Raw genomic sequence first — 72,089 nt, forward strand, 5'->3', positions numbered from 1 at the left:
GATAGAGAGGATATAATTTAAAGTTTGACTTACCAACTTCACCATGGAATCGATATGTGACTCAACCTATCTTTGTCCATGACGGATGAGCAGACATGAGTTGCTTCAGATCTATTACATTGAATGCAATGGTTATGGAAGGAGGCAACTCGAATGCTACAATCGGTGCTGAATATGCGTTCGTATTCGATTCAGAGACTTTAGAATTTTAAACTTTTAAATGATTGAAAACGTTATATATCTAGCCCAATTAAACTGGCTGAAAGTAAGGAATGTTGGCTCATATTTGACCAATTCAATTTGGAGATAAGTGTAGAGACTTATTCAAAATATGCCTAACTCAGGATAACATTTAGTATTTTTCAATGCATAAAATAGTTGTATGTGTTGCAATAAGTCGTGTACTTCTTAAAATTCAGCATTTGGGACTAAATGTTTATATATATATATATATATATATATATATATATATATATATATATATATATATATATATATATATATATATATATATATATATATATATATAGGGTTAAGTTCATTTGAGACCACCTATATTTTGTGAGACCGTGAGACGCATTTTTTTATTATTTTTTATTTTTTTTAATTTTTTTAACTTTTTTTTAGTTAATTCATGTTCCGAAAATAATATTTAAAAAAAGAATTTTTTTGATTTTTCATTTATTTTGCATTTTAAAATTATTTTTAGAATATGTACAGTGTAATATTCTATTTAGATATTTCACGTATTTTTCAAAAAAAATAGAATTTTTTTTATTTTTTTTAGTTAATTCAAGTTCCGAAAATAATATTTAAAAAAAAGAATTTTTAGATTTTTCCATTTATTTTGCATTTTAAAATTATTTTTTAGAATATATCAGTGTAAGATTCTATTTAGAATATTTCACGTATTTTTCAAAAAAAAAATGGAATTTTTTTTATTTTTTTTATTTTTTTTATTTTTTTTAGTTAATTCAAATTCCGAAAATGATATTTAAAAAAAGAATTTTTAGATTTTTCCATTTATTTTGCATTTTAAAATTATTTTTAGATTTGGTATCATGGTCTCACAAAATTAGAATGGTCTCAAATGAACCTGAACCTATATATATATATATATATATATATATATATATATATATATATATATATATATATATATATATATATATATATATATATATATGATTTTCGTTGTATTTGAATTCTATAAATTATAATAAAACTAAAAAATTTGTATTTTTTCTCATTTAACATCAATTCCTCAAAATACCTCTTACCTTAAATATATAATAAAGGATTTATCTTAATTAAATTTATCTATATAATAATATGTAACATCCTAAATTTTAAACCAAAATTTTCTTTGTAAAATGTAAGTAAAACATCAATATTTCATAATGATAAAATACCAAATATTTTAAAAACCACAAAAAACATAACAAGTGAAATCAATGTATCAGAATCATCATAAGTACCAGGAGTCTAAAAACATAATCATCTGCAATGTGTATGTGTATGCGTCATAGTCTAGTTGGAGATTTCCTACTATTGGAAGTACACTAAAAAACGTTTAATAAAAAAACTTTAACTATAAAGCTTAATGAGTATATATATATATATATATATATATATATATATATATATATATATATACACACACCACGGTAAGCCTACAGGCACAAAACCATGATCCAAGATAAGTAGAACTTTCACCCATCATCAACTCATAGTCAACACCTCAATGGGCCTATAGGCCAATTGTCATCCTCCTAAAGACTTGTTGAACTTCTGGCTACCTATACTAGTCGGCATGAAGACTTACAACCATCTTCCCTTAAGAACTAATACATAAGTAGTAGATAGACTAACCAACATATATATATATATATATATATATATATATATATATATATATATATATATATATATATATATATGTACTTGATGAAAATTAGTACCCATAGCCATAACAAAATCTTGTAATATTATTATAAATAACAATGTCCTTTTGGCTTACTGTTAAGTATTAAAAATATTAAAATTGATGTTGGCATTTGTAAATATATTTGAGAAGGCTATGATTGAAGACTTTTCATGAGGAATCTTTTTCTTAGTGATTTCGTTGTTTATTTTGACATGTGATGTATTTAACCACTATATATAGCATTTTGCTTCGCTTGTTAGGCAAGCTTCCCAAAATTCCCTTTCTATATCTACATCAGTTAGGTTGAGCAAAACCTCAAAGTCTCTTTGGATGTTCCTTTTCTCAATCAAAAATATACAAGATCTTTTACCATATTACTTGCAATTTATGTGATTGATTCATGATAATTCCGCATACATCATTTAGTTTTGGACTTCACAGTTGGTATTAGAGCTAAATCTTGTTGATCTAAGCGATTGTTGCAAGAAACGATCAAAAATAATGAAATTTGTTCATGAATCTAACTCTGTTCTTCATGTTTTGTAAGTTTTCTGGAGTGGAAGTCAAATCTCTCTCCTATTTGCAAAATTCAATCTAGATTTGAAGCTTTTGTTCAAAGATGTTGTTTTCTACACATTCTTTCATTGGATTCATTCTTGATTCGTGTTGAAAAGTGAAGTAGAAGAAGATTCTCAAATTTTATTCTTAGATTTATTGAAGATTTAATGTATTTTGATTTGTATTTTGAAAATTTTGTTAATGATTCTAAGAAAAAAGTAAAAAAGAATTCAAATACGAAAATAAAAGAAAAAATAAAAAGAAGATGTTTGTGTTCATGATGTTCAAGAAGATGGTCTAGATAAAGATCATGATATTCTTCACGTTTCAGAGAAAAATGTGACTCTAGATGCTTCTGTCGAGGGGGAGTCAAGTGTTTCTCAATTTTAAGTGGGTCCTTAAAATTAATTAATTAAGTTTTATTTGAGGGAGAGCTCTATGGTTGGTGAAAATTTATTTCGTTGATGGTAAAATGCAAATGAAATTAAAAGGAGATTTAAAAAAAAAAATCAAAGTAGAAAATGTAATCTTTTTTTTTTTTGATAAAAGAGTGTTGTTGATAAATAGGGGACAACAATAGATAAAAATGATTATGATTGGTGCAGAAAATGACAAAAACACATGGGATATTGCAAAAAAAAACAATGATTCACACTTCACAAGACCGTTGATGATTGTACAATTTAATGTTTTGAATTGATTTTGATATTTGTTTAAGATCGGGTTAGATGGTTGGTTCTATGAGATGTTTGATAATTTTTGTATTCCAACTAAGAAACCAATATCATTTTTTTCTCAGTATTCGTAAATGATTTTGCGTTTTGATATGAATGTTTCTCTAGAGCAATGAGTCTACAAAGGGTCATCTCTGATTCTTAATCTTAAATGGGTCCCTAAAATTAATTAATTACTTTTTATTTGAGGGGGAGCTCTATGGTTGGTGAAAATTTATTTCCTTGATGGTAAAATGCGAATGAAATTAAAAGGAGAATTTTTAAAAAAAAATCAATGAAATAGAAAATGTAATCTTTAAATTTTTTTTTTTTTTGATAAAAGAGTGTTGTTGATAAAGAGGAGACAACAATAGATAAAGATGATTGTGATTGGTGCAGAAAATGACAAAAACACATGGGAGATTGCATTTTTCTGACCTATCTTGGAAGTAGTATTTTTCAAAAAAAAAAAAACAAGGATTCACAGTTCCCAAGACCGTTGATTGATTGTACAATTTAAAGTTTTGAATTGATTTTGGTATTTGTTTAAGATCGGGTCTAATGGTCAAAATAGCTAAAGTCAAAATTATGGTCAAGTTTTCTAATTTCCAAAGGATATTGATGAATCAGATCATTTGGGTTCATTGATTGATATATCTCATAATTGATGGGACTATTGGAAATCAATTTTCGAACATGATAGGTAGATTCTTTGGTTTGAATGAAAAACGAAGGTATCTTAACAAAGGTTATGCTGCGAAAGTTATCATAATGAAATTTTTTGGAATTGAAAATGGAATTGTGAACCATTTTTTATTTGAGAATCAAAATGATGATGCAAACTTGTGATGTTGGTCTCTTTATGATTAGTGGGTTTCTCTTATTAAAATTAATTTCACAATTGATTGCAAATGTCTCAATATATCTTGATTTAGCTATTCTCATGAAATCGGTTTTGGTATCAAAGTTGATTTCTTTTCTAATGATCGAATTTTAATCTCGCAATTTTGGACATTGATGGTACGCTTAGTGTACAAGCTGTAAAACGAGTATGCGTGGCGTACCACATGGTACGCTTAGCGTACTCATGCGATAAGGGATTGGGACTTCAGGCACGTACGTGCATGTATGTGGGGCGTATGTGGGTCATTTAGAAACCCTAATTCTCAGGTTTGGATATTATATAAACATCATTATGAACCTTAAAACCCTTATTTCTCATCCTCCTGTGTCCTCCTAGCCCTATACTCAAAACCCTAAACCTCTATTTTGCATTTTGAGCTTATAGTGTCCATTTTGGTGTGTTTTGATCCATTTTCAAGAAGTAGAAGATTGGAACAAGGTGGTAAATCAAACAAGAGCTTGTGGATCTGGATTATCTTCTTCATTTCTAGCTTGTTTGAGGTATAAAGCTTTAACTTGCTCTTTAGAAGCTTAGATCTCCCTTATTTGAGTTTTGGACCCTTCTTGGTCCCATGGATGTGATCTAGTGGTTTGATACCGCTCTAGAAGCTTAGAGTTGTCACTCATGATGTTTCTATGGTCCTAGATTCATAAAGTTGGCATCTTTAGGGCTTAGAACTCCCCATGCGTGAGTTTAAGTTCATTTAGTGGAAGTCGAATGCTAAATTTCGAAGTTGGGACCTTTTAGGGCATGCAAAGTCACCAAGTTAGTGACTTTATGGTTTTAGATACTCTTTGGGACTCAGATCTATGGTTTGGACCCTTAGACTTACGGAATAAGAGCTTAATGGAAAAGTTGGCTTAATGGATGAGTACAATGGGCGTACAAGTATGTACGCGCAGCATACAAGCCAAACAACAAGTATGCTTAGCGTACAGCTGAGTATGCCTCGCATACTCAGTCAGAAGGATTTTGCAAGTTGGGCTTGGGTTTATGAGTTCTTGTTGGGCCTTCTAAGAGCATATGTATTGGACTAGGAAAAAATTATTAGGCTTTGGGGTAAGGCCGATGAAAGGGTTGGGCCCAATTAGGAAAAATTAGGCCATAAATGGGCCATGAATAATTATTTGGTTTTGGGCCTTTTAGATTGTGGATTTGGGCCTTAGTCTTGGATCAAGCTAGATCAGGGGTAAAATGGTCATTTTACCCCAAATATGGATTATTGGATATAGTTCGGAACCGAAGTGTTAATTGCGTGTTATTTTTTTCTGATAGCTCGGGGAGTCATCAAGATAGCAGCTAGGGATCTTCAGTAAGATTCAGCATTTGAGGAGAATTTCCTCACCATGTATAGCGGGTCGAAGGCACCAATGCCGACCCAAGATTTGATATGTTAGAATACTCATTGTCTGTGTGACACTAGTATGTGTATGTGTTTGTATGCTTACTAGGCGAGGTCTGATGATTATCATGTATGCTATTAGTTGTTATGTGTTATGATTTGTATGTGGGTGGGACCCGTTATACTCATTGGTGGGGCCCGTTATCCAAGTTAGGTCGGGGCTCATTATACTCATTGGGCGGGGGCCGTTATGCGAGTTAGGGCGGGGCCCGTTATACTCTTTGGGCGGAGCCCGTTATATGTTATGTATGTATGGTATGCGGTATCTTAGGGAACTCACTAAGCTTTGTGTTTATGATTTTCAGTTTATTTTTCAGGTACTTTTGGTTCCAAATGGAAGAGTTCGAGTTGACTGCATTGCACACACTTCCGCATTTGAGATTTCACTCTGAGTTTTATGATGTTTGATACGCTTATTTTATTCGGGATGTATGGATAATGTTGAAATATTGTTTTTACTTAAATTAAAAATGAAATGTTTTTTATCAAACGTTACATAATACATATTATATTGGATGTAATCACTTGTCTTTATATATAATTCTATGATGTATGTACTTTAGATGAATAAAAACGTATGTAGGTTGTTCAGTTAGTTAAAAATATTTAATTTGAGAAATGTATTTTAGTATAATCATATTCATAAGAATTTTGATTTTCAAAGAAAAATATTAAATTAATTTAGAATTAATTAAATTAAAAGTTTGGATAAAGATGTGATTTTTGTACTTTGAGATGGATATATATATATATATATATATATATATATATATATATATATATATATATATATATATATATATATATTAAAAGTTTATAAGGATATAAGAGAAATTTTCTCTTTAAAAAACAAACAACTGCAAAAGGATAGGTGTTGTGCGCATTCTGGACGGCAGCCGCCAAAAGTAATTTTTTTAGAAAAACACACAACTACTATTAAAAAAATAGAAAACTGTAAAAATCACTTTTTTAATTACATACAATTTAGAAAACATAAAATTTTCATTTTATTTGGGAAATTTTTAAAACAGGATCAACCAAACGCGTTTTCAAAATTTTCATTTTCATTTGAAAATTTTCATGATAAACTAAAAGAAATTTCACAACCAAACGCACTCTAAGTTTTCCTCTTCTTTATGGCAACAGGTATATCCTTTTCTTCATTCAATTGATTTTGGTTCTTCAATCGCTTAGAGTGCGTTTCGTTGTGGAAAATTGTTTTCATTTTCTAAGAAAATGTTTCCAGAAGATAGAGTTGAATTTTCATTTTCAATTTTCTATGAAAATTTTAGAAAACACGTTTAGTTGAAACCGGGGGAGTTTTCATTTTCCATTTTAGAAATTTGGAAAACTTTAGAAAACTATAAAAATCACTTTTCTAATTTACATATAATTTGAAAAACTGAAAATTTTCATTTTCTTGAAAAAATTTTGAAAACTGAATGAACCAAATGCGTTTTCAAAATTTCCGTTTTTCTTGAAAACTGGAAAATTTTCTACAACCAAACACACCTTTAATTTTTGCATTCGATTAAATTATGATTCGCAACAAAAAGTTTCTTCTCCACCTTTAGCATAGCAACTTTTCAGTTCTTATCACCAAAATGTACTTTTGATGAGGGACTCATAGTAACAACGGACTTTAACAGCAACCATTAGAGCTCGTATTGAGAGCAAAACCATTATGATTGTATCCAACTTTGATGCAGGGGGATTCCAATTTAAAAATAAAATAATAAAAAAAATAAAAAACGAAATTCTGCCACCAAGAAACATTTAAGCAACAGGATCACCATAAATAGCAATCTACTTTTGATGTGAGCCTTACAATTCCAAATATATGCACATCAAATCCTATACTTTTTGCTAGTTCTTCGAGAAATGGAGCACACATTTGGTAAAAAAAAATCGCATGTTTGAACGAATGTCGTCAAAATGGTGGACCAAATATAAAGAAGCATCATAGCTCACCCAAATCAATCTCGTTCCTAGTTAATCGACTGGAAGCTTTTCAATATTAAATGATTTATTGGTTTAATCCTAATTATATTGGTTTTAAATATTTGGGAAGGATAGTTTAATAATATCATATGGTATTTCAAATTTCAGATAAGTTTTTCAATATTAAATTAGTTTGAGTTAGGATACAAATATGAATTTTATAGTTACATGACATATATATTTAGTTTTAAATTTTATAAAATTATAAAAATAATTTTTAAAGTTGGTAAAAATACGAATTATTTTTTTTATATATATATAAAAGCACGTGTCGTTCAAAAGTTGATTATCTCATTCACCAACATAACTCCCTACAAAATCTTTTGATTGATCACAACTCACAATCGTTTGTATAAAAAAGCTGTGTATCTCATCTAATTTCATATTTCCTTAACTTCTAATGCCAAGGATTTTTCTTCAGTGTTGTCCCGCTTCTCGGAGTAGCCGAGCTTGTTTTCTGCAATATTAAAACGTTAGCAAGACTCGTCCAAAACACACCCAGAAAAAATAAATAATAAATAAATTACCGATTTTAATTTCTTGGTCTTCCCTCGAATCCTATTCTTTTGAGGTTTTAATTTATAAATCCGAACCATCCAATGATGAGTTGTGAATACCTACATTACATATGATTAAATTTTGTTTTCAAATTGCAATAAAGAAATAAATAAGCACAAATAATAACAATTACCTCTTCAAAATGTGTTAATTTAAAGTACTTCTTTCCAATTTCTGTCCTCCTTACTCTATCGTATCCTTTACCACCATCCGTCTCCACAAACCTACACAAGAATTACAAAAACAACTGGTTTAGAATAATTTTTAAGTTTTAATATAAATTACATTTCTAGTCCCTGGATATAGCTGACTTTTGCAATTTTGATCCTATTAAGTTTTCTCTTACAATTTTGGTCCTTTTTGTCCACGTTCAAAGTAATACGACGGTTTTTTATCCCTCAACTGATTTTTGAAACTTTGGTCCCAAAAGTTTTCTTGCAATTTTGGTCCTTAGGTAAGGTTTTTGTAATATCTTTGGTCCCTATTCAAAGTAAAATAACCATTTTTGGTCCCAAGTATAGTTGATTTTTGCACTTTTGGTCCCAAATATATAGTGATCTTTCTTGGAATAAGTACCAAAAACATTACAAAGTTCTTTTTTCAATTTTGGTCCTTAGTTAAGGTTTTGTAACATCTTTGGTCCCTGTTCAGAGTAAGACCATTTTGGTCCCTAAGTATAGTTGAATTTTGCAATTTTGGTCCGATCTTACTTGGAATAAGGATCAAAAAAGAAGTGCAAAATTTGAGAAAGAAAGGACCAAAAATATAAAATACTCTTATTTTTTTTTTTTAATTTGTTTTTAGAGGGTAGAATTTAAAACGGAAATACCTGAAATAAGATAGTTTGTACATGAGACTGTTAAGCATGGTTGGAGTAGCCTGCGAGTCAATTCTGTATTGACCATCTCTCTACATTTACAACAAAAATAATAAAAATATAAAATTAAGTAAATTAGAATTTAAAATGAAACTATTTGAAGTATATATATATATATATATATATATATATATATATATATATATTATTTAATTTACCAGATAATCTGGTTCCTTGATGTGTGGGAAGACGCCTCCTCCAATACGAACCATCCATAGGAATTTATTTATGTCATCGCTAGGGTACCCCACGAGACCTATAAGATTATTAGATATCTATTAATTAATTAAAATTTTATTAAAAGATAATTTATTTAATTATGTAAGGAAAGGAAATTAAGAAAACCAACCACCAAACACGACAAGTACGTATTTCACATCCAAGGAGTTGAAAATATGCCAGGCGTCCTTTTCAGGTGATGACATGGCAGTGCCAACTGTGGCGATATGTGTGTTGTTCCATGTGTTATTATCAACAATGACAGTGCGGTTTGCCATTGCGGTTGTTTGGTAACCGTAGTCCCACCAAGATGCAACCTGGGGGTATTTAATCTCTTTATTACATTTTTGACTAATTATTTGTTACGTTTTAAAATAACAGAAGCTTACCTTGTCATCTACTTCTGTGTTATGGCTTAACCATGCGTAGGCCTCTCTGAAATCATCGAAAACATGAAGTCCATCATGGGAGTGAGATGTAAGCACAATTGAAGGAGCTGAATACGCCTCTGCTGCAGCCCAAACACTATGGACCTATTCAGAAATGGAATTCAGTAAATTTAACTCTTAAGGGTATTTTGATCTTTTTAATACAAAAAGAATGAAACTGAATCCATCAAAAACAATATTTCAAGGAATCTGACATAATTAAATTCTATCAATTTGGCAACCAAACACACTCATAATAAGTTAGGGTTAATTTCATAAAATACCTTATATTTTCTGTTTTTTCCAGATTAAACCTCAACTTTATTTTTTGCCTGAAAAAGACCTTGTACTATTTTTTTTCATTTTTTCCGGAAAAAAACCTCAATGCTGTCTTTTTTTTTTCTGAAAAAAACTCCCAACCTTCTAACTTCTAAATGCTTCCAAATAAACCCTAACTTTTTTAGTTTTTCTCGAAAAAAAACCCTCACATTTTACTTTTTTTGGGGGGGTAATCTTAAAAAAGACCTTATATTTTGCGTTTTTCCGGATTAAACCTCAAATTTTTTTTTGCCTGAAAAGACCTTGTATTTTTCATTTTTTCCGATATGGCCCTTTTCATCATGTTTTTTCCAAAAAGTTTGTAAAATGTGAGGGTTTTTTCGAGAAATACTAAAAAAAGTTGAGGGTTTATTTGGAAGCATTTAGACAGTTGAGGGTTTATTTGGAAGCATTTAGACAGTTGAGGATTTTTCTTGAAAAAAAAAATACAAAGTTAAGGGCTTTTTCGGAAAAAATGAAAAAAATACAAAGTATTTTTCGGGCAAAAAATAAATTTTAGGTTTAATCCAGAAAAAACACAAAATTTAAGGTCTTTCATGAGAATAACCCTATAAGTTATAACAGCAAACGACGCTTTCCTGAGAAAAAAAATAAAAAAGGAAAAGGAAAAGGAAAAGAAATCGTATCCATTAAAAAAAATTATTAAAGGAAGAAAGTATGCTTACAACATAGAAGGCACCGAGCAAGACAATCAAGAAAAGAGCAAAGATAGAAGCCTCAACAGGCAAGACCAGGGGCATTTTTGTAATTTGGGGTTTAACAGAAGGCTTTACAATATTCTCCTTCTCCTTTTTCTTGTTCTTTCTAGAAGGTCTTTCCTTCAACAACTCTTCCTTTTTGTCAGGCTTTATGACATCATTTTGTGGAGAAGTATTATTACCATGTACAATATCCCCTGCCTTTAAGATAAAAAAGTCCATTGCTATAATTCATCTTTATGTAGTTGAAAAAGTACATTCCTATAATCAGATTTAGATACTTACATCAGTCTGTAGACTATCAGATAGGCTAGAAATGTAGTATTTAATTGATCTTGTACAAACATCAAAAGCTTCAGAAAGTGCAATTCCAGACATTATGCATGCAGCTGGAGCAAGCACAAGCATCAGCCTTACCTGTCACACCATTTTATAAATATAACAACTATCAATAATCAAATATATAAAATATAAATGATTTTTAAAAGTATAAAGTATTTACCATGACACCAGAGAAATAAACCGACATGACTAGGTAAAGGATTACAAAGGAGCTTGCATCAGATAATGGCGTAAAGCATGCCTGAGAGAAATAAATAGGTCAAAGGTCTCAAATGTCAAAAAAAAAAAAGTCAAAAGGGAGAGAAATTTAGAAAATATAAATTGTTGACTTACAATAATTCCAGCAGGGACTAAGAAAGCTAAAACGTTAATATCCATGAAGTAAGATGGCCATGTAGGAGGTTGATGTTCACTGACACTTGCTATAATTGGGATGTATTTGCTTGCATAAGTTCTGATATAGTTTTTATAAAAGTAAAGGAAAGAATGTTAAAGATTCATCAGAAAACTATTTAAGTGAAAATAAAATAATAAATAATTATATTTTGAACTTTGATTACTTACGGATCAAGAAGACTTAAGCTTCTTCCACTCCATCCTTTTGTAGGACTGGATGCAACTACTGCTACAAGTACTGCTATTACAGCACAACATACCACCCTGAATAATAATAATTCAAAAAAATGATAATAATTAATAATACCATGTTAAAAATTTAATTGGTTGTGGTTGGTTAAATTTATTTTCTTTTAAATCCCAAATGATTGAAGCTTACAGGCCAACAGATACTACAAGGGTAGCAGCGACTTTAAACATCTTTGGAGAGAGAATTCCTTTGATATAATGTGCAAGAGCCACCACATGGATAACAATGAAAACCTGAAATAAAAATTTAATAGAATTATGTAACATAATTACAATGTGTTAAAATGACACCATTTAATATGGAATGGAAACTCACTAAGAATGAGGCAAAATGTTCTGATGTCATCACTGCATTAAAACCAACAACAGGCACCAATGCTGCTAATAAAGTTCCCAAAACAACCTGCATTACAATTAACAATAACAAAATGTTCATGAAACAAAAACCAACAAAGATGAAAGAAAAAAAAATCTTGTTTAATAATTTATTTATAAAATTTGTATACTTACAAGTGGAGCATACGCAATGTATAAACGAGAGGAATAGCGACCAGTTACAATGCAAAGAAGCACATGCATTGGTATAAGGTTAATAATAAAGGTGTATCCTCCCCAAGAACAGACCTAAATGAAATCAAACATTATAAAAAAAATGAAAACTTTAAGAATAAAAAAGAAAGTTTAGACCATTTTAAGCATACCATGTAGAAATATGAAATGGAATTTAAAGTAGCAAAGAAGAGGGATCCTGTGTTCAAAGTCTGCAATGAAAATATTTTTGTCAGAAAATAGTTTTGTTTTATGATTTTAACAAGATGTGAAATGAAGGCAATTTGTATTGATAAAAGTAACTGACCTTGATGTAGAGATAGAAGGTGAAGATTAAAGCAAAGATAGCAACTGCTTCATTATCATAGCTTCCAGCCACTGATCGAGATATATAAGATGGAACCTATAAAATATAAAAAATAATCAGTAACTAAAGAGAGCATTAATTTGTATGATAAGAATTTGATTATTTCTGAAGTACCCTTTATGTGTTTACCATGGCAAGAAGAATTGCAGCAGTAAGTCCAGCACCTGTTCCCTTAACTTCCTAGATAAAAATAAGTGAGCAAGATTGAGGGATGTTAGTATTAGTTTAAGACTTTAAGAACATCAATGAAGCTAAAAGTATTAATTAAAAGTTTAAAAAACAAAAAAGATTAAAAATAAAACCTTGGTCAGAAGATATGTTGCCCATGCAGCAAAGGCAGAGAACACAGGAGCTGTAAATACACACACAGTTTCTACAGAGAGAGGAATGTTCAAGGATTGAAGCACCCTGAAATCAAGAACATATGTTATATTTACTGTGTTGAATTTATTAGAATAGTAGGAAAAAAAAAAAAAAAAAAAAAACTTATTGGATGATAAGTAATACATACTTCCAGATAGTTCCAGCGGTCAAAGTCAATCCAGGGTACACAGTTCCACCAATGACTCGTCCAAGAGGATACCTTATGAGAAGTAGAATATATGGTGTCATGTTAACTTCATGAAGTGACATGATTTTATTTTATTTTTAAAGAGTAAAAATAAAACCTTATATACATACCATGTGCGATCATCAAACCAGTTCCAGAAGTCATATATCCCATTCTTTGTGAGGAACTGAAATCAAAAGAGAAACAGAAACTATAAGCAATACATTGAACTTATTGAAATGTACATTATAGACATGGATCTTTAGGGATGTGAAATGAAATTTAGCAGTTTTCTTGAAAGGGGAGAAGAGGAATGTAAGATTTATGTCTTTTCTAAAGAGAGTTCTAAATACTAGCCTTATGTGGTTCTGATTTTTCTCTGTGTTTATACCTTTAGGATACTTAGAAAGGCTTTCATAAACCAATATCAAAGTGCTCCAGTTTGAAGTTTCTATATTTAGAAACAACTTATCCTTATATGTTCAACTGTTATCATGCTATTTTTAGAATTGTATAGAAATGATTTTGGAACTCTCATGCACAACTGAAAAGCATTTCACCATGGATGGGCTAATTTTCGGATAATTTCCTAACCAGTTCAATGTACTATTTATTTTACAATCACTCGCTCTGAAAACATCTAAGTGGAATTGCGATTCAAATTCATGTTTAACTAGCAAAATAACAACAGTGATATGCCACAATCCAAAAGAAATGAAACTACTGCCCTAAATTCTTCAAGTGAAATCCTAAATGAACAAATAACTTCCCTAACATCCTGCACGTTAAAATCCAATATTTTACTGCGCAACAACCCTTGTAGTACCAAATCAACAAAACAAAAAACAAAATCTTAACTACATAAACCATTTAAATTAACAAAAAAACAAACCTGAGTGACTCTGTAATTGAAATAAGGATCGAATTCATGAATAACACTTTCATACTTAATGACCTGCAACAGAAACGAATTAAATCAGATCAAAAAATCGCAATTTAACTATCATATATGTATCAATCGACGTTTGGATCCAATCAATTTACCGAGAAAAGACGGATCGAGAATGCAAGAACTCCGATTAACAGGAGAATGAAGAAGGCGAGGACATTTCCGAAGGCGAAACGCAGACTCGAAGACGGCGGCGACTGCTTGATAATGGCATCTACGGGGACCGCCATTAACGGCCGTCGAAAACCTGATGTGTGAGGTTTTGTGAGGGCGTTAGAGATTTCGAGTCAATCAAGCTTATACAAAGTGAAGACTTTGCTGCAGGAGGACTGAGAAAGAGAGGGAGCCGAAGGTATTGGTTTTTTACTGGTTTACCCTTCATGTACACGTAGATGTGTGTTATTGGATGGCACCAAAATTTGTACACGTGTAATGAGCTTACTGGTCGTGCTACGTGAATTTTTCCCCAAAACACTTCTCATGCAATGCTTTTACTCGTTGGGCAATAGTTATGATATGAATTATGAGAGTGACGACATACAAAACTAAATTTAATAAATTTATATCGTTGGCATATAACATAAAAGTAACGAAATTTTAATAAATTTATATCGTTGGCATGTAAAAGGAATAATGTTTTTATAAGGTAATAAACTGTGGTTTATGTCTCTATTTTGTTTTTTAGTTTTTATTGTCCGTGATTATTAAACTCATATATTATATTTTTTAGGATTAGGATAGGAAAACACCATTTTAACCGGTAAATATAGATCTATAAGGTTTGCGGTAACTCTAGCGACAAGTATGGTCATCTTCTCTTGCCCGTATCAATTTTCTCACACAACAATTTTTTAACAAACATGTATAAGAACATAAACGGGAATATGACTTATCAAGGTAATTAACTTTTCGGTATGTTCACATCTGGGTAACTATCTTTTTTTTGTACATATGTAGGAAACAAACTTTTTGGAAGGGTTCACATATGACTATTATGACCTGCTATAACAGGTTAAATCCTAGATGTGAACGCTTTCAACAAGTTTGTTACCTAGATGTGTACAAAAAAAAATAGTTACCCAAATATGAACAAAACGAAAAGTAAAAATTAAATTACATGAATGGTCCTTGTGGTTTGGGGAATTTGTGGTTTTGGTCGCTAACTTATTTTTTTTTAACTTAAACGGTCCCTACTGTTTATTTTTGTTGCGCATTTGGTCCCCGTCTTACCTAAAAATACTATTGTGCCCTTATTAATTTATTTTTTTAATTAATACTCTTATCTATGTATTTATTTTTTACATATTCAAAAAAAATTAATAGACCACACATATTTGTATCTCCTCCCCATCTTCTATTTCTTTTCCATCTTTAGTAACATCGATGTCTTCACCGTCCTTTTTTTTTGTACTTCAACTCTGGCGAACCAACACCATAACCTACTGTCTCTTCATCTTTAGTGGGTTGTGGTGCTGATTCGACGGAGTTGAAGGACCGAAAAAAGAAGTGATGATGAAGACGTCGATATCACTAAAGATGAAAAATAAATAGAAGTTGAGAAGGATGAAAGATGGGATGGTTATGAGATACAGATATGTGAGGTCTACTAATTTTTCTTAAACATATAAAGCATAAGTACATAAACAAGAAAATTAATTAAAAAAATACCAAGACAACAATAGTTTTTTTAGGTAAGACAGAGACCAAGTTCGTAAAAAAATTAAATAGTAGGGACCATCCGAGTTAAAAAATTAAATTAATTAAAAAATAAATAGTAAGGATCATCCGAGGAGATACAAATATGTGTGGTTTATTTTTTTTTAAATATGTAAAAAATAAATACATAGATAAGAAAATTAATTAAAAAAAAATAAATTAATAAGGGCATAAAAGTATTTTTAGGTAAAACGGTGATCAAACACGCAACAAAAATAAACAGTAAGGACCATTTAAGTTAAAAAAAATAAGTTAGCGATCAAAACCACAAATTCCCCCAAACCACAGGGACCATTCATGTAATTTAATTTTTATTTTTCGTTTGTTCATATTTGGGTAACTATTTTTTTTTGTACACATCTAGGTAACAAACTTGTTGTAAGCGTTCACATCTAGGATTTAACCTGCTATAGCAGGTCATAATGGTCATATGTGAACACTTCCAAAAAGTTTGTTACCTACATATGTACAAAAAAAAGATAGTTACCCAGATGTAAACATACCGAGAAGTTAATTACCTTGATAAGTCATATTCCCGAACATAAACCCAATTTCACTTCTCAACTCCAGCTCATACAAGCACGAATAAAATAAAAAATAAAAAATAAAAACTACAGAATAACTCAATCGTTTCCACATTTTAATACAGAAGGACTCAATCGTTTCCACATTTTAAAATTCAGATCCAAAAACAAACATGAATCTGAATCAAACTGGTGTGTTCGTGTGTATATGTTATGTGTGTGTTCATGAAACGTCCCGTAAATATGACCAGAAAAAATCATTTGAAAAATAATAAAACAATATTCCAAACATTGTCATGCAACCAATAAACACCAAAATGTATCACTACATCATAAAATATCAGAGTATATCTCAAAACGTAGAATAAAGTGGTGTCTGCCCTGCAATCATCCCGAGTTCATCCTCTTTAAACCAGAAATACCTGAAACATAAATTGAAAACCATATGCACAACGCTTAGTGAGTTCCCTAAAATAACACATACCATACATAACAAACACAAACTAAGCCCCCGCCCGACATTGAGTCCTATCCGGCATCAAGCACCGCTCGGTTTACAGATTTATCAATCACCAAACCCCGCCTGACATCGGGCCCCGTCCGATACACATCTAAGCATATAAACATATATCATACTAACACATGCGATAATCATAAAGATAACAGCATACTATACAGTCATCGGGCCTTGCCCAGCATCGAGCCCCGCTCAGTATACATACTAATGCATACACATGCAAGAGTTACGCAAACATCTAGCATCCTACATAATAAACCATGGACCGACATTGGTGCCTTCGATCCGCTAAACAAAGTGAGGAAATCACCTCTGAATCTGAACAATAGTTGATGAAGTCCCGACTCCGAATCTCATCTCTAACCAATGCCTAACCATCAAAAAGACCAATTCTCAAACATAATCCAGAATACCCAAAATACCCTCATGGGTCAAACTGGGTCAAACGGTCAAAAAGTCAAGAAGAGCCAAATCAGCTGACGCGTTACGTCGTGGTAGCCCTTTACCACGTCGTGGTGTCGAAAACAACAAAATAGACGTGGCCAACCCCGCCACCACGTCGTGGTGGCCTTGTCACGCCGTAGTAACAGGGTTTTCAACAGCTTAATGCATTCAGCCATTTCCTTCGATTCTAAAGGGTCTTCAACTCAGATTTGGTCCATAATAGGTTCTAGATGGATAAAGTTTCCAACTTTATCCAATATAACCCTCCAAAGTGTATAGATCTCAACTTTAAGGTCCAAAACACTACATGGCTTAAGCATAAATACCCAATCCATAAGGTTACTTTACAAAAGCTCCAAAAGAGTCTCCAACACCAAACACATCATAAAATTTGGTGCTTTTTCAGACATGCATGTCCAATGCATGTCTTGAACTCTTATTAGGCCACAATAGAGCAAAAAGGTCAAGATTCCATGCATGGCCTTAAAACTCAAATCTAATTCAGATCCAAATAGTCAAATGCTCCAAATTGCCTAGAGATTCATAAAGTTGCAAGCTGTATAAAGTTCAATCTTTCCAAAGAAACAAGTCATAGAGAAAAGTGGACAAAATCCAAAGATCTATCAATTAACTCATCAAGATTTAAAAAAAAAAAAAAAAAAATTATACCTCCTTGAGATGCTTGAGGAAAATAAACTCCTTGATCTACGTTGCTTTGGACTCCCAATATGATCTTCCATCGCCTTCTTCCTTCATAAGCACCAAACACACACACTTTAAGGCTAAAAAGTTGCATAAGGAATTTAGGGTTTGCAAGGGACGATTTGGAAAGATGGAGGCTGATGGGAGGGAGGCTATAAGAGGTTAAGGAGTTTAAATAGGGTTCAACCCTTAAACTTTAGGGTTTTCTAAAACAGCCGCCACCACGTCGTGGCAAAAATCACCACGACGTGGTGGGTCATTAAACTCTCGTGGCCAAAAGCTTATCGTCACATTATGGTGAAACTTCACTACGTCGTGGCCTTCAAAAGAAAATATCATACACAACAAACGTCACAAAACAACTATTTTTAGAACTATTTGCAAGATCAGTCCATAGAGTTTGATTTTGGCAAAAATGAACCCCTAGAATTTAGTTATTATAATAAAGACCACCCTATACTTAATAATTAATACCAACGTTATCATTTTGGTTTATTATGTAATATAAATAGACTTGGTGATAGCACGAAACGACTTTCATGACAAATTTCACTCTCGAGCCTCATTCACACATCAACGGTGAGTGTTTATTGTTTAAGGCCCTTTTTAATATTTTTACGCTTAGGGGGATAATACATGTGTTATATATTTATTGTTCTTGACAAACACATACCAATTTCAAAACTAGTTTATAAATATTATTTTGTTAAATAATATTTCATTTACAAATAAACTAGTGATAAATATGTTTTATGTATATATGTTACAGTTCTTTTTAAATAATACAACTAGTCGAGATAACATATGATTCTGCATACAAAATACTATGATTTTATGACAAAATATGCTATAAAATTTATGTCATAGAAAGTTACCACATTTGTAGTATTTCAAGTTTACATCAATCATACATATACGAGTTATCAAACTCTTATATTGAAAACATTTATGTACTTGTGTACACTACCATGGGATTTACCACTTATTCGAACGAGTATTATACACTTTTATTGATTTTCTTATCGAGCATACCCGACTTTTCATGACAAACTCTAGTTAAGGGCCTTGTGAGTAAGACATTATTCATTACCCTAAGTGAAAAAAAAATACTTAGAAGACACACACCACTATACCTGTTAATCTTCGGAGCTGAGATACATATGTATAAATCTATACGGGTTGACACCCCCACATGCGGTTGCTAGCTACAACCTCGACCGATCAATTGAAGTGGGTGATAAATATCTTATCAATTTTACGACGTCCGATGAAGTGTCGTAGGGGGTAGTACAATCACATAGTTCGGTTATAGGACTCGCTATAAGCATTAACTAGATCTCATAATCTAGAAACCCAGATCCGGTTTCTCTGATTACCAAACATTGAGTATGGATTTACTCACGGTTCTCCGGATACCAAACATTTTGAGTATGGATTTTCTTACGGTTCTCTGATGATCAAATATTTTGAGTATGGATTTACTCACGATTTCTCGGATTACCAAACATTTTGAGTATGGATTTACTCACGATTTCTCTTATTACCAAACATTTTGAGCATGAATTTACTCACGGTTTCTCTAATTACTAAACATTTTGGGTATAGATTTACGCATGATTTCTATATTATAAAACACTGTAACATCCCGACTTCCAAGTATACACACACATACACATACACACCAGCAACCATCTTCTTTAAGCAAAATATCGAAATAAAATTATTTATTAATTAGAACTTGAAAACGGACCTATACTAAATAACTTATAAGCAAGTTTTTTGAAGATAGTTTATCAGTAGCTTTATAAAAAAACTAACTTATAAGCTCCAATAAGCTATTTTAGAGAAACCACAAAATTAGTTTAGTGTAGCTTATAAGCCATCTTTTTAATAAGCTAATTTATAAATTAAAAGATATTTGGTGGACTAGCTTATAAAAATAATATTTGTAAGCTAGGTGATTAATTAGTTGAAATATATAAAATAATATGTAGAAGATTGATTTTTTTTAATAATTAATAGAAGGTCATATTTAAGAGAAGTTTTTTTAAGTTCAATAAACTCGTTAAAACGTCAGTCTAAGTATTATTTTAAAAAACTAGCTTATAAGCACTTTTTGATTTACCAAACATAACAACCTAAATTAGTAGTGCCAACCATAGCTTTATTCGCCTTTTCTTTGGTTTCTTCATTGTGAAACAAAAACTAACCGTTGAAATACATATGCAAATACTGAAAGATACAATGACAAATCATGATTGATGTTTGGTGGAAACTACCCCGTCGACGCATACAACCACCCCTCATCCCAAACCATACAGACTATATAGTAGCATTTGGTGTTGAAATTTTTGATCAATTGGACCAGAAGGAACATAATAAGTCATTTTTAGGTAAAGTTTGGTAGGAACGAAGAATAAGGTCAAATATATGCTAAATTCTAGTCTCATACAAAAGGGTGGAACACATCGGAACAGAAAGCAAAATGACTAAAATAGTTACCCATATTTCATGCACTCATCCCCCATCATATTTCACCTTCTCCCTCTTTCTTCAAACATCAAGCCCTCCCATATTAACCTCTTCGAATTCTGGTCATTGCAAAATTCCAGATAAATGATATAGCAACAAAAGTTAAGAAAATACATCACCCTTCGATTTTTCTCTATATGGCACCACCCCCATTGATAGACCATCCTCCTACACTTACATATTTAAAGTTGTTTTTATACAACAATATGGCTTCAAATCTATGTTTAATGGCCAAACTTGTAACTTAAGCTCCATGGTCAACAAAAGTCAAAGGATTCATAACAACACTTCCAAATTCATACAATCCAATCCAAACATATCTTTAGAATTCTCATAGAATGCTTACTAATATCCATTGGACAAATTTAACATGCATTAACATTCTAACCATAATCTTGTATCATGAAGCTTTCACATACATAAGGTTAGGAGTGGGATCCTTATTAATTACCTCAAAACTTGATAAAAATATTTTTATCTTTGGTTATCCACCAAGAAATTGTCCCAATATGTCTTGAGGAGCTCACAATCAGACTTCTCTCGACTAGACTTGTAACTCAAAATGGCAAATTGACCATCCCCCATCACTTAAAACAGCTCGAGACTTAAACCCTCAACCACTTAGGAGAGGGGCATATTATATTATATTTTCAGAATACACTTGTTACTTTTAAGCTACAAGCCCTTTACTTAGTACACATGTAAATGAACATAACCATAGTCCAATAGAAGAGAGAATTTGTGCCCCTAATTCAAAACAACTACTATAGCACACATGAACCAAAACTGTTATTTACTCTAAACAAAACTCTTTTCTACCAAAAATACAAATTGTTTTTTTTTTGGTAAGCATCACGTTAATGTACTTGTACAAATGATCTCACGGGAATCATACATACAATTAACATGAGAAATTCACACACACACACACACACACGATTGTCATGTCGATCAAAAGAGATAAAGAAAAAAGAGGATTTCATCTTAATCCATCCAGACAATCTTTTCTAAACTAAGCAAACACTTCTGAATCAATTTGCTCGATATTCGGGAAGATTTGTCTCAGTGTAGTCAAGTAGTCAGACAATTTTGCCTACAAAAATGTAAATCAAATATCCGTTAATTACATAAAAGACCCTGTGTAACAGGTTTTTCCCAGATTAAACCTCGACTTTATGTTTTATCCAAAAAAAGCCCTTACTTTTAATAAATCTACCAATTTATATTTCATTAGAAGATTGTAATTTGAAAAATCTAGTGCTTACACATGGATTATGCTCAAGGTAAATGGTGGTTAGCTTTTGTCTAGAACCAGAAACTGCCTCAGCAATGCCATCCAATGATGCTAATTGGTTGTCATTGAACCATAAATCTTCTAAACTGCAATTCAAAAATCACAAACACATCAAATAATAGCAATGTACTTTCTTTTACTTATGTGTAACTCATAATAGTTTCTAATCTTTTCTTTTATTCTTTATATCTTTTTAATAAAAACAATGAAGGTGAAAATATGTGCATACCAGGTGAGTTTCTCAATGTCTTCAATGGCTGAAAGCTTATTTGAAGAAACATCCAACACCCGAAGATTAGCTAAAGTTGAGAGACCTTCCATTTTTGTAATACCATTATGGCTCAAGTATACTTCTTCTAAAGCAATACATTCCTGGAGATGATATATATAAGTGTATAACCATATATATATATATATATATATATATATATATATATATATATATATATATATATATATATATAGAGAGAGAGAGAGAGAGAGAGAGAGAGAGAGAGAGAAGCAATGAAAGAAAGATACTATAATAAACATAACCCTTGATTTAAAAAACTTACCTCTAATCCTTTCATGGAAGTTAGTCGATTGCTTTGCAAACTTAGCTTCTTAATGCATTTTAATCCACATAAATCAATGGTTTTTATACGATTGCGACCTAACCATAGCTCTTGTAACTTTGTCAAATTCTGTAGGTTTTCAATCACCTACATAAAAAATGAAACTTTAGTTTAGGGTTGAGTATTAATTGAAGAAAGAATGCATTGTGTATCATTAATTTTGATGGATTTTAGTCCTCACACGTAATCTGTTGGAACCAAGTTCAAGAATTTGTAGTTCATGGAAATGTTCGATTTCCTCAATCTTCGGAACTTCGTTTTTAGAGACATAAAGTTCCTTGAGTGTGCTTGATGCATTGGATAGTCCATTCATTGATGTAATTTCATTGAATGAAACATCAAATATTAAGAGGGTTTTGAATATGCTGACATCGGGTATTTTCTTTAGTTGGTTATCCCTGAGAACTAACTCCTGCAAAAAAAAAAAAAAAAAAAAAGTCCAATTATAGTAACTTTTGTAAAAAGAGCCAGATAAGCAAAGTTATTAAAAGATGCGATTGTGGTAACATTCGAAAACGATATGCTTCTTCATCATAGTGGTAAACTCAAGTAAGCATCATACACCATATTATAAACACTGATTGCCATACAAATGTACATACACACATGTATGTATATATATATATATATATATATATATATATATATATATATATATATATATATATATATATATATATATGGATATCATTTCATATGAACTTTGTAAGTTTCAGGATTTTGAAGATTATCTAGTTAAAGATTATATGATTATCTAGCTCAAGAACATGTATCTCTCATATTACCATGGACTTAACAGAACAACTTCTTAAGAACATGACACAAAATTATACTACCTCATGTCCACAATTAAAAATGCAGTCATACAAAACTGCAAAGTTAGTGTAGTTTGATCTAAAGGTACTATACCAATCGGCATTAGCAAAAACCGATGTCAGCTTATTAAAAATGAACAGTCTGTGTGTACATAATATTCTAAGAAGTTAACTTAACTCGCATCGCTCTTTAAATCCGACGAAGATGATTCGTAAAAATAAGAAAGTATGCGAAAGTGGATAAGACAACCGATAAGCATACCTCGAGGCCGGATATGGTATTCCACTGCGAAATCGGCTCAACACCGGAATCGTTGAAGAGGTTTTGTCGAAGAGAGAGCTTTTTAAGATTAGATAAATGAGAAATACGCGAATCCAGCTTAGTCAATCGATTGGCCGTCAAATCAATCTCGGTGAGGGTCGGCGGGAACTCGATTGAGTCGAGATCATGGAGCTGATAGCTGGAGGCGTCGAGGATAGTTAGCAGGGTAGATTCTTCGTCGTTGTTAGTGTCGATCATCGGATCGTTTGCTGTTCCAATATCCATTGATACTACTGTAATCTGAAACCCTAGAAACAATCGACGAAGGAGAATGATCGTTTCTGTCTGAAAGTTCTGTTTCTCGCAGGCAAATTGTATTTCTATTTTCTTTCTCTTTTTGCGAAAAAAAAAAAAATTAAAAACTATTAGGCAGGCACCTAATTTAACTTTCCATCTATTACATGGTCCCTATAGTTAGGTTACTTGAGTGCTGTTTGTTTTTTCTGAAGCAAAATGTCTGCAGTCTGCGAACCACATCTGTAGACCTCTGCAGTAGAAGAGGTGGACCAAACGTCTGCAGTCTGAAAAAAGAAGACTGTTTGTTTTTTTAACATCTGCGGGCTATTAAAATAAACTGAAATCTAAATAAACTGATTTTTTAAAACTTCAAAGCGAATTTTTTATATATTTTTACGACTTTATTATAAATATATAACGAATCTAGATCAACTTTTATGTATTATTATATAAAAAATAAAAATAAAAATGGTATTAATTCATATACATATTTGATAAAAACCAACAATTTTGATTGCAAAGTTATAACTAAACATTATAATTAGTGATCAATGAATTTGATACATAAATAGATGGAAATAAACTTCGATTTTTTCAAATAAATCTATTAAAAACGTACGATAAATATTTTCTCGAGAAATTGATGATACTCTATTAAATAAAGTTTTACAAAATTTTGGCAAAAAAATATAAGAATATATTATGATTTTTTTTTTCATATTTATATAAACAACTTCAACGAATATTATTATAATAAATTTTTATTTATAAATTTGTTAAAAATATCATGTTTGTATCGTCAAATGTTTTTTTTAAGTTTTGTAATTTTTTTTTTCATATTGTTTATCATTAATAAAGTTGGAAAAAATATAAATTAAAAAAAAAACTTTAAAAAAATAAAGATATATATGTTTTTTTAAGCTAGAAGATGTCTGAAGATGTTAGAAGACTCTGGTCCACATCTGCGCCAAGAAGAGGGCGCGCAGACATTTTTAGGTCTGCAGTCTTCAAAAAAACAAACAGTCTGCGAATACTAATGTCTGCGCGTAGTCTGCGCGGCGCAGACAGAAGACGTCTCGCAGATCTGCAGACAAAAAACAAACACTACCTTGGACGTTTTGTCCCTAAAAAGTTTTTTTTAACTTGGCCAGTCATCGAAACTTAAATATGTTACCCACTCAGTACCTAATTTAACTTTCCATCTATTTAGTTGTTAGAAACCCCCACCTTGGGGGTATTTTTGTCTTTTCATCTTTACAATGTCTTTAAACCTTTTTCTCACATCTTCTCTTTGGAGCATGCGATTAAAGTCCAAAGTTAGATGGTGGTTTGTGATTGTGGAAGTATGGTTATTATAAGGACTTCGTACACTAAGCACAACCTCAATTGGGAAAATTATGGTTGCCCGAAAATGGTATTGTATTGTCAATTTTTTTGGTAGTTTTCAATTATAACGCCAATGTGATAATCGAGTCTATTTAAAGCTGTATAAACCAAGGAGTGGGTTTCTTTTGTGGGTTTATGAGGTTGAAAAGCATGATCATGAGGTTGAAATCTAAAATCGAAACATGAAGATATGCTTAATACTCGGTTGGGTTTTTTTGGCATAATTGTTTACAAGTTTTAATAATATGTACCATAGTGGTGTTATTTGTTTCAATGTCATGTGAAATTTGATAAAAGTTGCAGTATTGTATTGAAGTTTTGTTGGAGCAATGAAAAGGGTATTATGGTGACCTTATTGTATTTTACAACTCATGAACTTTATTACAATGGTTGTTTATCAGGTTTTACATGACCAACTCCATAAGCATTAAAAATACCATTCCATAAGGCTTTCAAGTGACCAAACATAACACTTTAAGAAGTATATAAGAGTTTAACCAAAACAAACCATAACAATCCATGTCAAGTTTTACAAAAACAAACCATAACAAGTTTTACATAACATGACAACAAAGGCAAAAGAACACCTTTTCCCTTATTCTTCCTAACTACACCACCAATACTTGGTAATTGGACTTTGTAGGTCATGGCATTATGTCCTTTGTTATTACATTTGGCACATGTAATTGATTTTTGGGGTCTAGAAACTATATTCTCTTTGAGCAAATCTTCTTTTTCCAAAGCTGACTTGTTTCTTTTCCTTTTTGGCATCCCCTATTTATGACATAGTGTTTGGGAGGCAACAAAGTAGTTGGGAAAGGTGACTTCATCCACATCATCTTGTCATTGCTTGGATCGACTTTGAGTAAGTATATATTCTTATAGGTTGTTAGCCAATAACATAATAAACAAAGCTTTCTAGAATACCCACTGCAACATTATTTTTCCTCATATCCCAAATGGTAGCTACACCATGTTTGCATGTCATTCCAATTAGTTCCCACTTCTTTGGTGAACAAATTGATTGGTTTTATAGAAAACAAAGCATGTATAACATTTAACAATTAATAGGGTACATTCATCATATAAAAGATCTATGTCATACACCTTGATGGAAACATACACCGAACAACTAAACCTATCATAATCCTAATGAATTTTGAAAATTATTAAGTTTAGGATTACATACCTTTTGATTTGTTACTGTAAATAAATTATACCAATTCTTGTAGTTGTTGAACTTGAGAAAGCCCAAAACCAAAGAGATGATGCCTCTAATGGTTTGTACCCAAATCCTAGCAACAAGAACGCAAGAGGAGAAAAAAAATGGGCTCTTCTGATTCTTTAGTAGTGGAATAAAATTGTGAACCCAATGGGGTCATATTTACAGCTGATAGGATAACCCTGGAAACCCTAATCTGGAATAAAATAATAATATACTTAATCCAGGTAGTTATCTAGTTTCCTTATATCAGGGAGGATTCCAGAATGCCTCACAAGGGCACTCCAAAACCATCAACAATGGAAGATTTTGGAACCCTTTCCTTGTTCAACTTTTAAACATTGTCAGCTACAGTCCTTGCACCTTATTTAATTATAATTAATCCCAAAATTAATTCCAATTAATTTTTTTGATTAATTCTAAATTATTAATTATAATTTCTAATTAATATAATAATCATATAATATATTAATAAATCATTTATTTCAATTTTTAATTAATTAATTATTCACATAATAAAGTAACAAGTTATCCTCTCTCTCCAAATGCAATCCTTCTCAGTTGCTAGTTCTGCGAACAACCCAAAAAGGACTTTGTTTCTAATTTAAGAATATACCAATTTAGTTACTCACTTAGACACCCTAATCCAGCAGTCTCCCACTTGGAGAAGACTGTAACTATAATTACAAGTATAGACCTTGAAGTAAACAACAAAGTGTACTTTCCTAAGCTGTTGCCAAACTCTAATTCAAATCACTCGTGGGCCCTAAGATAAGTGATTGGTTATTCCTTTGTTCTTCAAGATATCGTATGGACACGAGATATGGATCAAAATCAATCTCATTGTCCAAAGATTTTGTTTCTTGATTTCTCGATTTGTAAAGACTTTATTGGACTTCAATTGAACAAATCAATTAGTTCTGGTTGGGCCCAACACTTATAATGTCAACATCAAATCATCGAGGGGCCAAAAATATCGTTTTTCCTGTTATGGAAAAAGGAACAAATAAACTTTGACTATGTAATTGTAACCTTTACTTACTAAATCATATATGATAAGTTGTTTTATAACATCAAGTTACTATTGAGTTTACGGAATAGCAATACACGACTGATTTATAAATTACAACTTATGTATCTACTTTTGAAGAATAAAAGATATTATCGTCTTAGAATTACTTGTGACAATATCCATGAAGTAATCTTTAAGTGTGTTTTTATCAAACACTTAACTATCTATTTTCAAAGTACTCATGAATATTGTAGCAATTCCAATTGCAATATATTAACCTCAATCGACAATCTACAATCAATTCATGATAGTCTTAATTCATTACTTACTTCCAAAAGTATGAACGACTGTGGAAGTTTGAATAATTCAAATTACATAGGAAGTATAAACATAAAAAAGAAACACAATAATAAATAATCGAATAAGGCAGTACGATACTCATAAATAATTATATATTATTCATTCAGCAAACCAATTACATTTATTTTGTTACAAGTTTCAAAATATCACCTAACTACTAAAACTAATATTGGCTCTTAAGCCTATGCTTCTAGCATGTTAGTAGTGTTTGACTCTGCTCAGAGCCTTTGTAAAAGGATCTATCATATTATCTTTCAATGATACTCTCTTCACCAGAAGGTGTCCTTCTACTCGACGTCGAATATAATGGTACTTATGTCGATATGCTTGGATCTACCATGATCATTTGGTTCTTTTGTCAAAGAAACTACGCCTTCATTATCACAGAATAGTTCCATGGGTTATTGAATAGTTGGAATGACTCCAAGATCTCCGATGAGGTTCTTCAGCCAAGCTGTTTCCTTTGATGCTTCACTCGCTGCAATGTACTCTGACTCACAGGTCAAATCGGCCACCGTGTCTTGCTTGGAACTCTTCCAAGTAACCGATCCTTCATTCAATAAGAATACCCAGCTAGACTATGAACAAAAGTTGTCTCGGTCTCTTTGAAAGCTGGTGTTACAGTAACCACACACTCTTAACGTATCGTTGCTGCCAAGAACTAAGAATATGTCTTTTTTCTTTGAAGAAACTTAAGAATGTTCTTCACCACAATCCAATGGGCTCTGCCAGGTTTTCCCTGAAATCGACTAACCATGCTCAAAGCATAAGACATGTCACGCTAAGTAAACATCATTACATATGTGATCGATCCTACAGACGAAGCATATGGGACTCGACTCATGTCAGCTATCTCTTCATCAGTATTTGGACTTTGAGTCTTACTCAACTTGATAGTACTATGAATTGGAAATTCTCCTTTCTTTGAATTTTCCATACTAAACGCTTCAGTATTTTATCTAAATATATACTTTAGCTAAGACCAATAAGGTGATTTTTTATATCCTGATGAATCCTTATTCCTAGAATATAGGTCACTTCCTTTAGATCCTTCATAGAGAAACACTTTCCAAGCCAAGACTTAACTTTTTACAAAGTTGGAATGTTGTTTCCTATAACGACTATGTCATCAACATACAACATTATGAAGGTCACTATACTCCTACTAGCTTTGATATATACACAAGACTCATCTTCACTTCTAAAGAACTCAAACTCTTTGACCTTCTCATGGAAGAAAAGATTCCAATTGCGAGATGCTTGTTTCAATCCATAGATAGGTTTTTCAAGCTTACACACTCTATCAGGAAACCTGGCATGTAAAAAACCCTTTAGCTGAAGACGTCCTTAGATAACTTCCTATTAAGGAAAGCAGTTTAACATCCATCTACCAAATTTCATAATCATGAAATGCAGCTATAGCAAGCATAATCCTGATAGACTTTATCATAGCTATTGGTGAAAATGTCCCATCATAGTCAATGCCTTGGAGCTGAGTAAAGCCCTTTGCAACCAACCTAGCTTTAAAAGTGTGTAATTTCCCATCCATATCAGTATTCTTCTTAAAGATCCATTTGCACCCGATTGTCTTTCGATTAGGTACATGATCAACCAAGTTCCACACTTGGTTATCATACATAATCTGAATCTCACTATCCATTGCCTCCTTCCATTCAGCAACCTCAGGGTCTGTCATCACTTCTTTGTAGTTTGCAGGTTCATCCAAATTTACCAGTATACGATCACTGACAAACGTATCATCATCTATAGTTATATGGAAATTATAGAACTCGGGTGACATGTTAAGTCTACTAGATTGATGAAGGGGTAATGAGTTGTCAACTAGCTCAACTGGAATTTCTTCCTCAAGTTGAGTGTTAGTGTTGTCTGAGTTTCCTTCATTGGATGATTATGGAATTTCTTCAAGATCAATAGCACTCCCACCGTCCTCTTTGAATATGAGCTCTCTCTCACAAAAGAATCCTCTTCGAGATACAAAAACCATATTTTTACTAGTTCTGTAGAACAAGTATCCTAAGGACTTTTGTGGGTAGCCAATGAAATAACACTTATAGGCTCCGAGTTCGAGTTTGTTGTGAGTCTCTTGTCTTACGAGTGCTTCCAACCCCAGACCTTGATATGCGCAAGTGAGAGAGCTTTCCATTTCCACATCTCATGAGGTGTTTTGGCAACCTTCTTTGTTGGAATAAGATTCATGATATGAGTGGTTGTCTCTAAGGCATACTCCTATAAATGAATAGGAAGAGAAGTTAGACTTATCATGGAATGAACCATATATAGTAAGGTTTGGTTTTGCCTCTCAACCACACCATTTAGTTGTGGTGTTCTAGGAGGATTCAATTGTGAAACAATTCCACATTCCTTAATATAGTAGCGGAAATCGATACTAAGATACTCACCACCTCTATCAGATCTGAGTATCTTTATCTTCGGCCTAATTGATTCTCAACTTCGTGCTTAAACTCTTTGAAATTTTCAAAGGTTTTTGATTTATGTTTGATCAACTAGATATAACCATATCTGTTATAATTATTCGCAAATGTTACATAATATCGATTAGCATCTTTTGTGGTGGATCTGAATGGGCCACACACATCCGTATAGATTAGGTCCAAAAATCCTTCACCTCATTCACTTGTTCTAATTAAAGGTGGTTTTTTCATCTTGTCCAAGAGACAAGATTCACATTCATCATCTGTCCTAAAATAAAATGATTCCAACACTACATCCTTTTAGATTTGGGCGATGCATTTCTTGTTTATGTGCCCAAGATGGCAATGCCACAAACATGCCTTGTCTACAACATTGGATGAATCAATATGAAACACATTATTGCCTAGGTTATCAACATAAGTCACAGTTTCATACACTCCATTACAAGGTAAAGATTTAAATATAAAACACTATTTTTTAAGGCAAAAATTGAACCAATATCATTATCAAAAGAATATTTAAAACCTTGTCTGAACAATGCATGAAAAGAAATAATGTAACGTGTCATTTATGACGATTAGAAACAATTAAACAAATCAATTCTAACCTCACTACTAAGCACTAGCCTAAATGTCCCAATCTTGGTAACAAGTGAAGATCGCCTATTTCCCATGATCAGATTGAGCTTCCCATGCTCCACTTGCTCACTTTCACTTAAACCTTATAAATCAGAACAAATGTGGAAACCACATCATGTGACAAAGGACCCAAGACTAAGAAAGTTATGTGTTATTGACTTGGATAGTGTAAATACCTGATGAGGATGCCTTTATCTTTCCATCTTTCAATTCCTGCAAGTATTTAGGGCAGCTTCTTCTCCAATGACCCTTTTTGCCATAATGGAAGCAAGTGGCCTCTTTTGGATCACTTATCCAAGGGACATCAAAGTTGGGCTTTGTCTTGGGTCTACTACTAGACCCTCCAGCATGGGCATTCCTTTTTTTGTTGGATTGGGAAGGAGTCTTCCTATTTTTCCATTTGCTAGATCCAATGGAAAGGATAGGAACACTTTTCGTAGAAGGAACATGATTTTTCTTCATCCCCGACTCAGCAGCTTGCAATAAGTTATGGAGTTGGGTCAATGTCGTCTCCATGTTGTTCAAATAATAAGTTAGAACAAACTGACCATAACTATGAGGCAAGGAGTTAAGGACCATGTCAATGGCCAACACCTTGTCAAACAACACATTGAGCATTTTTATTTGCTCTATGTACCTTTGCATCTTTTGTACTTGAGAACAAAAAATTCTCCTTCCTTAAGCTTGCATTCCATAAGAGACATGACCACTTCATAGCACTCTTGTCTCACCTTCTTGTGGAACTTTCCAACAAGGTCAAGACTCATCTCATATGGCTAGAACTCCTCATAGAACTTGGCCAGCGCAGGTGCCATAGTGGCCACCATGATGCAAGCAACCTTAGAGGCGTCATCAGAATGTTTATTGTAGGAAGTGATTTCCTCAGGAGTAGCGGTGGAACAATCGATTTCAACAAGAGGATTTTCGAGGATATAGTTTTTCCTTCGTATCGAAGATTCATCTTCAAGTTTCTGATCCAATCCATGTAGTTGGGACCAGTGAGCTTCTCTTTTTACATAATCGAGAGTAAGGAGAAGTTTGAGTTGGAGGGACCGGTTTGAGTAGTAGCGAGTTCATCATTTCCAGACATCTATACAAAGAAACATGGTTTTAGCTAGTGATATAAATCCTTAATATTTTAGCCCAAAATAAATATTCAAGGCTAGGATCCAAAATACAATTCATAACAAATAAAGGGATATTGTAATCTAATTGTGAATTTATTAAGGTAGGTAATACAAATTTACCAATTTCAATCTAACACGAAATTCCTAAATCATTTGAGATTCATTGAATCTTATCAATGACATATTTAATCTAAAATTATGCTCTTTAATTTGTGTCTGGGATGCCGAGGATCACAAATAAGATGTGAATAACCATGCAAACCCGCATGACAACCTCGAGGTCATTTATCATCTCAAATTAATATGTCGGTAAGGCGTTAATCCATTCACGCTCAATTAAAATTGGTAATTTTCGATTTGTCAAGCACTCAACTTTATAGTCCCAAATTAGTGTGTGGCTAACCATGCACGCTCCACTAACGACATATAAAGAATTATGTGTGTTTTCATGGATTAGCATACATTTCACATTTTATCCTAAAGTAACTAGAGTTGGGATTTGGATAAAAGGTTCTAGTACTTTAATATCATCATACTTTTAAGAGGATATGTCCTATCAACCTGTTCGACTAATGACCCTCCACCACGTAAGGGAGCGGTGGGTGAGAATAGACACTTATTCAATGGTCATTTTATAGGTCGTTTCCTTATGCCACCTTATATCATGGCTTCGTGAATAAGGCATACTATTGATTGACTGACTTGTCTTATACATATAATATATTAAACGTTTAATCATATATAGTTTAAGATATATTTTAAATTTTTTTCAAAATACAAGGTTTAAATATTAATTATCCAAATTATCATATAAGTAATTAATCAATTTAAACCTAGAATGTTTATACTTATCTTTTAATTACTTTACAATTAAATTAATTATTAAATTCATAATGGATAATTCAATTTAATTTATCTAATTAAAATGATCAAATGATGATATCTCCTAATATTTAGGGTTTCATTAATTATCACACAAAAGATTCAAAATTCGAAATGAGGTAGAACCAATACCAGATAATTACCAAAAATAATACCATAAATCAAATTCGGTAGATAATTACAAAAAAAAAAAAAATATGTTTGCCACATCATGGCAGAAGTAATACCACGTCATGTAAACAGGCTTTGCGAACAACAAGTTTTTCCAATTCATCTCATGTGCAATCAATGTTTGACAAGTCAAAGCTCTGATACCACTAATAAGTTTTATAGAAAACAAAACATGTACAATGAGGAAAAACAATTAACAATTAATAGGGTACATGCATCGTATAAAAACATCTATATCATACACCTTGATGACAACATACAATGAACAATTAAACCTAACGTAATCCTAATGAATTTCAAAATTACTAAGTTTAGGATTACATACCTTTTGATTTTTTATTGTAAAGAAATCACATCAATCATTGTAGTTGTTGAACTTGGGAAATCTTAACCCTAAAGAGATGATGCCTCTAATGGTTTCTACTCAAACCCTAGCAACAAGAAATCAAGAGGAGAGATGAGAAGAGAGCATAAATTCGGCTCTTCTAATTATGTAGGAGTAGACCAAAATTGTGAACCCAAGGGATCTTATTTATAGCTAATAGGATAACCGTGGAAACCCTAATATGAAATAAAAGAATAATATACTTAATCCAGGTAGTTATCCAGTTTCCTTATACCAGGGAGGCTTCCAGAATGTCCCATAAGCGTACTCCAAAGCCAACCACAAGGGAAGGTTCTGGAGCCCTTCCATTGTTTAACTTTTAAACATTGTCAGCTACACTCTTTCCATCTTAATTAATTCTAATTATTTTTTTTATTAACCCTAAATTAATAATTACAACTTCCAATTAATATATTAATCATATAATATATTAATAAATCATTTTTTAATTTCTAATTAATTTATTATTCACATAATAAACTAACAAATCATCATCTTTCTCCAAATGCAATCCTTCTCAGTTGCTAGTTCTGAGGGTAACCCAAAAAGAACTTTGTTTCTAATTCAAGAATATATCAATTTAATTATTGGCTTAGACACCCTAATCTCACACAAATTCTTTAACTCACATCAGTTACATATTGGTCTTGCCAAGGTCCACTGACTTGGTACTTCCTATTTCCACATAATGTTGTTATATACTCTACTGGTATTTTGCAATATCTTTGTAGCATTAGTGTCAAAGGGCATGTTGCTTTTCCAATTACTTTTTCAACGTTGAAAATCCTCTTCATTATGTACCTTCTGATGAACTACAAGCAAGTGATAACTGGTGCATCATGTCCATCATCTAATTTTCTACCAAATGAGTCACAAATGTTGTTTAACACAACATTACAATGTGTTCTCCCTGTCAAACAATAGAATACATAAGAAATTTTGCTCAATTCCTAATAATAAAAAATGGTCATAGCACAAGTATGTATTAAGGAGGTATTTGTTTAACCACTCAAAACATTATGTAGTGAAGTGGGAGTGTGCCTAGTATTGAGGAGGCATTTGTTTCAACACTAAAAACATTATGTATTAGTTTTATGAGTTCTTTCCTTCATTTTTAAAAATCTTGCACATTATATGTCATAGCACAATTCCAATGAATTTCCTTGAACTCCTTCCCTTTCCAACGCAACTTCATGCTCTTGTATATGTAACGAAGATAGTAACGGTGCTATGTATAAAGAAACAAATTTTCAATGGTAGGCGGTACACCCTACAAAAAATATGGACTTATGTGAGTGCATACATCAAAATGCAATTCAAATAAAATACAATACATTTAACGTTTGTATGTCTGTTATAAATGTGAATTTTTCATTTGAAGCTAACCCTAAGTCATTACCTAAATTGCCTAAAAACTATGTCCACGAGTTCAAAGTCTATGCTTTAACCACAAAATATGCCAAATGATATATTCCATTTGTAACGCCCGCAGATTCGGGCTAGTCAATTTAGAGATAATAAGCGTTAAAAATGACTTTTTGATAGAATATTATTTAGAATAAACAATCTTAACTAAGTTATAATATATGTCACAAAGGTTCCATACATATAAAGAACGCTGTAATCTGAGTTATAACGAATAAGTTATGACATCTCAAAGTTTTACGGCTAAACCGGCACGGCACCGCGTAACGTAAAAAGTGAATTTTTGATAAATCACTTTTTAGCCTTAAGGATCTAAACGAAAGATCAAAATCTGACTTCGTATGAGAAAGCTATGATATTTCTAAGATTTAGCCTAGCAGTGCACAACCTAGAAATCAATTTTTAGATCGATCGATTTTTAGCCGACACAACCTAAATGAGAATTGAATATATCATTAATAGGAGTTCAACAATAAAAGACATTAGAAAATAGAGTCCGTATGTAGAAGTTATAATTTTACACGGTCGTTAACAGTGTAATCTTCTCATACTGTTAATTTTAAAATCGGTCGAGAATTAGCCGATGGGGTCAAAAGGAAAGTTGTAGACCCCATTGCTATCTACATGTGGATATAAAGAACGTTAAAAACGGATCTTGTATGCAAAATTTATCGATGTTAGAAGATAATTAGTTTTAGGAATAACCAGGATGCAACACGTGGCGTGATCTGAGCCACTGCTTCCTCACCACGCCTTGCCACCAGATGGTAACACGTGGCCATGAATGTCCAATGTTCAGCTAGGGAATGCCCATCGTTCAGTAACATCCCGCGTTTGTCTCTTGAATTCCCCATGTTCGCACCGAACTCAACCTATAAATAGAGGCGCAAATCTCCCATTTTCTTCACACCTCTCCACTTCTCTTCTCCCAAACCTTATAAGCTTTTCTCTAACACATCTTAGGTGTTAGAAGTGAGTCCCTGAGCGCCATAAGGCTTCGAGAAGAAGCGCTTTCGGCCCGGAAGTTCTGTCCCCACAGAGCCCGGTTCCTAGCCAAACCTCCTAGTAAGTGAGTTATGTTTACCCTACTTTAAATATAGCTTATATTTAAGTTCAATATCGTTATTATGAACTTATAAACTATATATATATATATATATATATATATATATATATATATATATATATACATACATACATATATATATATATATATATAATAAAATATAATATACAAAGTGTTATTATAATATCTTTTAACTACTCGCGGTACGGGGAATCTAGTTTGAAGGGCCGCATAGGGTTGTTGGATTTTAGAAGTGCTATAATGCCAAAATGGTCCTGCCCTCCGATGTTTCATGTCTGGCCCCTATCTGTACATAGTGGTTGAAAAGTATTGTTTAACACTTATAAAACGATATCGTTCGTAAACAGTCTCAATAAATATTAGACTAAAATCTAGCGGTAATGCTACTAGGTTTCATCTAAGGGAAATAGAATTGTTAGAAGCGAAGCGTTGTCCAACTTTGGAATCATCACTTTAACAAGTGAGTGCATAGTTACTTTCATCTTAGACATAGATATGAAGTATTTAATATAAATTACGTACTATGTGTGCATATTATCTGTGTTCTTGATATCTATGCTGGATGAACTAAACATACATGTTTTATTCGATTTAAACTGTATACATATTTTATACCTATAATTATGATGGGTAAAGATGGGTAAATTAAAGATGAGATGAGATGTAGATGATGAGAGGTGAAAGATGATGAGAAGCGACGACCTAAGCGATGGACTAGTCATCTAGCAGAGTATATATGACAACAACGGACTATTTTAGACAGTCCAGTGGAACACTAGCATGCTCGCAACCTGTAGGTGTTATGAACGATATATTCATCAGATTTAGTCTAATAACCCATTGACATGTATTGTGGGTGGACTCACTAAGATAATACTGTCAATAAAAGAGATAAACCCTGGCAACTATGAGCTTAGTGCCTAACAAATAACATCGACATCTATGGACTTAGTGCCTGTTATATAAACCCTGACAACGATGGACATCGTGACTATTCCATAGGACAATCCTTGGGAATAAATATTAAGGAATAGATGATTCTTAGGGAAGATACTTAAGAAAATAATGGGGATGGGTAATCAGGTTAATTATTTGAAGATGAAACATAATAAATTTATTATTGTGGGTTGAAAACCCTATGTACTCACTAGGTTTCCAGCCTGACCCACCCAGTTTATTTGTATCACAGGTATCGATACGAAGCCACATTACACTGAGAGATTAAAGGAGATGTAAATCACTAGTGTAAATGAATGTAATGTATGTTTATGCTTATGTTTCTATATTGACGATGACATCCCAAAGTTATAATTTAAACAAAATACATTTCTTCGGAAATGCTTTGATAATATATTTATCATGTTTTTTTGGAACACATTTCACAATATTATTCTTTAAAATGAATACTCTGATTTTCAAATAAGCATAACTAATTTTTTTAAAAATGACCGTGAATTTGGGGATGTCACACCAATGTAACGTCCGCAGCTTCGGGCTAGTCAATTTAGAGATGATGAGCATCAAAAATGAGTTTTTGATGGAAAATTATTTAGAAGTTTTAATCTTAACCAAGTTGTAGTATATGTTACAAGTGTTCCGTACATATAAAGAACGCCGAAATTCAAATTATAACGAAAAAGTTATGGCACGTCGAAGTTTTACGGCAAAATCGGCACGACAACTGGAGACGTAAATAGTGAATTTACGGTAGAGGAGTTTTTTGCCTTAGTGATCTAAAAATTTTTTTTAGCATACATTAAACCGATAACATACAAAAAAAGAACGCCCAAATTTGACTTCGTATGAGGAAGTTATGAATTTTCTAAGATTTGGCATAACAGTGCACGACCCGAAACTCGAATTTTAATTCGTGCGGTTTTGGCCTACGCGACCTAAATGAGAGTTGAAGGTCTCATTAATAGGAACTCAACGATAATAAGACAGACGAAAACAAAGTCTGTATGTAGAAGTTAAGAATTTTACGCGGACATTTAACAGTATATTCTCCTCATACTATTAAATTTAAGATCGGTCGAGAATTAGCCAACGGAGTCTAAATGAAAGTTTTAGATCTTGTTTTTACCTACGCGTGGATATAAAGAATGTCGAGAGTAGATCTCATATGTTAACGATATGGACGAAACTTGGTCCCTACTCTTCGAGCACGATAAATTCGATACAGTTTTGTAAATCTGAGATAGAGTGAGAATTAGCAGACGACGTCTAAATTAAAGTTGTAGTACCCGTAAATACCAACGCATAGATATAAAGAACGTCAAAAACGGAGTTCGTATGAACGAGTTACAAATTATAATAACATATTTACGTATTAAAATAAAGTATAAATCATATATACGTACACATATATATACAAATGTATATATCATTAGAAAGGTATCGACGATGCGGTTATTATAAGACTAGTGTTGAGTACTTTCGACATTAGTTTAGTACAGATACCATTAAATCTATTTAAAATAGTATTATGAAGGGGTGTTTAGTCGTTTATATAACTATAAGGTCATTAAGTAATTATGGAGGGTAGTTTTTGTAAATTCAATTACTATAAATAAGAGGCTTGAGCTCTCATATTTATTACACCATTCTCTTGATTCAAGAGTCTTTCTCTTCTGATCCACTGAGCATTTCGGTCCCTCGTGATTCGACTTCTCTTTCTATAGTTTTAATATAGTAAGGTGAGCGTTGAAGCGCTGCACGAATCTTTCTTAGAAAGATTCAGCGATGAAGTTCTGCCCCTGCAGAGTTCGACTCCTAGCTAAAACCCCCTTGTAAGTAAGTTATCCTTACCATATTTTAAATATAGTTTATATTTAAAATTAGTATTGTTATTATGAACTTATAATAAATATTTGAACTATTATTATAACTTATATAAGTGTTGTTATAATATGTTTTTAACTACTCACGGTACGGGGAACTTGGTTTAAAGGGTCGCATAGGATTGTTGGATTTCAGAAGTGCTATATGCCAAAATGGTCCTGCCCTCCGGTGTTTTATGTCTGACCCCTGTCTGTACATAGTGGTTGGAAAGTATTATTTAAACGCTTATATAATAATAATAATAATAATAATAATAATAATAATAATAATAATAATAATAATAATAATAAGACTAATAATTAGTCACGGTAAATATTAAACTAAAATCTAGTGGTAATAATACTAGGTTTCGTCGAAGGAAATTATATTGTTAAGAAGCGAAGTGCTGTCCGAGTTTGGAATCATCACTTTAACAAGTGAGTGCATGGTCCCTTTCATCTTACACATAGATATGCAGTATTTAATATAAATTACGTGTTGTGAGTGCATTGTCCCTTTCATCTTATACATAGATATGAAGTATTTGATATAAATTACGTGTTATGTGTGCATATTGTCTGAATACATGATATCTATGTTGGGTGAGAGATTTTTATACATGTTTTAAACTGTATATGTATTTTTATATCTACAAAATATGTTGAAGGACAAGGGGTGCAAGCTGAAATAGATGAATATTAGTGGTATGGACCTAGTGCCCTATAGGTGAACATTGGCAGCAATGGACCTAGTATCCTATAGATGAGCACTAGTAACTGCGCCACAACCTGTAGATGTTGTTGATCTACGATAAACATCCTAGCAGATGCGCTCTAAAGATTGTATCGGCAGCTGCACCTAATAGAGAACATTATAACCATGACAGTAGCGTCTAAATGACAATATCGGCAGAAGCGCCTCATAGAGAATGTCACAATTTTGGTAGATGCGCTTAAGTGATAATATTAGCAGTTGTGTTTGACAACTGTGTCATTAGAAACTATGGTCTTCGTGCCATTTCCTTAGGATGATCCTTAGGAATGAATGAACGAGGAATAGTTGATTCTTAGGGTAAATCCTTAAGAAGATAATGGGGATGTGTAATGGGGTTGATTGTTTGATGTTTAAATATAATAATTATATTATTTTGGGTTGAAAACCCTATGTACTCACCAGGTTTCCCAACTTGACCCACTCAAGCTTATTTGTATCATAGGTGTCGATACGAAGTTACATTACACTAAGAGATTAAAGAGATGTAGATCACTAGGGTAAATGAATGTAAATTCTGTTTATGCTTATGTTTATGTATTGACGAAGACATCCCAAATGTTTTAAAATGAATAAAAATACATTTCTTTGGAAATGCTTTGATAATGTATTTATCATATTTTCTGGGAACAAATTCCGCAACACTTTTATGTTAAATGTTACTCTGATTTTTAAACAAGCATAAACAAAATCGGTCTTTTCTGTCCGTGAAAAATGGGGATGTCACATAAATCTTACTACATCATGTAAAATTTAACCTGGGTAAGGTCCTTTCATGAAAGCCCCATCAAGTCAAAGAAAGTCCATTATCCCTGCTACAAATCCTTTCTTTAAAGCACCAATCCATACATACATGTACCTAAAGTTTCTTGTCTCAATATCACGATTTTGTTAGCTTTTGACATCAATTCTGATAGTAGTGTCTGGGTTACGAGTCTGCACCTTTAACCAATCATCTCGCAAAATATTATACTTATTGGCATAATCACCCCTTTATGATTTTTAAGGTTGCTTCTCTTGCCTTAAATGCTTTCATCTTTAAAATGTATGCCTTATAAATACGTTGAAGTTGTTCCCTTAAAACCTTAATTTCAACATTCGGTTTGTTTCTACATGTTGTGGTATTTTCTTTGAAAGATAACTTGTAATCACAAACCCAAAGAAAGACTAGTGTGTCCCTCCAAATTCCATGGAAAACAAGATTAAGAGTAACCCAAAAAGGGTATTGAGGTATTCTATACATGCCTCACTTGTGCATGGGGGTAGTTACCTCATGTAAAAAATTAGTGATTGATAGCTCACCCATACCCATAAAGAGACCAATAAGAAATGAGAGAGGTCGTGATATACGGTGCTTTGTGATAAATATGTCATAGTCTTCATTTGCATCGAAACAAGAATTATGAATTGAACAAATAGGAGAACACTTTGGGTATAGATTGCATCATGCATTTCATTATTTCCATTTATGATGAGTATGTGTATTTATACAATTTGTGAGATTTAAATTGTAAATGAGTAAAAGAGTTTAACTAAGAGTTCTTTTTGTTTTTACTTAAGAGTGTTTCAAAGAGAAGAGAATAAATAGATTAACCAAAGAGTTTATATAAAATAGTAAGAGTTTAAGAATTGGATATTGTTTAATAAAAAGAATTATAGGAGTTCTATGTGATTTTTCAAAAGAGTAAAGAGTAACTATTTCATTTGAATAAAGAGTTAAGTGTTGTAAAGAATTTTCAAAATATTTTTAAAGATACAACATAGGTCAAGGAATGAGTGATTCCTAGACTACAAAAGTAATGGAGTCCTGATATTACTCACTAAGCATTCCTAATACCTAAACTACGACTTTGACATGTATTTAGGTGCAAGTAGAGATCGAGTCTTACAAGATTTGAGATATTTTTAAGTTTATTGTTATGCTGTCGTAAATTATCATATTTAATGATATTTAAATTGATGACCCTCCTATAAAACCTCTTTTAATCTTTTGAGATATTAGGACTGAAATTCCTCAAATAAAGTTTATTTTATATTAAAATGATTCTTATGGTTTATTAAATATAAAACTAAAAAGGGATGTTTTTATATGTATTGGTTCAAGGAAAGTGCAATTTGCTTGAACTGTAACATGTTGAACATTGATAGTAGTACTCAACTTAGAGGTGAAGACGTTTAAGGTAGTTATGGACATCTAAAAGGCTATATTACAAGGTACTGGTTTTGATAAAGTTATATGTTATAATATTAGATAGTTACACCTCCATATTTTAAAATTTTGTTACATTAAACTTTGGTTTTTATGACATTGGGACCTATATTTTCTGCAAACCATATTTGATATTTTTTTTTGATTGATCAAAATATTTAATCAACACGAGGGTTGTTCCAATACATAAATGGAAGATTATTGTAATGGATACCTCAATGGATTTAAGGTTGTTATACATTAAGGTTAACTTTCCAAATCCCTAGTTCATTCGTGTATTTTCTTTAAAACGCATGCCTACTCTGACTTGCAAATTCCATAAACAACAAGCAATATTTTTATGTTACCATATATGGTGATCTCTAGTAACATTGTGACATTTAAGTGACCCTAAAGGTGAACATCATGTATTACAAGTGCTCGTCATGTGTATTTACGAAATAGACATATTTGCAAAATATTAGTGTTAGATTGACAAGTATTAACGTGCAAATATTCACCCACTTATGGCACTGAAAAATGTGTATCGTGCAATCATTTATGGTGAAGATAACTTAAACTAATCTTAGACATCCATCTGAGTATGTATCATGGTGCCTATATTTGCCTTATTCAAATTGTGATAATGTGTGGGAATAATGGAAAATAAATCTTTTGGGATTTCCTTCAAAAGTTATAGTACATAGCACTTTTCCTGCCAAGTTTGTTATAGAAAACGCCAACTTTGAACTTCAAATTGAAATCTCAAACGATTTCCTTTCACTTATGTACTCTACTGTGGTTATCAAGTATAACCTCTTTCAACTAATGTCCTCAACACTTATTAATTAACTTGATAATGGTTGGGGTATAATCACATTTTTTTAAAATGTGTGTTTGCAAAAAAAAAAAAAAAAAAAAAAAAACACTTGGAAAAATCGAGCACCCTTAAATAGGTTAGCCCTTATGCATGATGTGTATTTTTCATGAGTACATTTTGCCTCAAACCTTTCTTTTATAGATATTTTCATTTTGTAATGAAAGCCTTCTTGAACACATTTCAATCTATAGCTAGTTGAAAACCTTCTTTGCTATTAAATATTTGTAGGTTTTAATATATGTTGTTGGCTTTTGGTTGTATGATTGTGTGCGTGCATAAATGAAGTTTGCACATGGCATTAGGGTATGTATACATTAGTAATGTGTTTTTATTCCCATACCAATGTATTCATCCTTCAACCAACCATCATAGGAAGTACTTATTTCAAGGTTTGGTATCCCAAAACAATATTGTAATAGCTACTTGCAAGGAGACAGATTTGAATCATTTATAAAGGAAGCATCAAGCATGCCTAGGTATTCGACATCCTCATATGTAGAAACGTCATCATCACCGATATACTTATGATTCTTTTGAGAAACATATTGAATACCCATGAGAGATTAAAATATACCCTTGATTGTTTCTTACCACATGTGACCCTCTTTAACTATATCAGTTTCCGCTACACTAATTTCCATTAATTGTTGATCAGTTTCCCGGAGTAGATCTATGTGTATAGAGTCATTCACATCATCTATGCAATACTTATGTAAAAATTTCAACACATATTGTAAACAACATTAGAAAGTGTTGAACATCATTGCCACTAAGTATTTCTATAACATATTTCAAGTTAGAATGTAGGAAAGATAATATATGTTTCTATCTTCTAAAACTAACTTTCTTGTCACCAAATGAAACAACCTAGAAAGATATATATTAAAGGGAACATAAAAATTATGTTTTCTCATTGTTGGCATGATGTATTCAGTTGGCGTGAGAAGAGTAAAAATGGACCCTAAACACATTTTTTTAGTAAAGGAGAAAAAAGAGGGATCATAAGTCGAACATGGTTGGATTAAATTGAAGGGAAGTGCCTAAGTAATTTCAGCTACACTACTTTTATTAACTAAAAAAATATACATCTAACATATATTTGAAGATTAATATGTATATCAACCGAATTTCCATCCCTATAGGGTTGCACATCATGCACACCCTTAGGGATGACCCTGCTTAGAGACACCATTGATTATCATCCATGAACCTACAACTATATATAAGTTGCTCGATGAATTAATTTGACTTATAAAATTTTCTCAAAAGATTGAATACTTTTATAAAAATTATCTTTACCAAACCTCCTTCTGTATAAAAGATGATAATTTCATAGGATACAAAATAATTCCACATTGTCATTGTCAAATTTAATTCCACGATTACAAAATAATTGTCAAAAGACAATTCCACAACGTTGTCCATAGAGGGGTCCATCCTTATGGAGTTGGTTACATATTTTGATAGATGTTCATCTTAACGTGACAAACTATAAAATCTAAAAAGATGCATAAATACATGGACTATGTTTGGAAAAACTAGCACTTAGATGTGTAGGTTTTATTAATGCGCAAGTGTTTAGTAAAAATAGATGGTAGCTATTAAATATGTAAAATTATATAAAAACAAAAGTTATTTGAAATAACTTCTAGATTACAGACCTTTTGTTTAAAATAAAAGATAAAAACTTCCATTGTGGAACATTAGTTTACAAGTTTTTTTTTTTTTCTTAAAAACTCTTAAAAACTGCCACCACTATGAAATTTGTTGTTATTTTGATGAATAACGAAAACTTTAGACTATTTTATTGCAAACCATAAGCTATGCCGACTAGAATATTAGAATGTTTTAAAAAAATGTAATAAAAACATATAAATGACATTAAAAAAAGTTTTTTCACTGTGATACTTGGGTATTTCTATATTTCTAATTCATAATATTTATCTTAAACACCACTAACTAGCATTAAACGATTTTGAGTAACTTGTACATACGCGTCCACCCTATATCTCAATAGTTATATGGTTGATTCCAGGGAATAATAACTTTTCTCAAATATTTAACAAAAGTTTTTATCTAATGATCAAGTATCAAGAATGTACATCACAATCAATCTTACAAATATGTTGTAACGATCAATAAATGACATATTTACGGATTTGGAAAACAAATTTTTCAAAAAAAGAAAATATTGCATGTGTTGGGACAATATAGAAAATATCATCTTTTTGGACATTCATGATTATTAAATGTTATAAGAGTCTTGCAAACTCATTCAATTCCACAAATGCTAATCTTGAGCGTAATTTTGATATAAATGGAGATCTTAATAGACATTTTTATTCTGATACATATACAAGTAGAATATTTTGTATATATATACTTTCTAACTATAGGAAAAGGTTGAAAATACTGTTTTGAACTCATACATGGGTTTCAATTATCATTACTCGACCGAGTCGACTCATTCCCGACCAACTTTTCACGATCAGCCTCAGGAATTCCATTTTCATCAAGAAATCTATAAACACCATCTTCAGGCTCTTTAAGTTCATGATCGTTTGACTTCTTAGTCAACACTTCTGTTGCTATCGATTCCTGTTCTTGGACATTGTCATGGAGTTCACCTTGATTATTAGTTGTATCATCTAGGATCACTTCTGAGTTGACTCGGTGAGTCGACTTCAATGGTGTGACTCGCTCTTTTCGTCCCAATATGCTGGAAATTCGCTGGTTGTTGAGATGGATTGAGAAGATCTCACCAGTGACACTCTTCTTTGTGTATGATTGATTAATCTGGTATAATAACCAAATGCCGAAGGCCATAAACAATGCGAAGCGAAATGTTTGCATAGCTGTTGATGATTTTAGGCGAGTGTTCTTGAAGCTGAATCCATAGTTCATTGTAATCAATCGCTTTTCACGCTGGATTTTCCTACAGAATTTCAGGAAAACGAATTAGATGCATTATATAGGATTGATTAGCAGCAATGTTTGCCATTATAAGCTTCCAATCAAGAATCATGAGAAAGGAGAAGGAAGAACAACACGATCGTACACACACAATATAAAGAAATCGAGAAAAAAATATTATCAGATGATCATCAAATTGTGTTTGGATTACTTCATCAATGGCTGTAAACTAAAATCAAACTACAATACGTCAATACATCGTTCATGTTCCACAAGGAATATTCCTACACTGCAATTGCTCACAAACAAAAACCCTAAAATTGCTACAGTATACTGATCAAAATCAAAACAATCATAGCGGAATCCTAAAATTACTCTAGAATTATCGAGAAAAAGGAAAGAGAGATGATCAAAGCAACTTTACCTCTGGTGTACGAATGGAGCAGAGTTCGATTGCCGAGTGAGTTCCCAAACTCTAAAAAAGAAATCGACTATATATTCTTGTGAAAATTTTTAGGAGATTTGTTGGGGAACCCTTTGAACAAATGTGGAAATATTAGATTTTGAAGCCAAAATTAAATGGAAAATAAACGGTCATGGAGTGTTTTTCTTGTGTTTTCTGTTGCTCAGAGTATTATATTCTACGTTCTTTTTGACTTAAAGCCACAAAGCTACAAATTAATTATTATATTTTTAACCAAATGGTTTATAATCCAAAGTATGTTTTGTGTTATAATGTGTTGAAGCACAAATGTTTCATAGGGTAAGTTCCATTTAAAAATCGAAAATCTTCATAAACGGTCTTTTTGTTTTCAAAAAAATAAAAATCGAAGTTCTATTATTATTATTATTATTATTATTATTATTATTATTATTATTATTATTGTCTTCAAAGGATGATCAATATGGTTTAAATTTTTTGAATGTATGGTTCTTTTGTGCGACTCAGTAAATTTGGAGCCATGTTCTCATGTGCAAATCATGTGAGGATACTTTCGTCATTTGCCTTAAACTCTCCTTATTTAATATTGTTGATCATTTTGCATAACCGACTATCTTCTTCCTCTCTTACTCTATTAACCTCATCCCTCTCCCAAGAGATCCACTTTTTCCTACCTCCTTCCAACTTCCGATTAACAGGGCAACTTTAAGCTTTTTAGGGTTTCAACCAAACGAAAGAAAAATGGTCATCTGTGTTTGGAATATCGGTGAAAATAGCAAAAAATAAAAAAAGATTGGCTTAGAAGTTGAATACAATACACTTTTACATCAAAGAAGTTATTTTTTTCCTTATAGCTAGGGGGTATGCCCTTGTGTTGCTACGAGACTGGGTTCATTCAAATTTAACATTAAGTTCTCCAAATCACCTATTCGATTACCGTATGAAAGACAATGGACGGCAAAACGGTCCATAAAGTTGAAATAAATGACAACGGGGGTTGCTATAATTGTTGCTGTAAAAAAATTGCAACATATTTTTTGCACTGTAATGTAATAGAAATGGTCAAAAAGCTGAAATAAATGACAATCGGTGATATAAATGGTGGGCGTTACATTGCATTGCATAGGCGATGTATGTCGTTATTAAAAATAATAAAGTGTAGGTATAAGGACAACTTTATTGCAGGGGCAATTTGGTTATAATTGTAGCAAAAAATGGAAGAGCAATTTTGTAACGCCCGTAGGTCCGTGCTAGTCAATTTAGAGATAATAGGGGTCGAAAATGATTTTTCGACAAAAGATTATTTAACCAATTTGTAGAATATTTCTCAAGGGATCCGTACATATAAAGAGCACCGAAATCCGAGTTATAACGAAGAAGTTATAATCCGTCGAAGTTTCACGACGGAACCGACACGACACCGGGAAGACGTAAATAGTGAATTTATGATAGAGCGACTTTTAGCCTCAGTGATCTAAATGAAAGTCCTAAAATATGTTAACCTGAGAGCATCCATAAAAAGAACGCCCAAATCTGACTTCATATGAGGAAGTTATGATTTTTCTAAGATTTGGCTTAGCAGTGCACGACCCGAAACTCAAATTTTAGTTCGAGCGGTTTTTGGCTTACGCGACCTAAATGAGAGTTGAAAATCTCATTAATAGGAACTCAACGGTAAAAAGACAGACGAAAATGGAGTCCGTATGAAGGAGTTACGAATTTCTCAAGGTCATTTAACAATCTAATCTCCTCCTACTGTGAAATTTAAGATCGGTCGAAAATTAGCCAACAGAGTCAAAATGAAAGTTGTAAATCTTATTTTTACCTACATTTGGATATAAAGAACGTCAAAAACGGAGCTCGTATACAAAAGTTATGAACTTTAGAAAATCGGCTGATTTCCACACTGTATGCGATGCCACGTGCCAGCACCAGGCTGTGCCTGGTTGTACCCAGCTGGTCACGACGTAGGCATCAAATGGCCATGACGTGGGTACCTCTTCAGCCTCCTATAAATAGAGACGCCCCTCTCCTTCATTCTTCATACCCTAACCCTTCATTCATCTCTTTATACTCTCTCTCTCTAAGCTTTGAAACCCCCCGAAAAGCCTAGGGAACCCCCCTAGCACGAGGCGGAAGCCCCAGAGTGCCCGACGGCCCCGATAAGAAGAGCCTTTCGGCTTGAGAATGCTGCTCCAGCGAAGCTTGGTTTTCGAGAAAACCCGTTGTAAGTGAGCTATGCCTACCCTACCTTTAATATAGCTTATGTTTCAATATATTAATGTTATTAGGACCTTATAATAATTATTTGGGCTATTATTATGAGTTATACAAGAGTGTTGCTTAACGCTTATATAATAATAATAATAATAGCTAGACTATTAGTTAGTCTCGGTGAATATTAGACTAAACCCTAGTGGTAATGATACTAGGTTTTTGTCGAAGGAAATTGTTTTAAGAAGTAACGAAACACTATCTGAATTCAGAATCATCACCTTATCAGGTGAGTGCATAGTTACTTTCATCTTACACATATATATGAAATATTTTATATAAATTACGTGCTATGTGTGCATATTATTTGAATACTTGCTGTCTATGTTGGATGAACGATTTTATACATGTTTTAAAAGATTTAAACGGTATATTTATTTTATATCTACAAATATGTTGCAGATGAAACATGGGTAGATGAAATAGTTGGTGTGTGATGAAATAAAATGATGAGAGATATGTGATGATAAAAAGGCGATGATAATTAGGTAAATAGATGATGATGAATAGGTGATGTAGGATGAAAGGAGATACCATAACCTTAACCGTTAATGTGGCGATGTAGTTATCTACCAGAGTATAGATGGCAACCATAGACTATTCTAGACAACCCCGTGGAACACACCAGCAGGCCCATAACCTGCAGGTGATGAATTACGAGTTCAGGAGTTGTTGTAACTACATATTCATGCGATGATACTCTAACCCCTTACTATGAATTACGAGTTCAGACGATGTTGTAACTACGTATTCATGCGATGATGCCTTAACCCTTGTTGGGCACGTATTGAGGGAGTAATCCCTGAATCAATATTGTCTATGCGATGTAGGCGATGATCCTTAGGGAGAGTCCTTAGAAACAAACATATAAGGAAATGCGATGTAAGGAGATGAGAGGTAAATATGATGTAGGAGACGATCCTTAGGATAAATACTTAGGGAAGGTACTTAGGAATAAAGAAGATAATGGGGATGCGTAATTGGGTTAATTGTTTGATGATTAAACATAATAATTATATTATTGTGGGTTGAAAACCTATGTACTCACCAAGTTTCCCAACCTGACCCACTCAATTTACTTGTATCACAGGTGACGAGGTGAAGTTACATTACACTGAGAGATTAAGGAGATATCGATCACTAGTGTAAATGAATGTAAGTTCTGTTTATGCTTATATTTTTTGTATTGACGATGACATCCCAAATGTTTTAAAATGAATAAAAATACATTTCTTCGGAAATGCTTTGATAATGAAATTATCATGTTTTTCTGGGAACAAATTCCGCAACGTTTTTATTAAAAGAGATACTCTGATTTCTATAAAGCATAAACAAAATCAGTTTTTTCTGGCTGTGAAAATGGAAATGTCACAGACACATCCCAAATGTTTTAAAATGAATACAAATATAGTTCTTCGGAAATGCTTTGATAACGAAATTATCATGTTTTTATGGGAACAAATTCTGCAACGTTTTTATTAAAAGACATACTCTGATTTTTATAAAGCATAAACAAATTGGTCTTTTCTGACCGTGAAAATGAGGATGTCACAAATTTGGTCATAAACGGTATATAAAAACGCATCAAAACCAACAATTTAGTCAATCTACTATTTTACAACGTAAAATTTGAAAATACAAAAACTACATATTGATCTATTATCATTTATTGCATCAAACTTCTTAAAACTCAAAAACATGGGCAATTCACTCATAATTGCAACGAAAACAACAAAAAGGGACAGTTTGGTCATAAGGAAAAGACTTATTTTTTTCATTACCAATCTAATTGTTTTCACCAATCTTTTACAATCAAAGATAAAAAATAAATAGCACAAAACCTAAAACATAAATGGTACTAAATACAACAACTAACAACTCATATTAATTCTTCTAGAAAATTAGTATATAAGTGAATACACATCTTATTAAATGAATTATTATGAATTCAATAAGCCATTTAGCATCATGATTTTCACCTTTTTTTTTAAATATTTATTTAACAGAATATGTTGGCGGAAGTCTTATTTTGAATTTTATTAAAACGTCACCAATGTTATTTTCATGACAAAACAAATCAATTGGAGTTTAAAGTTCACAAAAAATAATATGATGAAAACCCAACATGTCCAAATGAAATTATATCCAAAGATACTAAATAAAACTACCCAAAAAGCTCCCATGCTCACCAAAGCATCATGTCAAGCTACTTGTTTTAATGCACAACAACCAGCAAGCAAAAAATAAGTGTTAGCATAAACTAAGTAAATCAATTATAATATAATATTAAAAGAACACACATATCATAAATGGATCACACAACACACTTCCACACAATCAAAAACTCAAGCAAGACATAACAAAAACACTCAGCATGTCCAACACTGTTTAGCTCAACTAATTTTATTTTTCCTTTAGAACTTCTTTTTGTTAGTTATTCTCGTAGTCCATGTTGTAACTAATTTTCTATCTTTTCACTGCTATATTATTATTATATAATATTTTTTTCTCCACTTTATTTTAATAATTACTCACCGCTTACTATCACCGTAATTACTAAAGTAATACTTCATAATTAATGTCTAATTATTCACCGCTAATCCTCAAGGCAACTATCCAAATCTATTCTAATAAATGAAATTTTTTTACCACATGTCACATTATCATTCAATTTGTCATATGTTATTTTGTGGTTATTTTGAATTTTTTTTTTTCAAATGTTATTTTATGAGTTTTTTCTATTTTAATAAACGCCACATAATATTTTAATTTAATAATTACAATAAATGTTGTAATAAATGAATATCAATTTCATTAATGGACTTATCTTTTTATTTCAAAATTTCTCAGTTTAAAGCTCATTAGTTATTTTGTTTATTTATTTAAACTTAAAAAATTAAAAAAAAAATCAATTTTAATAATTATTTTTTATTATTTTTTTATAAATTAAAAGTTCTTAAATATTTAAATATTTATATTCAATTTTTTTTAATAAATTCGCATAATAAATTGGTTGTACACCGAATTACTTTAATTCGGTAACCAAAAGCCCTTTAACCAAAATTGATTGTACACCTAGTTACTTTAATTCAGTAACCAAAAAAGGATTTTAATTCGGTAACCAAGAGTTATGTAATAGAAATATAATGGCCAACGATTAGACCAACCATGTATTGATTTTCCTCAAGATATTAAAATAGTAAATAAATTATAATCTCTTTATTAACCATTGCATGTGTTTCCAAAACTAGGAAATACCACACACACATCCACCATGCGAAGTATATCAAGGTTAATGTCTTTTTTCTTTCAATTGATACCAAAGAACACATGCCACTCATTGCTAATGTGTAAATGCTATACATTATGTTAATACTTTTACCCTACCTAATAAAAGAGAGTATTTTTATGTCCACATGTCTTTTTCTCCTACTTTACACTTTTTTTCACAAAAGTTCTAAAAATTACACGTGTCATGTATTATATTAATTACCGTTTAGAAAATTGAAATTGAAATCAAAGAAATTTGGAGTATACCAATCCATGTAATATCTCTCATAATATTTTAAATTGATATTTTAGCTACAAATCAGGGATTACCTATCAAAAATTGATTGGAACAAATTTGAAAACACTATCTTCTTTCTCATCCGCGGTTTTGGAGAAAGATGAAACAATTGACACTTTCCAAAATCATGCCAAGAAATCTGATTTGTCTTGATTACCAAATCACCCAATGGTCAATCTCTCTATTTATAGTTTGCCTTACCCAGGGCCGACCTTATTCATTGATAAGTAAAGGTAGGGCTTAGGGCCCCCAATTGTAAGGGGCCCCGTTTTCTTTGATCCAAACTTAGTAGTTTCAACTTTCCAAAAAATCACGCATAGTGCTAATCGATTCTTCAAGGCTTCAAGCGATGACTACATACGACCATTAAACTTCCGTTTTTTTCTCCATTCTATGTCTTCTCCAATCGCTTCTTCTACTAATCTACTTTTCTGTTGAATCGTTGTCTTGCTGATCAATCATTGCACTGCTGTTCTTCACGTTATTCTTCCTTTTTCACTGAATCGATGCACTGTTGTCCTTCACTTAATCACTTTTGATGATCTGATGCTATTCTACTGTCCTTGAATGTTGAAACGGTAATATGCTTTGCTTGTATTTTCACTTTTCAGTTTTAATATTTCTATTATATCTGATTCTCTAATTGGGGTTAACAGCCATTAGCCAATTAATTAGGGTTAATCTTTTCACAATGGACAATTGGACATGACACAATCACGCATGTCATTTGTTAAAGGACTGAAGAACCGATACATACATACAAAATTTACAAAGTTAGTCTTGCAGGATCAGTAGTTAACTAGTTATTAATCCACTTGATTGCAGCCAGGAATGTTGACACTGAGAGACTACATATGAATGATTTTTTTTCATAATAAATTAACCTTTTTTGCAATTTAATGAATGTTTTTTTTTTCATAATAAACTGACATGTGATAGTATTGGACAATGTTTTGTTCCTCGTTAATGATAGAATCATATGGAATTGCATGTGAGATTTCAATTAGATTGTATATAACTGATTTTATTAGAAATATAGCATCCAAAATAGAAAAACTTTTTAATTTACATTTTTGGTGTCACATAACCGTTAACTTGATTGCCTAAAAAGTTTAAGTTGTTTGGCCACATAATTTGGTTTTGTTTTGAATGAGATTTTTGTTTGAAATCCTATTATATAATGTCTTCCAATTAAAACACAATGTTTTCTTATTAAGTTACGTAATTTGTATTTTAATTGTTTTTAGATTTATCCGGATGGCATGAATGATAAAGTTGTTAAACTTTTCAATTTTATGATTTTTTATTCCAGATTGACAGATTGCATTGTTCATTGATTCCATTGTTTACAGATTCCAGATTGACAGATTCCATTGTTTTTGAGCTTTCCGTTATCTCAAGGGTGGTATAATCCTAATCTATATCTACAATGTCACAAAAAAGATTAAATGGATTAGCTATTTTGTCAATTGAAAAACAATTAGTTAAAGAAATTGATTATGAAAATTTTATTAAAGAATTTGTATCTAAAAAGGCTAGAATAATTAACTTTATGTCATAAAATATATTCACAAAAAACATGTACATAAAAAAAAATTTAACTCCGCCATTTGTAAACTTTTTAGTTTATTATTACTGGTCCCAAGCCCGGATAAAAGAGGAGTTAACTATAGTAAATGTCAAAGGGCCCCAAAATTTTTGTTCGCTTAGAATCGCCAAACTCGTTGAGACGGCCCTGGCCTTACCCATTGAACCTACTGTTTTTTTTCTCTATATTCGTCGTCAACCGAGAGGAATTGAAGACTTGAACTTTCAAGTTGTTAATCTCGATTTTAGCATTTACAGTTCATTGTTTTGATTTAGGTTTCTTGAAGTAGAGACTCCAAAACGTGCCACTGCTTTGAAATCTTACCAAAGTGCTTTATGACATCTCCTACTATGGATCGCATTAGGACTTGTCGGCTTTTGGTAATGACTTTGAACCTTTGTTGATGGTTTGCTGTAATAGATTTCTTTTTGGATGAATTACAGGCTAATGAGTTTTAATTTTAACTGAGAATAGCAGGTAAATAACCTAACACGTGTTTACAAAATTTCGTTCTTATTTTCCAGCGGAGGTAAATTCATATATATGTTCGTTGATTTCGTTCTTATTTTCCATCTGTTTCTCAATCCAGTAAGTCCCGATCTTTTCAATTTTTGTTCATTTTCCTGTTTGTGTTCTATTCATCCCAGACCAATAACCTAACACGTGTTTACTAAAATTTAATCAATTTTTGTTCTTGATCATATTATCTATGGAGTATTTTTTTTTATTTTTTATTTTTTTTATTTTTTTTTTATGGAAGTAAGGAACACAAAGACGGGGAAGATGATCACTCACATTCGTTTTGACATCAGATGTATTAGTAGGTTGATGGAGGAAATTGCTATGGTAATTAATTTTCATAAATGTATTTATTTTATTCTTAATCAACTTTATAACATTGCATAACATGCAATCACTTACTGATGCTCATATGGCAATCGAGTAGGAAAGGGCAATATGGTCCACCACGCAAAAAAAACTTCAATTAAAGCCATCGAAAGCAAATCAAAGTCTTATAATGTTAAGATTGTTTTGATAACAAATAAAATGTCATAGGTAATATTCAAAACAAATGATCTAAATTAATGTGTGTGTGTATATATATATATATATATATATATATATATAAATAATAGAGAGATTTAATAATTTATAATGTTTATTCCTCTAAGGTGAGGAATGTACTGGAGGCCTGTAGAGAAACATACAATATCATCAATGAAATGTTGAAATGTTGGTTATTGCCGAAGAAAAGTGGAAGTGGAGAAATCATGCAGGTTTGCCCTTATATCATTCATGGTTCTTCAAGTTTTAGGGCCAATGGCATTTTCGTCTTTTAACATGCTCAAGTTTTTGATACAGTATGGAGAAATCACTTGAAATTGAACAACTAAAGAGTGATTTTATACTTATTGATGATCAGAAGAAAACATCAGAAAATGTAAGTTTTATATCTTTTTTTTTTATTTATTTTTTTATATTTATAATTTACATATAACCTTATAAGTTTTTTTTTCCTTTTTTTGGTAACTTCACAATCTTATCTAATCAATATGTTCTTGTAATCTATAGGGTTGCATACACATGATCCACAAACTACATGAGCATTTTTTGTTTGTCTTAAGAGAGATCCTTCGGTTATAAAAGAAATCAAAGTTTGAGTCCTTTACAAAAATGAATTATCGTCATTTGAATGAGGGGAAATCTCCAGAAAAGTCCCAAAATTTTAGTCCAATTTATGAAAAAGTCCCAAAATAAATTTTATTTACAGAAAAGCACAGAATACCGGTTAAAACTTCGAAAAAACCCTTTTCGGCCGGTTTCGCAGATTTTGCCGGTATTTTGTCCTTTTTCGTTAGTTTGCTCAAAATTTTGGGACTTTTCCAAAAATTACATAATAATCAAAATATTGTGGCTTTTTTGAAAATTACCATGAAATTAATGGATATTATTATTAACAAATCTTTTATAAATTACATAATAACCAAAATATTGGTGGCCTAAGTACTCCTCTATTGTTTCCTGACCACTCAAACTCTCTATGTTCTTCCTATGCATTGTTGTGGGTATGATGGTGAGATGAAGTTAGTTAGCATTCCTCTAATGTTGGTGTTCTTCTTATGTTGTTTAACCTAACTACCAACCAACATTCATACCTTACATGTTAACAATCATCGGCTAACACACATCTATAAAATGTGAAAAGTGAACCTTGAATGATAATTTATATGGAAACAAGTGAAGGGTGATTATCTATTTAAATTGTCATTCAAAGTTTACTTTTCACTCTCGATAGATATGTGTAATTTTATGGTTGTTACCGGGTAATGTTTGGAGGTTAGGTGGTAGTTAGGTTAAAGAACATAATGAAAGATCTATATGTTCGTGTAATGATATTTTCTAATAACACATGATCATATAGCATCATGCTTAATAGCAAGTAGAAACTTATTGATTGTGTATTAATAAATATTATCAACTCTTGTATTGGTCACGCCTAATAGATTACTTCTCACTATGACACCCACAACGATACATATGAAGAACATAAAGACTTTGAAGTGGTCAACAAACAATTGAGAAGTACATAGTCGACCATTCTATTTTTAGAAATTAACAACAAATGTATTTCCTTTGTTTATAATAAAAAAAATATTTTTTATGTTTATAAATGATTTGTTAATAATAATATCCATTAATTCCATAGTAATTTTCAAAAAAATCCCAATATTTTGGTTATCGGGTAATTTTCAGAAAAATCCTAATATTTTGAGCAAACTAACGAAAAAGGACAGAATACCGGCTAAATCTACGAAACCGGCCAAAAAGGGTTTTTTCGAAGTTTTAGCCGGTATTCTGTGCTTTTCTGTAAACAAAAATTAGTTTGGGACTTTTTCATAAATTGGATTAAAATTTTAGGACTTTTCTGGAGATTTCCCTTTGAATGAACATCAATTCAATATATGAAACATAGTCAAAATATTATTTAATATAAGAGTATCATTTGAGATTTGAGATTGAGGGGATGTAATTTTAAAGCAATAGCATAGTTGACACTTTTTTTAATTATCTAAAATCATTTATTATCGTAATGCCTGTACTATTTTTTTTCTATATTGCTAAGAGCAATGTTAACAAAAAGTTGAATGACTTAAATGAGGTGCTTCAAAACATTAATCACTCATATTTTTGAACCTGATTGTAGAACAACCAAAGCACAATTGTGATTTGCTTGAAAATCATGTTCTTTATATATATTTATGATTAAAGTTCTTAAGTTTTAGCAACCATTTTACTTCTAGGTTCGAGCTATTGATTTTATGAAATATGAAATTTTAATAAGTTCTTTAATTTTTTTTTTCCAACAGAATAGTATCTGAACAATTCATGTCAATTATAGCAATGTACTTTCGAAGTACATTGCTATTTTGAGTTTTCTTGCAAAATATGACATTTTAATAAGTCCTTCAAACTTTTATTTTCCAAAAACTAAAGAAGTATGTCAACTATTGCAATATATTTTTAAAGTAATTGATTAATAATTATAACTTTTTACAATAAAAAATTAATTATTTTTGTAACCGTGGTTACCACGGGCTATAACCTAGTTAATTAATAATGTAAAACAATGATGTACCTTCACTCTTTGGATGATGCGGCCACGTTTCAACCAAGTGCCATATGTAATTATATACTAGAATTCTCTGTTAAATTCATCGATTTCTCATATGGTCATATATGAGATCCAATGCTCACTGTTATTGTTATCGCAACTCAAGGTTTATTTTTGAGTTTGCAAGATCGGGATCAGGATCTTAAGATCTCACAAAATAAAATATAGTTTTAATTTATAATTTTTAATCATGAAAAGTATTTCAAACATTCAATTTTTTGTTCAAAAGTTATAAAAACTTCAAAATATTAGTCATAAGCCACAATACAAAATGATAAGTGGTAAATTGATAAAGGGTAAAAGACATAAAATAGTAAAAAAAGTCATTTGCAAAAAAAAAAAAAAAAAAAAAATCAAGGGAAGGTAGGATCGGATCAGATCTCAATTCTACGATCCTACCTACAATATTATGATTCTACCTGCAATCCTACCCAAAATATGATCCAAATTGTTTTTCACACCTAGGATCGTAGGATTGTACGATCCTACGATCAAGATTGCAATTTTGACATATCGTACGATCCTACGATCGAGATTGCGATTTTGACAACCATGTCACAACCTATCGCACACCCACACATGCACCACCGCCACATACCATTCAAGTGATTTTCATCCGGGTTTATCCTTATCCGGGAACTTGTCGGGAATTGATAAAGATCGTCAGAAAAACACTTCAATCGGCATCCTATCACTGCCTAAAAATGCTCCTGTCGGAACCCTAGTTTCATCAGAACTTCATCGGTACCTTAGCCGCTCGCCGGAAAAAAAGCACTTCACAGCCGGCACCCTCTTCTTCTCTTGCTGTCCTCTCGTTTTTTTTCCTCCACTCCTCTTGATCGGTTTCACAAGAACGAGTCTCACTACAAGATGATGATCGAATGTCACATCACATGTGACAGGTGGCGGTCGGAAAATCTCAACCATCACAGGAGGTTAACCATTTGCCGGAAAAATGAATAGTTGTCGTCCCTCACTCTTACTCACTCGATTCTTTCTCTCATTTTCCCTCTCATGGTCCAACACATAGTAAACACATATTTCTTTCTTGCTTTATTTTTCTTGATAACCAAAAAAATGCAATATGCATCGTCTTTTAATTAAAAGTAACGTAAATGTTAATAAATATTCGTAAGAAAAGAAATGATTGCACTTCGCTTCCATATGATTTTAAATGTAAGTGGCAGATTTAACCCTTTGACATTTTTTTTAAATTTTATTTTATTTACTACACACCCGAATCTCTTATTTCCTTTATTTCTATTTGGGTTATATTACTCTTCCTAGGCTTTCCTAAGGTAATCTCCGACCCACTCTCCATCATCAGCTGTATAAGAAGTCTATGTTATCTCTCCCTAACTAGCTCACAAATACCATTACATATTACTAAGACCAAATAATTCTTCGAATGAGAGGTCGGGGTGATTGCATGGCACACACCATTGATCGCAGATGCATTGTAAAAAGTCATAATTATTAATCAATCACTTTAAAAGTATATTGCAATAGTTGACATACTATTTTAGTTTCTAGAAAATAAAAGTTTGAAGAACTTATTAAAATGTCATATTTTGCAAGAAAACTCAAAATAGCAATGTACTTTGAAAGTACATTGCTATAATTGACATGAATTGATCCAGATACTATTCTGTTGGAAAAAAATTGAAGAACTTATTAAAATTTCATATTTCACAAAATCAATAGCTCGAACCTAGAAGTAAAATGGTTGCTAAAACTTAAGAACTTCAATCATAAATATATAAAGATCATGATTTTCATGCAAATCACAATTGTGCTTTGGTTGTTCTACAATCAGGTTCAAAAATATGAGTGATTAATGTTTTGAAGCACCTCATTTAAGTCGTTCAACTTTTTGTTAACACTGCTCTTAGAAATATAGAAAGAAAATAGTACAGGCATTACGATAATAAATGATTTTAGATAATAAAAAAAAGTGTCAACTATGTTGTTGCTTTAAAATTACATCCCCTCAATCTCAAATCTCAAATGACACTGTTATATCGAATAATATTTTGACCTATGTTTCATATTTTTAATTGATGCTCGTTCAAATGACGATAATTCATTTTTGTGAAGGACTCAAACATTGATTTCTTTTATAACCGAAGGATCTCTCTCAAGATAAACAAAAAATGCTCATGTAGTTTGTGGATCATGTGTATGCAACCCTGTAGATTACAAGAACATATTGATTAGATAAGATTGTGAAGTTACAAAAAAAACTTGTAAGATTATATGTAAATTAAAAAAATAAAAAGATATAAAACTTACATCTTTTGATGTTTTCTTCTGATCATCAATGAGTATAAGATCACTCTTTAGTTGTTTAATTTCAAGTGAATTCTCCATACTTTATCAAAAACTTGAACATGTCAAAAGACAAAAATGCCCTTGGCCCTAAAACTTGAAGAACCATGAATGATATAAGGGCAAACTTGCATGATTTCTCCACTTCCACTTTTCTTCGGCAATAACTAACATTTCATTGATGATATTGTATGTTTCCTTGCAGGCCTCTAGTTCATTCCTCACCTTAAAGGAATAAACATTATAAATTATTAAATCTCTCAATTATATATATATATATATATATATATATATATATATATAGAGAGAGAGAGAGAGAGAGAGAGAGAATTTGTTTTGAATATTACCTATGACATTTTATTTGTTAACAAAACAATCTCAACATTATAAATATGAACATTATAAGACTTTGATTTGCTTTCGATGGCTTTAATTGAAGTTTTTTTTTGTGTGTGTGGTGCACCACATTGCCCTTTCCTCATCGATTGCCATAAGAGCATTAGTAAGTGACTGCATGTTATGCAATGTTATAAAGTTGATTAATAATAAAATAAATACATTTATAAAAATTAATTACCATAGCAATTTCCTCCATCAACCTACTAATACATCTCATGTAGAAACGAATGTGAGTGACGTCTTCTCCGTCTTTGTGTTCCTTACTTCCATAAAAAAAAAAAAAATACTCCATAGATAATATGATCAAGAACAAAAATTGATTAAATTTTAGTAAACACGTGTTAGGTTATTGGCCTGGGATGAATATAATAAAAATAGGAAAATGAACAAAAATTGAAAAGATCGGGACTTACTGGATTGAGAAACTGATGGAAAATAAGAACGAAATCAACGAACATATATATGAATTTACCTCCGATGGAAAATAAGAACAAAATTTTGTAAACACGTGTTAGGTTCTTTACCTCCTATTCTCAATTAAAATTAAAACCCATTAGCCTGTAATTCATCCAAAAAGAAATCTATTACAACAAACCATCAACAAAGGTTCAAAGTCATTACCAAAAGCCGACAAGTCCTAATGCGATCCATAATAGGAGATGACATAAAGCACTTTGGTAAGATTTCAAAGCAGTGACACGTTTTGGAGTCTCTACTTCAAGAAACCTAAATCTAAACAATGAACTGTAAATGCTAAAATCGAGATTAACAACTTGAAAGTTCAAGTCATCAATTCCTCTCGGTTAACAACGAATACAGAGAAAAAAAACAGTAGGTTCAATGGGTAAGGCAAACTATAAATAGAGAGATTGACGATTGAGTGATTTGGTAATCAAGACGAAAATCTGGGTCAACTGAAACCTGATTTCTTGGCATGATTTTGGAAGTGTCAATTGTTTCATCTTTCTACAATACCGCGGATGAGAAAGAAGATAATGTTTTCAAATTTGTTTCAATCAATTTTTGATAGGTAATCACTGATTTGTAGCTAAAACATCAATTCAAAATATTATGAGAGATATTACAGGGATTGGTATACTCCAAATTTCTTTGATTTCAATTTCAGTTTTCTGAGTGGTAGTTAATATAATACATGACACGTGTATTTTTTAGAACTTTTGTGAAAAAAGTGTAAATTAGGAGAAAAAGACACTACTCTTTTATTCGGTAGGGTGTATATATATATATATATATATATATATATATATATATATATATATATATATATATATATATATATATATTACAATCCCACCTAAGTTTACGTACTAAAACTCTTGAAAATACATTGTTTTACTACATAAATATTACGATTATGGATTCACAATCAATACTTCAAGATGTATCGCGAAAAGACTTGAGTCCAAGCGATGCATCATATGTCCGAGATGAATAGGTGTTGCCGATATATGAAAAGTAGTTGAAAAAATTACAGTGCGGCCAGAAAAATTAGGGATTGCCGGTGCTACACTGGGAACCCCTTAAAACCGTCCCTGCATGTCATGTACAATAATGCTATATGATTCTAATATTTATGAGTATGTTCAAAAAAATAATTCTATTAGCAATGTAGCTTGTTGTCCATTTATCATAGATACTAATCTATATATTTTTAATTAGTTTACCAACATATGCTAGGATCGCCGATGGTAGTATAACAATATACTTATGTTTTTTTTTTTTTGGAGATAGTTAAGCAAATTTTATTCTATTAATTGAAGGGGTTAAAGTGGATTTGGAATTTGGGTTCATATTTGTAATTTTTAATTCAAATTTATACTCAAATTTATTTTTTGAACAACAAGAATATCACCATTGATCAACCTAATATCCTAGGTGCATTTTTACTATTAAAATTAGGGATGTCAACCGGGACAAACGGGATGGAGAGTGCATATTCCGCCCTCGGGATGTTCAGCTTTTCTACCTCCGCCCCCGGTTCTCCACCTCTGCTTGATTTTGGGTTGTATTTTTTGGGCTAAAAGAAGTTATTTAGGTTAAAAGATGCTATTTTTTAGGTAACAAATAATTATTTATAATAGAATTTTACATGTTAAAAATAAAAAAGTTATGACATCTTAAAAACATTATACGGACAACTTAAAAACATGTTTTTTTTAATGAATTTTTGAAGCTCAAAATCATATTATTGTTTATTATATTTATATAATTAATATATATAAATATATGTGTAATTTATTAATGGGGTCACCATGGGGTTTCGGGACCGGATTGCCTACCCTCGTCCCCGCCACAGAAATTAAAATGAGGGTTAACCTTGCCTCTGCCCCCGTCATCGCCCTCGATTTTAAATTTTTTTTTCCCAAACAGGACTTTTTGACATTCCTAATTAAAATAAATGAATATTAGTTTTTTTGTGTACCTTTTTCTTTTATCTTTTATGTGGAAAATACTCATTCTTATAATTAGTTAAAAAGATGTTGACATGAAACCATCGTTGACATTATGACCTTTAACCTAAAAAAGGTTAGAAATTATAGCTTGTTGATTTAAACACACGACTGTCTTATAATTTCAGCACTAATATAACCAACATATATCCACTGATCCGTATAGACTTCCATATATCCAGTGACAATTTTTTGTTGTAAAAAAATTTCATTAGCAAACGTGGTATAACGACATGTTTTACTAAAGGTTGTTCTTATAACAACAATTTGTGTGGTATGGCCGTATGGTAAACACACGGTGTTCATGGTGTCTATGCGACATGTTATAACAAGTAAACACCAGTCCCCTTTAGGCGTGACGTGACGATTGTGGCATATACAACATATCGTAATGCGAGGCCACTCAATTTTTTTGATCATTAAAAAAGTAAATTTTTTACCAATCAATTTAGTTCTAAATACTAACCTCTATTTATAATTTATACACACCTTCTTAATCTACACTCATTTCTTTCTCATATAACAACTCGTTTTTTAAAAAAAAATGAAAGCAAAACCCAAACACACCACCACCTATGAAAACCCTTTCCATCTAAACACATCTTTGGGGTTAGGGCAATTAGATCAAATATTTTATGAATTCTCCGAATCGTTCCTTAACGAGCTTATTACAGAGTTCTCGACAAAATCCATTTCAACAAAAGTCATTCCAACAACCCTTTCAACCAAATCCATCCCAAGAGCCACCATCTCAACCATCCCAACAACCACTCATTTAATCATCCCAATAAGAAACCATACCGAAACCCAACAAACCAAACAACCACAACGCAAAAAAATCCTAAAAATTAGACCAAAAGACAAAGAAGTTGTGTTAGCTTGTGATTGGATATTCATCTTTGACAGATAATGTGAAAGGGAACCACCAAAGCGCCCTAGTTTTGGACAATTTCCATGCACGATGAGTTTGAATATCTATTGGAATAACGATGGCCTTACTGGAAAATGACGCACCATGAAAGCAAATGTTACAAAATTAGGTAGCATCTACAACAATCTTTCCGCTCAATATAAAATTGAAAGAAATGATTTATATATGTATTTATAATGCGACGCTAGAACAATACAATATGACTGCAAAGGGAAAGTTTTCAACTACTACAAAGCATGTCTTGTTTTTAAGGAAGCACCAAATGGATACTTGTTTTGAAGTCTCTTTTTCAAGCGGACACACAAACCGATAATAGCTGATGGAATCAAACGACTACACGGCAACTTCAAATGCTTGAAACCCGATAGACCTTAACGATATCGACGAGATACCTTCTAAAGAACTGCTTCGATGTCCAGCTGGACGGGATAAAGAGAAATGAGCTGCATGATCCTCGAGGAATAAGGAAACGACATCAGATGGCTTACATTATTTAAGGTAAATATTGATGAATACCTTGAACTACAAAAAGGGGCTGCTTTTGAGACGTAAACAACAAAAATTGCTTATGAAGCAACATGTATTCAATGATATGCATGTTTTGAAAAATGTCAATTGATGGTTTCAACGGCGAAGACATTGAGACGATGCCGATCTGAAAAAATAAATATGTGCGATAGTTTAAGATTTTTTTTTATATAATGTCTTTTGTTTTTATGTATATAATGTCTTTTGTTTTTTTAAATGAATGAAATTAAATATTATTTTTATTTAATATTATTTAATATTAAATAATGAAATAATAATGTGAAAATTATTTTTGAGATGATAAAATAGTAAATATTTTTTTTAGGTTAACGAGTCAAAAAATGACGATAATTTTGACTCTTATGTTACAGAGCTCTTGAGATTGTTGGATGGTGATTACACGATGTTGGGATGTCATTTCGACCTAGAATGTGCTGCAAGGTTGATATCTTGGCTGGAACATGTAACCACAATTAATGAAACAACTCGTCAGTCGCTTCCTAGGAGGACTTGGGAGGAAGCTCTGAAGGTCTAATCAGTGGAAGGAGTAATAGATGAGAGTATGTAGTGAGAATGATCGGTTGAGCAAGCGTACCAGTGCACGTGAATCCTTTCTCCACTTTTATAGCTAGGGTTTAATGTACCTGAAGTGGGGACCGATCTAACGACCATCCCGAGTCTTGATTTAGGATTGGTCCAATTATCCTTGCTTTGATCCTCCTATCTCGCTATTGGTATAGAGAGAATATCGGTAATGGCACGAGCACACTTATGCTGACGTCCTCCTTTTGTCAACGTCAGGTGGTACGCATGCATGTCAAGGGATCCCCATCTGGGTAGTGACACCCTATTGCCTAGCATGTCAGTGAGTTCTATTGTGGTTATCATGTTAGTTAGCTAACTATATATGTTGTTTATCAATAAGATAGCTCACAAACTGGTGGGTGATTGGACGCTAGCTCGCGGGGATTGCTGTTGCTCCATAAGTTGTGTCGTGATGTATCTATAAGGGTACGTCATCAAGACCCTTAGTCTATCAATGGTGTCATAACATAACATAGTCACTATGTTTACATGTGTTGCCCTTTTAACCGCCATACAGTTATAACTTTTGCGTTTGTAATCGAGTTTTTCGGCTGTTTGGTTATCATTCATTTTTCAATTCATGATTTCCCGCTTTTCAAATCACCTGCATAAATACCTCTCTCTTTTTGTTTCATTATCTTTCTTCTCTTTTCTATGACTTATTTTCCCTTATATTCCTTCATCTTCCCCACGACGGCTCTTCCTTTGACCATGGTTTCTTCTGTTGGTATAATCCCTACTCCATAGTACTTTGACGTTCTCCGTGAGAAATATAGTTTCCAACTGGAGGATCATGTTGTGATACTTCTTGATGAAGATTTATTCTTGGAACTTCCTCCGAGAGTTGGTGTCTTTGTTACGACTTTTGACAACTAATTTCATCGATGAACTGATCCATAAAAATGGTGTGAACATCTACGACCTTAATCCGAATGTTGTGACCAAAATTGTAGCATTTGATATGCTCTACTACTCTATAACATCCCAAACATAATATTAAAATTTCATTTTCAAAAGACCCAAAATGATACAACCATTTGTTCCAAAACCAACCAAAATATGAATATTCTTAACATCAGAGTGAATCAAATAAACAATGCAGAATAAAAATCCAGGGGAAGCTGTGCGATCATGCCAAACCCTTCTCTTTGGAACCAGAAGTACCTAAAATATTTAAACCATAAACCATATGTACAAAGCTTAGTGAGTTCCTCATAATACCACATGTCATACATAACATCAGGCCTCACCCACATAACGGGTCCTGCCCAACATATCGGGACCCACCTAACATAACGAGCCCCACCTAACATATATGCAAGAGTCACAAAGACAACTGACATCCTACGTAGTATAATGACAAGCATGTCACCACATATCAAACTAATTAGGTCAAAAGTCAACCAGGTCAAAAGCCAACGAACAAAGTCATCCTAGATGGTCTCCACGTCGTGAATACCCATTAGAAATTTCATGGGAGCCTTACGATAAAACAATCGCGATTAAGCCAACCACCACGTCGTGCAAGCATACCACCACATCGTGGAAACTGGGTAGAAACAAATTAATGGATTAAGCTCTTATCCCTTAACTCTAAGAGCTCCAAAGCTCATATCTGAATCTCCTTAACGTCTTGATGGTTAAAATTTCGAACTTTATCCGTTAATACACTCCAATACGTTAAGATATATAATCCTAAGCTCTTAATGGTTGCTCTGATTACATGGACTCCACCTTAGGTCATGCAAGACCACATTCAAACCAACACCATGGTATAGAAGCTAGATAATGCACTCAAACACTCTGGAGTTCACCCAAACTCCAAAGATAAGAATATTGGGGCTAAAAAGCTCATAAAGTGACCTAACACACGATCTAAAGATTCAATGAGCAAGGTTGAGACTTTATACCTCCATAAGGTTAGGAATGAAATGAAGCTGCTAGATCCAAGCCTAAACCAAGCTTCCAAAACACAATATGGGCTCCTTATTCTTCTTCTAACTTTCACCAGAATGGATTCACACTCTTAAAACTCACGCAAAGAGGCTAGGGTTTTTGTGGGGATCATTTTTAGAGGATGGAGGTTGCCAAATGATACAATCCTAGGAGTTAGTGTCTCTAAATAGGGAACTAATCCCAGAATATAGGGTTTTGAACCCTAATCATCGCCACATAGTGGCCAAGACCTTGCTAAGTCATGGTGGTTCATGGATGGGGGGTTTCCTAAACTGGATGCCACAACATGGTCATTCCATCACCATGTTGTGGCCTAGTGTCACACTCCTGGCGAGGCGGTAGAATACGTCGGGATGTACGACTTAATTAATGGATCACCAAAAAATTGAATATACAACACAAGTTACAACAATAACAACACAACTATTATATTCCACTTTAAGGTTTGAATACAAGGTTCATAATAATAATAATTCATAAATTTGCTAAAATAGATAGGCTGATATAAAGAAAACTTAGATAAAACTAGGTTTCCCGAAATCCATGAAGGTTTCTCCTGCTAAAAACTGGTTCAATAATCTCTTGAGAATACATGTAATTTGAGAGTTAACACAACGATTGGTGAGAGTTACAGGTTTTCTGCTAACTGCAGTAATGATACTTTAAAAGTATAAAAAATATTCCTTTTTTAGTTAAAACCACTTTTGATAAAAAGATAAATCATAAGTAAATCCACACTTGAAATGTTTGTTAAATAGAGAAATCAAACTATATCCATACTTCAAATGATTGATAAATAGAAAACCGAATCCGTGGTTTTTAGGTAAAGAGATCCATTTAATGCTTATAGTGAGTCCTATAACCGAACTATATGATTGAAGTACACCTTAAAAATGCTTCATTAGACGTAGTAGAAATGAATAAGATATCTATCACCAGTTTTGATTGATCGGTCGAGGTTGTAGCTAGCAACCACATGTTGGGGTGTTAACCCATATAGATCTATAGATATGTATCTCATTTCCAAAGGTTAACAGTTATAGTGGTGTTGGTATTCTAAGTATTACACTTGGGTAATGAATAATATCTCACTCATAAGGCCCTTAACTAAGCTATAACATGAAAAGCCAAGTTTGTTTGATAAGAAAATTCATAAAAGTGTAAAATACTCGCTCGAATAATTGGGAAATCTCATGCTAGAGTGTAGAAGTACATAAATGGTTTTGAGATATGAGTCTGATAACTCATATATATATCTATATATCTATATATCTATATATATATATATATATATATATATATATGTATATATATATGTATGTATGTATAAATGATGAGAACTTGAAATACTACGAAGTTTGTAAGTTTTTATGCATAAGTTTTCTAACATACTTCGTCATAAAATTGTAACATTTTTGTAGGAAGATCATATGTTGTCTTGACTAGTTGTATTATTTAACAACAACTATACCATATATACAGAAAAATATTTTTATCACTAGTTTATCTGTAAGAAAAATAGTATTTAACAAAATAACATTTATAAATTGGTTGGAAATTAGTAAGTGTTTGTCATGAACAATAAATATATACAACACATGTATTCTGCCCAAAAATGTAAAAAATATTAAAAAGGGGGCCGTAAACAGTCACTTTCGTAGTGTGAATCAGGTTTGTAGTATGAAACTTGTCGTGAAAATTGCTACATGACATTCATTGCTCTTAAAACGAACCACCGGGTATATTTATGTTTTCTAATAAAACTAAAAGGGTGACTTTGGTGTTAATTATTCAGTATAGGGCGGTTTTCTTTAACACAAAAAATTTCTAGGAATCAATTTTGGTAAAAGCGTTCTCAAGGACTGATCTTGTAACTTATTCCATCTTACTAAGATTTTCGAAGGGATAGGGTGTTCCTGGTTATTTTAACAGTAGTTTGACTTAAATGATGAGTTATCTCACACTTGGGGCTAGAGTCGTACAAATCAGAAATTTGAGGGTTTATTTTAATTAAACTGAATCAAACTTTGAAAAGTTTATCTTCCTCGCTTTTGAACGTGATTTACAGTCGAATGAATGGAAACGGGACCCATATGCTAGGTCGTAATAGCTAAAACATGAAAGAGGATGACGACGAAGGGCGTACAATGGCATAAGATTTCTGGAGGTAGCAAGCGGTGGTGGATGTGAGCGGCAGTGTGCGGTCGATGACGATGTGCAGTGGTTGGTTATGGGTGGTAGCCCTTGGTTGTCCTTGCTTTCTTCTTCGTTTTCTTGGCACCATGTCAATAAGAGGGAGGGAGTAAGAGGTAGGATGAGGTTGGGTGGTGTTTGGTGGTCACAAGGTGGTGGCAGTGGGTGGTTCATAGTGGTCAAAAGCCACAGGTAGTGGTTTTCAAATATGAAAAAAGAGAGAGCTGGAGAGAGGGAAGGATTAGGAGTTGGTGTTGTTGATGAATGATAATGAGATAACTCTCTGTTTGTAGCATAATGATATACAAGTTAAATAGTGGATAAGGAAGGTGGTTTTCAGTTGTTATTGGTTCTTTTCCTTCATTCATCTAATGAGCTTGTCTTATAAGTCAAGATAAATGTAGCGCTTGGTTCCTGTTATGTAATTTAAATATAAATTCTTGCACATTTACTTTGGGACTTGGCGAGTTGGAGGCCCCAACTCGTCGAGTAGAGGTTATAAATGGATGCGGGAGGGAGTACCTACTTGCTGATTCGGATGCCCTAACTCAACAAGTAGGTCAGTCTGGATGAAACCCTAAGTTTAAGGCTTTGCACCCTATTTAAAAACCTTAACACCCCCATTTTGGCTTCCCATATCACCTCCCTTTGTCAAGAAAGCCCTAATTTGAAACCCTAACCTTGTTTGAGTGTTCTTGAGCCATTTTTGTGTATTTTTGGTGGTTGTGAAGCTTGAGAAAAAAAAAAGAAGCTTGGGAGTTCAAGAGCAAGCAGGTAGATCCAGAAGTTGTGTTCCATTTCCACCTCATTTGAGGTAAAAAGCTTCAATCTTGACTTCCCATTTGTTAGATCCTCTTTAGGGCTTGAATCTTGTCATTTTGGGGCATTTCTAAGTTACCTTCGAGTTTAAAGTGGAATATAGAGTGATGAATTCAGATCTTGAACCTAGGAGGGTTCTCATGGCATAACTGTGCCAACTTTATTGCCATAAGAGCTCCATGCATCTTGTAGACTCCTTTTTAGGGCCTTTTGAGCTAAATGGCCCATGCATGAACATAAAGTTTGTAACTTTACGTGTTATATGGACTCTAGGATCTTGGATCTATGCTATGGATGCATTAAGGTAGACTGTACAATTTTGGACATAGAGGGACTCAACGAGTCACTCATGTGACTTGGCTAGTCAGGTCGTAGTTTTCCCGAAATCTATTCTGAGAAAGAGCAATGTGTTGAGTTGGAAGAAAACTTATCCAGTGGGGTTCATTTATGGACTTGAGAATCATGGAATTCGACGAGTGCAAGAACAAACTCAACGAGTTCGAGACTATGTCCCAATTATATGAAGATGGACTCGACGATTCAAGGAAGAACTCGTCGAGTCAAGAACTAAAGTGTCATATTGGATGAAGATGGGTTCGAAGAGTTCATGAGGAGCTCGATGGGTCAAGGACTAAACGTCCCTTCTAACATGAAGACGGACTCGACGAGTAAAGGATGAACTCGCCGAGTCACATGCAAAGGCTCCCAACTCTATATGATGGGAAACTTAGCGAGTTCTTGGAAGACTCGATGAGTAGGATCGAGCTTGTAACAATTACTGGACAATAGGACATGACGAGTTGGTGGACCAACTTTGCGAGTTGGGTCAACCAGATGTTGACTTTGACCAAGAGTTGAATTTGACCAAGGTTTTGACCTTGAGTTTGACTTTGACCTGAGTGGACCATGAAATAGCAATTAAGAAAGATGGTTATGTGTAGGAATTGAGAGGAGTTGATCCCAACAGCGAGGACAATCCAGACACTTCACGACACTGAGGTGAGTTACCTTCCAGTAGAAGTGAGTCGAAGGCACCAAGGCCGGTCCACTAGTAAGAACTATAGTAGAGATAATCATCTTTGTGATAATTATTTGGTATGTTACTTTCTGTTACGATTATATGCTAGTATGCTATGTTGTTATGTGTTAAGTGATAGGGGGTATGTTAGACCCCAATACCGGTCGAAAGGAACGAAGGGGTAGTTAATACCCAGTTATGCCAAACAATCTATGATATATGTGTTTGGATATTATGTGGTAGTAGTAGAGGGTGAAACAGTCCCCAGATACTAGTCGAAAGGGTCAAAGGGGAGGTCGGCACCCATATATGCTAGGCAAGATACAGGTCGATAGGATAAAAGGGGATGTCGACACCCAGATATGTTAGGCAAAGTACCGGTTGACAGGACCGAAGTGGTAGTTAATACCCAATTATGTTATTCAGTACGTGCTATGTATGGTATGTGGTATGATGGGGGAACTCACTAAGCTTTGTGCTTACAGTTTTCAGTTTTGTTTCAGGTACCTCTTCATCGAAGGGGAAGGAGCCGACACGGTAGTAGCGCATCGCACACACAGGATTTCCGCACTATGATGTTCTTGGGATAGTACTATGATGATACTTTGTTTTATGATATGATTTGAGACATGTGATTGTGGTTTTGGTGAATGATGTGATTTGACTATGTTTTTCCTATAACCAGTTTTCTAAATTGTTATATCAAAAATGAAAATTTTGGTCTCGAAAATTAGGATGTTACAAGTTGGTATCAAAGCCTTGGTTTGAGGGATTTAGGCACACTCTAGGGTGTGTCTGGAATCAAACTGAGGACTTGGTATGAAAAATTTTCAAAATAAAATCATCGTTTATATATAGAAAGATCTTTATAATAAAATAAGTTTTCTAAAAGTTAAGTAAAGAATTTCAAGAAAGAATGAGGTGTGTGATGCGTGCAACCGGTCGAGCTCAAGTAAGTTTTCCCCAAGATACCCATACATGTTATGTTATGTTATGATATGATTATGAGAACTGCATGATAGATTAGGGATAATGATCTAGGAAGGATGCCCTTTAAGACTACTGTATGTATATGAGAACTGCATGCTAGAATAGGGCTAAGGATCTTGGAAGATGCCTGTTATGCCTGTTGTATATGCTTATTGAGTTGCATGATAGTCTGTGTAACACCCAAAGTTTCAAAGGCCAAGAAGGGAAAGAAAAGCCCTAATTTAAGGGCCGACTCGGCGAGTCCAAGGAGGGACTCGGCGAGTCCGAGCGGGATCCGGGTCGAGGTGTAAGCGACCGACTCGGCGAGTCGGTCAAGGTGACTCGGCGAGTCTGGTCTGTGCGTGGAAAACCCTAAATTCGGGACTTGGGGCCTATATAAATGTCTTAATCTTCTTCCTAGGGTTCCTTACTGCCTCTTTAGCCCTGGATATCAAACCCTAGCCGTTACATCTCCTAGTTAAGCCTTGGAAGGTGCATTAAAGCTTGGAAAAGGAAGAAGGAACTTGGAGGAGTAAGAAGGAGCTATAGATCTGGGATTGTGAGTTCATTCTGAGCACTTGGAGGTAATAAACTAGTTCTTGGACCCTTTTTGCACCTAGATCTATGTGTGGTTGTTGGGGCTCTTTTGCCATAATGTTATTATTTTGGGTTAGAAGCCGGATCTGGAGTTGCTACTTCATATTCAAGTGTTTTAGGGCCTGGAGAAGCATAAAGTATCAGCCATTAAGTCGATTTTGAAGCCCCTTGGCCTTACAACCTAGTTTATGGCATATTTTGCCTAGATCTCCTTCTCTACACGTAAAGTTTGCAACTTTACGTGTGGAATAGGCTTGGGAAGGGTAGATCTACAGTTTGGAGTCCA

The 72,089-nt window shown here is 32.6% G+C and overlaps 2 protein-coding genes and 2 long non-coding RNA genes across 4 annotated transcripts in view; all 4 read right to left on the reverse strand.

The window, feature by feature from the left end:
• LOC144998854 (uncharacterized) overlaps positions 1–183 on the reverse strand; it is a 1,293-nt gene extending 1,110 nt beyond the window's left edge. The window contains exon 1 of the long non-coding RNA XR_013660458.1: positions 34–183. This is a non-coding gene — a long non-coding RNA (uncharacterized LOC144998854). The remainder of the gene's footprint in view (positions 1–33) is intronic.
• Positions 184–7,776: 7,593 nt separating this feature from the next.
• Positions 7,777–14,369, reverse strand: LOC144998764 (dolichyl-diphosphooligosaccharide--protein glycosyltransferase subunit STT3A-like). The gene is made up of 23 exons (XM_078958492.1): positions 14,122–14,369; positions 13,970–14,032; positions 13,209–13,264; positions 13,039–13,110; positions 12,830–12,935; positions 12,657–12,707; positions 12,468–12,563; positions 12,313–12,372; positions 12,122–12,235; positions 11,928–12,014; positions 11,742–11,845; positions 11,531–11,626; positions 11,300–11,420; positions 11,127–11,207; positions 10,910–11,041; positions 10,592–10,825; positions 9,549–9,692; positions 9,290–9,476; positions 9,099–9,196; positions 8,893–8,972; positions 8,197–8,287; positions 8,033–8,122; positions 7,777–7,962 (listed from the first exon to the last, which is right to left on the reverse strand). Exons 1-23 carry the CDS (start codon positions 14,254–14,256, stop codon positions 7,903–7,905), a joined length of 2,358 nt encoding a protein of 785 aa, XP_078814618.1. The 5' UTR covers positions 14,257–14,369; the 3' UTR covers positions 7,777–7,902.
• Positions 14,370–21,228: 6,859 nt separating this feature from the next.
• Positions 21,229–23,847, reverse strand: LOC144998768 (Leucine-rich repeat (LRR) family protein). Its single transcript, XM_078958495.1, has 6 exons — positions 23,447–23,847; positions 22,551–22,781; positions 22,310–22,456; positions 21,985–22,127; positions 21,727–21,841; positions 21,229–21,554 (listed from the first exon to the last, which is right to left on the reverse strand). Exons 1-6 carry the CDS (start codon positions 23,729–23,731, stop codon positions 21,474–21,476), a joined length of 1,002 nt encoding a protein of 333 aa, XP_078814621.1. The 5' UTR covers positions 23,732–23,847; the 3' UTR covers positions 21,229–21,473.
• A 20,983-nt stretch (positions 23,848–44,830) lies between these two features.
• LOC144997730 (uncharacterized) lies at positions 44,831–46,054 on the reverse strand. The gene is made up of 2 exons (XR_013659919.1): positions 45,889–46,054; positions 44,831–45,486 (listed from the first exon to the last, which is right to left on the reverse strand). It is a non-coding gene; the product is annotated as an uncharacterized LOC144997730 (long non-coding RNA).
• Positions 46,055–72,089: the final 26,035 nt, after the last annotated feature.

Source organism: Lactuca saligna, chromosome 5, assembly GCF_052625555.1.
Source record: "Lactuca saligna cultivar CGN05327 chromosome 5, ASM5262555v1, whole genome shotgun sequence".
Classification (NCBI taxonomy): Eukaryota; Viridiplantae; Streptophyta; class Magnoliopsida; order Asterales; family Asteraceae; genus Lactuca; species Lactuca saligna.

Coding starts and splice junctions, on each gene's coding strand:
- LOC144998764 (XM_078958492.1), bottom strand. CDS start 14,256: ATGGCGGTCCCCGTAGATGCCATTATCAAGCAGTCGCCGCCGTCTTCG. Junction 12,708..12,829: donor CAACATATCTTCTGACCAAG/GTTTTATTTTTA, acceptor ATTTTTATCTAG/GAAGTTAAGGGAACAGGTGC. Junction 11,421..11,530: donor AGCTTAAGTCTTCTTGATCC/GTAAGTAATCAA, acceptor AAACTATATCAG/AACTTATGCAAGCAAATACA.
- LOC144998768 (XM_078958495.1), bottom strand. CDS start 23,731: ATGGATATTGGAACAGCAAACGATCCGATGATCGACACTAACAACGAC. Junction 22,782..23,446: donor ATACCATATCCGGCCTCGAG/GTATGCTTATCG, acceptor TTTTTTTTGCAG/GAGTTAGTTCTCAGGGATAA. Junction 21,842..21,984: donor GACATTGAGAAACTCACCTG/GTATGCACATAT, acceptor TTTGAATTGCAG/TTTAGAAGATTTATGGTTCA.